A 72,089-nucleotide genomic window follows, 5' to 3' on the forward strand; every position below is an offset into this window, starting at 1 on the left:
TCCTGAAATGAATCTTATATGACTTTAGTAGCTATGATGACTACTTTACAGCTATACAATAAACTAATGTTTGTATAAATCTCAAAGGAAATTTGAAGTGTAATTTCCCTGTGCTATACATGTACATTATGGGTGTGATTCTGAGTCTGTATACAGACACAAACAGCGACTTTTAGCAAACTGCGCATGCAAGGTAGCAAATTTATGGATTTTCTGGGTGGGACAGATCTTGGATGTGTCTCTCTGTCTGTGAAATGGGCGTTACTGGGTGGTAACTGGGCAGAAACGCTACTGATACATGCAAGAGAGCCACTTCGTCGAGTGTCATGGCAGTTTCATAGTGAGTAGCCAGACTATGGGGTCTTTTTGCTAAGCCTTGGATGGAGATAAAGTGGATGGAGACAAAGGCCCTCATTCAGAGCTTTACGCTCTGAGCAGAGCGCACGCTCTGAATGAGGGCCGCCCTCCATAAAAATGGAGTGTCCTCCTGGACGCTCGTATAGCTGTGGGTCACCACCCACAGGCTATACGAGTGTGCAGTTTGATGGCCGCGATGGTCGTGACCATCGCGACCATCGAAACTGCGAGCCGGAGCCTGCGGTTGAGGTTTTCAACCGCAAGCCCCGGAGTGATTTTGGCTCTATCAGTGGGCCGGCTTCTGACGGGAGGCGTTCCCGTGGGAACGTCCCAGTCAGGGAGGCACGCCCCCGGCACGCCCACCAAAGGGGGCGTGCTGTCAATCAACATCGACAGCACGCCCCCTTTGATCAGACACAACGAGCGAAGGAAAGTCCTTCGCTCGTTGCGTCTGGCGCATGCGCACGACGGAGCTCCCGCCGTCGTGCGCATGCGCAGAGCACAACATCGACCCACTTGCGAGCGGACAGCCGCTTGCGAGTGGGTCTGAATCAGGCCTTAACTGTGATTTTTCAAACAAAGCCTGTGACAAAGCAGTTATGAGCTGATTGGCTGGTATGTTATCTTCATTCACGTTCTCCATTCAAGGCTTAGTAAATAGACCCCAATGTCCTATTCTCTGAGTCATTTGTGTGGTGAGGCGATGTATCTATTGCACCCAGAATGGAGTAGGTGTAAGTGCCCATACTAGTGATGATGGTTGTTGTGGTGGACGGGAAACTAGTGGGCAGTGGAATGCCTTGTCGTAAAGTTGTGTTATTGGGGCTGATCCACCTGCTATGCCAAGTATGCTGTTGTGTAGAGCGCCAGCCAGCCAGCAGAGAGAGCTGTGAATAGATTCCTGCAGTGAGCCGCTGGGCCACAATTCAGTCCCCAGCATAACCACAGACAGAGTGGAGTGGAGAGAGGACGCCAGAGCTGCCCCTGCACTCACTGTGCTGCCCCACCAGGACCTCAGGACTGCTCCTACATTCTGCCTGATGTCTGACCAGCACCCCAGAACTGCACATCCACTGTACCTGGCCTGCCATAGCCTGATGGGGACATGTAGACACACAGCCTCCCCCTCCCATCCAGCCACAATTTAAATGCCTCTGGATTGCGAACCTGTAAGTGACTCAGAATCAGGCCCTAAGTGTACATGTCCATGGAAGGAGTTTGCAATTTTTTTTCACCAGACTATAGGGTCTATTCATCCTCACTTAATATCTCAAAAGCAGAAGAAAATTACAGTTTTCTCCTGCAATTGTAGGGCCATTACTCAAAAAGGTAATGCAGGAGATATCACAGATATCTCCTGCTTACCTTTCTATGCTGGAATGGCCTCTGTCCCTATATACTAGTATGGGGAAAGAATTCATCAAGCTCTGAAAATACAATATTTTTGGAGTTTGCTGCGGGAGCATTTGCCATCTTCAGATGGCGTTTGCCCCTGCAACCCACTTCTTCTCTGGTTGCGAAGAGGATCCTTTCGGATCCCTCCGCCCCTGTCTTGCACCTTCCTCCGGACGCCAGGGCTTTTGTGCGCATGTGTGATCTGTAATTCACACGTGCACACTAGTGTAACTGCTCTGAAAGGAGCAGTGAAGCGCTTCGAGGTGACAGCTGATTTTTGGATCAGTTGTCCTCACTGTAAAAAAGGTTACACTTTGTATAACATACTTCGATCGTTCAGCAGATTGTTCATTAGGGAACTGATGCTGAGTTGGACTTACCTCAATGTGCATAGCATAATAATTGCAGATTGGTTCTGCGTGTGTATAGAAAACAGGTTGCATGTATATGCATGTATGTATGATAATCTGCCCACATCTCATACTTGCATCCACATGAGATTGAAGGGTTGCTCCAAGGAGTGTTGCAACATAGGTTGAGTATAGCAAACCTGGATACACACTATAAGATTTTTCCCAACAATGCTAAAACTAAAACGTTTCAGAACGACCAAAACTATCCCAAAGACTGCTAATATACACAGTACACAGGGCCTAATTCAGAGTCGAACGCTATTAGTACAGCAGTTGCATCTTTGGGTGCGGCTGCTGTGCTAAAAGCCTAAAATATGCTAATGTCGCAGGAGGTGTCTTGTGTAAATAGATGCCTCCTGCCAGCTTAGTGATCCTCTGCTCCTTCCTTCGGGTTACTCAGGATGGCTGGTGTTTTCTTGCAGCTGAAGTCAGTGAAGCTGCATACAAGGATGCAGCCACTGGCTTCAGCACGCCTAGAAAATGGGACAAAATCAAAACTGTTATCTGTAGAGATGAGCGGATCCGGTCTCAGAGAACCATACTTGTTCGAACCTGGCAATTCTGAGTCGGATTCCAATATTGCTCGGGTTTTCCCGCCTGACTCGAATCCGAAAACGAGGTGATACGTCATCAACACCACGTCGGATTCTCGTGGGTTTTTGATTGTATATAAGTCCCTCCCCAAGGTGATCGGCGCCATTTCTTTGCTGAGTCTTGTCCAGGGGGGCTGTGCTGTGCTGTCTGTGCAGGGTTGTGTTGTGCTGTCCAACCAGGGGTGTACTGTTCATCCTGGGGTGTGCTGTGCTATCCTATCCAACCAGCAGTGTGCTGTCCATCCAGGGAGTGCTGTCCATCCAGGGGAGTGCTGTGCTGTCCATCCAGGGGTGTGCTGTCCATCCAGGGGAGTGCTGTGCTGTCCATCCAGGGGTGTGCTGTCCATCCAGGGGAGTGCTGTGCTGTCCATCCAGAGGTGTGCTGTGCTGTCCATCCAGGGGTCTGCTGTGCTGTCCATCCAGGGGTGTGCTGTCCATCCAGGGGTGTGCTGTACGTCCAGGGGCTGTAAAAAAAAAGTCAAGAAAAGTAAAAAAAAATTATAATAATAAAAAAACGTTAAAAAGTAGATTTTTTTTGTGCTGTACCCCAGTGTATTCAAATAAGCACTGTGATGCAGCAGGCTGTACCCCAGTGTATCCAGATTCTATATAAGTACTGTGACACTGCAGGCTATACCCCAGTGTATCCATATAAGTACTGTGACGCTGTTGGTCATACCCCAGCATATCCAGATTCCATATAAGTACTGTGACGCTGTTGGTCATACCCCAGCATATCCAGATTCCATATAAGTACTGTGACGCTGCAGGCCGTACCCCATGTGTATCTAGATTCCATATGAGTACTGTGATGCTGAATACCCCAGTGTATCAATACAAATACTGTGACACTGCAGGCTGTACCCCAGTGTATCCATACAAGTACTGTGATGCTGCAGACCGTACCCCAGTGTATCCATACAAATACTGTGACGCTGCAGGCCGTACCCCAGTGTATCCATAAAAGCACTGAGCATTTGTGTCATGCATTTTTGCCGCTGCAGGCCGTATCCTAGTGTATGTTTCCACACCCCAGTGTATCCATATAAGCACTGTGATGCAGCAGGCCGTACCCCAGTGTATGTTTCCACACCCCAGTGTATCCATATAAGCACTGTGACGCAGCAGGCCGTACCCTGGTGTGTCCATATAAGCACTGTGCGTTTGTGCTTTGTGTTTGTGTCGCTGTTCTGATGCTTACTATGTTTTGTGCTTTGTTCATACTGTATTTATTTCAACTGAAGTCAACTAAATTCAACTAAAATCACAAGTAGGTATACTACCAAAATACTCGTATGCCAATTTCAACCTTGATTTGCAGATACCAACCTGGTGGGCTTGGCTTTCCTTGATCATAACAGCCATTTTTGGTCAGATACAACTCAAGCACCAAATGGAGAGGCTACTTTGTGATGGTATCTGGAGATGTTCTCACTCCTGTCATCCCAGCCTTTCCATACCTGTACATAATCCCAGAAGCATAATGATAAGAGATGTTTAGTACCAGACATTAAATCCCTCTGCCCCCTTCCTGTTCAGAGCTTCCATTTTGTGTGCTGCCACATTATTAGTTCATCCACCCATTCAAGAATCGAAATGGGCAGGTGCAACCCGTCGATGGGATGGCCCAAGGACAATTCCATCTTGCACCGCTTTTCTTTGCATTATGCGCTGTTTGGGGCATTGCTGACTGTATTTTTGTGTAGATGACAAACATTATTGTTAAAGTTTATTAAACTGGCATCCTGTCTGCCACTGCAGTGCCATTCTCTTTTCTAGATGTGCCATGTTGGTAATTGAACTACCACAGCCCTGGAAGTCTTCGACCTGTGGTTGCTGAATGCCAAAAATGTCCAGAAATGTTTATGGCCACAGACAGCAGCTCCTGTATGCCCCTTTCATTTTTTTTTTATTCTGAACCACCAAGTTGATTGGGTGGGCAAAACATGGTAGATTTTCAAATGTACCCAGTTTTTTTTATTGTTCCCTAGCCAACCCCAGGAACCTGGTGAATTGAAAGGCTGTTATAAATAACGGTTCAGCTCAATAAATGCCTGCCTCCTTTGTATCTACAGTAGGTGACTCTAAGCGTAATAACTGGATAATGTAGATGGTGGGTGTCATGCGAGAGACCAGAAATATGAGCAGCAGCACAGAGCATCTTCCTGCCAGGATGTGTGTAATAAAGTGCAAATACGTTTAATACAAAAATTAGTTGTGTATATTGGTCACAAACATACATATTAACATGGTACATACCGTGCATAAAGAAGGCTAAGGTAACCTGAGACACACCACCCGTTGACTTCCAGCAGGCCTGGCAAACAGCACAAATGATGGGAGTTGTAGTTCAGCCGCAGAGCTAAAGGCTGCTTTCCTCTGATATAAACAGCAAGTCTTGATCCCATTATCCATAGCAAACTCACTGAGCACAAAGTAAACGTCTGTACAGTGTGTACTATTTAGCAGCACCTCCACAACCAAGGCCACCGCATTTCTATTAGATGTATAAAAGACCTCCTCCAGATCAAAGATGTCTTTCAGGAACTGAAGTACTTGATCCTACATTGATCCTCCCTCATAAATTTTCTTCAGAATCAAAAGTTTGACACCGGGATGTACTAAATGGAAAATGCGATAAAAACAAAATTTTGGGGGTTTTACCGCATTTTCCATATGTACTATTGGGTGGCCACCGGGACTCCGATGCGGCTTCTACCGCATCACGGTGGTATGATCGTGTCCCTCCCAGCATGCCCGGCAGCCGCCGCGTCACTCTGTGCATGCACAGATGGACTCCCGGGTGATAAACCCGGAAGTCCAGGGTGCAGCGCTGATTGCAAAGGACAGATCTTATCGGAAGAGCTGTCCTTTGCGGACAGTATATTTGCGATCAGTAGGGATGCGATGTCTGGCGGGATGTACCGCACAATGTTAGTGCATCCCGGCCTAAAATAAATAAATTTACAAACTAATGAATCCTTCTGTCCTTTCCCTGTCTTCAGTCCATAAACATACTCCTCTGACCTAGGGGTATATTTACTAAAGTGCAGGTTTTTTAGATGTGGAGATGTTGCCCATAGCAACCAATCAGATGGCAATAGCCCATTGTGACCTATAGGCCACATTGACAGAATTTACCAGGAGAGGGATCCGAGGACCCCTCCCCGCTGCAGCCCGCTCACACATGTTCCACCAGACATCAGTCTATGCGCAGTAGCGCAGCAGCTGTTCAAAACAGAAAGCAAAGTGATCGCGGATGAATATATCCAGAATGCATATATGAATAAATATGCCCCTATGTCTTTTTACCACCTCCTATTTACTCCCCTTTCTGTTCATCAAAAATAAGGATAAGAATAATAGAGCTACCGTATATACTCGAGTATAAGCGGAGTTTTTCAGCACATTTTTTGTGCTGAAAAAGCACCCCCTCGGCTTATACTCGAGTCATGCCCGTATGGTACGCAGCTGAGTAGCGTACCATGCGGGCCACGGTGCACACTGTGTCTCTGTGACACAGCTGCACCGCGTGTGTAGCGCTGATTGGACGGAGTTCGGTCAGCACTACACACTGCCAAACACACAGCCGCCGCTGGCAGCTGTGTGTTTGTTGTAATCAGCAGCCGATGAGAGTCTGTCAGACTCTCATCGGCTGCTGCTGCTCCCACTGCGGGAGCCATCTTCTGGCTCCCGCAGTGGGTAATGGGAGAGACATCATGACGACGTCTCTCCCATAATGCAAAGCGGCCGGAGGAGCTGATAGCAGCGGCGGGACCAGGAGCTGGGTTTCAGGTAAGTGTTGTTTTTTATTTTTATTAGGACTACTGGGGGCATTACCAGGGGGGATTATTTCTGGGGGCACTACCAGGGGGGGATTATTTCTGGGGGCACTACCAGGGGGGGATTACTACTGGGGGCACTACCAGGGGGGATTACTACTGGGTGCACTACCAGGGGGGGATTACTACTGGGGGCACTACCAGGGGGGGATTACTACTGGGGGCACTACCAGGGGGGATTACTACTGGGGGCACTACCAGGGAGAATTACTTCTGGGGGCACTACCAGGGGGATTACTACTGGGGGCACTACCAGCTGCTGCATTTCCCACCCTAGGCTTATACTCGAGTCAATAAGTTTTCCCAGTTTTTTGGGGTAAAATTAGGTACCTCAGCTTATATTCGGGTCGACTTATACTCGAGTATATACGGTAATTGATAATACCAAATTATAACTGGTATGTTCTTAATTAATTACTGGGTTACACATTTTATGCCCTTTTAACCTTCAAGTTGCATTACATGCATGAATCTGTGACTATACAATACAGACATTTTAAAATACATCTTTTTATGCAACCTTGACATCATATTGTACCAAGTTTACTTATACACAGGAAGTACCAGCTGATACACAAAATAACATTCCAATGAGAACCTCACAATGGGGTGGATACAGGATGCCGGTGCTCAGGATCCCGGCGGTCAAAATCCCAATGCCTCCATCCCAACAGGGTTAGGATACTGACACCTGTAGTTCAGTATCCTAACCCTAACCTTCCCCTCCCAGCACCCTAAACCTAACCCTCCCCCCATAGTGCCTAACCCTAACCCTTTCCCTAGAGCTAACCCTAACCCTCCCCCCAACCCCACTACTAACCATCGGGATGCTGGCACCGGGTTTCTGACAGGTGTTGGAATTCCGGCTCTGGAATTCTAAGCACTGACATTCCATGTGTCACATTCCATGTGAACATATCCCTTCACAATAGCTACTGATGCAGCTTTCTTTTTTGTTAAAAAAAAACACCTCTCGGGGGGGCGTGGCCTGACTACCTTCCTGGGCAGACGTGATCCTCTGAGCTCCTGCAAGTCTGCTGGAATTTGCCCCTAATAACCTCCATACCCCACCGGACTTACACCTGTATCCACCCTAAGGTGCCCGCCGTGCTCCGGCCCTGTTCCCTGATCTCGCGGGAGCTCTGGTAAGATCAGGTGCTTTGCAGCCTACATGCTCTCCAGAAGCCGCGGCCTCAGGTAGGAAGCCCCGGTGACGAGTCGCGTGACACAGCTGCTGTGGCAGCAGCCGCTGAACTTATCTGTTCGGTGGCATCATCAACGGATCTCTGCCTCCCCTATTACCGTATCTCTTACTCCCCAGCAGCGCTATCTATAAGGGAGCTGCCCGGAGCGCGGTCTGACTCCCACAATAAGTGGTCACAGACCCCGGAACTCCCGCTCTTCACTGCCCATAAAGCAGGTATACGGCTTGTAGGTCAGACCTGACGGGACTCATTGGCAGTAGCACACCCCTGAACCCCACAGAAACCGCACTTTGGAGCCCACTAGCAAGCATCTGTCTCCTGAGCTCTGTGGCGGCCATTTTCTTCTCACAAGCTACCCTGCACTCATTGTGAGAGAAATCCTGAAATGATTGCTATGGTCTAGACTTGCCTTCTAACTCCCTTCATTCACTCTGCTCTACATATGAACGGAACAGACAATCCAGTAGCGAAGACACCATCAGTACTACCTCTATATATATATATATATATATATAATATATATATATATATATATATATTATATATAATAAACACAAAATGCCCGGCACTCAAGTCCATCCAAATCACCATGCTCGGTACCCGTCCTTCAATCAATATTCCCACAGTAGCACTGGACGGCACTCTGAGTCCATGTATGAAAAATAAATCTCCAGGACACTGAGCTAGATGATCTTATCTCAGTCTCCTGGAGATTTATTTTTCATACATGGACTCAGAGTGCTGTCCAGTGCTACTGTGGGAATATATATATATATATATATATATATATATATCCTATCAGCGTGTCGGCTCTGTTACATTTAATACAGCAGTCTATCAATGCAGTGTTTTGAATTGTACACCTAAACATCAGAAAACTCCGGCTGCAGTGCCCACAATCAGTTTCTAAACATACCCACCTATGGAGCCTGCTAAACGCCATTCTGGGATGAACTCAGGAAATAAGAGGATGGACTCCATCACTCCCACCCAGAGTCCCATAATTCCTACTTTTTCCCCAAATGATGATCCCAGTGATGAGGCCCCTCTGACAGTGGGCTCTATGAAATGCCTTCTGGTGTCATTCAAAACTGACATTTCTGCTGAATTCAAATTTGCTCTCCAGTCGTGTCAACAATCTGTGGATGACTTAGGACATCGTACCGACCACCCCGAAAATAAACTCGAAGAGGTAGTAAAATCTCATAACAATCTCAGTAATCTTCATGAAGAAATGCAGGCGGAAGGAGACTTGGAAAATCGGTTGAGACTAAATAATATTAAGATCCATGGTATTCCAGAATCAGTCTCTCCACCGGGTCTCACACAATATGTCACAGAAATATTTATGAAATTTCTGCCAACCAATCAGTCATCTGACTTTCTTTTGGACCGTATCCATCGCTTACCAAAAACAAGGAATGCTCCAGCAAGCGCCCCGCATGATATCTTGATGCGCCTCCACTACTTCCATGTTAAGGATGCTATTCTCCGTGCGGCCAGTCCCTCAGATGCCACTTCCAAAATATTGGGAGATCTTTAGATATTTGGGGACCTCTGCATCTACCCTGGCCCTACGTAGATCCTTTTTACCGGTCATGAGAGCTTTACAGAAAGCTAATATCCCGTATCGGTGGGGATACCCAACTAAATTACTAATTAGAAGAAATGGCTCCACTTCAGTGGTCTTTAATCCAGCAGATGGAGTTCAACTCCTGGTGTCATGGAACCGGGAGGACATTTCTTCAAAACTACCTGATATCCCCCGCGTGGATAGGGAGGGGATCACTGCGGGCAGCTCCTCTTCATTAAGAAACTAGTAAGGCTTAAAGTTGACTGATTGTTTGTAAGTCTTTAATAAGCCCTTACTATGATACCCACCAAGTTCACCTTTACAAATTCGAATAATTGTTCTTTTGAGTATAATATTGCTTTTGGGCAATAGTTTTATATCTTTCAACCGGTAATCTGTGCCCAATATGTTTATAAGATTCTCCTTACTTAATCCAAGTTAATAACAACTTAATGTATAATGTGTATGTTATAGTATATAATTTGTGTGATTTGATTACTCATGATGTCTGCAGGTGTTTACAATTGTTTTTTATTAATTAAGTATATGTTTCCATATTGATATGGTCACTGGCCATGCCATTCCAGGGCACAGCCATTTCACTCGATGTTTGTGACTCTCCTATCCTCTACAATGATAAGATAATGTTTAGATTTATCTGGAGTTTAGGGTGGTGGCTAAGTATCAATGATATATATATATATATATATATATATATATATATATATTGTTGACCATGGTTATTATGTGCTTTAATTTTTTTGTTGAGTGGAGTGTTCGAGGGAGCATGCTCTTCTTTAAATGTTTCCACGTACCCCATTGTGCTACCTTTGGAGGTGGCCCCATATAGCCCCATTATGGGTCTATGTTTACTTTCTTTTTTTTGTATTTTTCCCCTTTCAGGACAGTAGATTTGCTGTTATTTTTCCTTTTTTTGTTCTACCCTACCCCTCTTGTTTATATAAATGCCCTTTGTACTATGTTTCAGTGCCTTTCCTTCATACACACACTAGACCGATTCTTATAAAAATGACAATTTTATACCATCAACTACCATCCTCTCTCCTATTAAACTATAATGGTTAAAATAATTTCGATAATGCGGAAGGACTAAACTCCCCTAACAAAAGGAAGTTGGCACTTCGCTATTTTTCCAACACTAAAGCTCATATCGTAACTGTACAGGAGGCACATTTTTCTAGCTCTGCACCACAAAAATTTTTGTGACCATAAATTTCCACATTGCTATGCATCAAATGGCCCTAATAAGAAAGCAGGAGTTGCTATAGTTCTGGCTGCATCATGCAAATTTACTCTAGATAAACAAATAACAGACCAAGAATGTCGCTACCTCATCCTTATTGGTACACTAGAAGATACCCAGGTGACTCTATCTACGGTATATGCTCCAAATACGAAACAGGTTAGTTTCACCAGACGTTTCTGTAATGTCTTTCGCTCTCATTGTAAAGGCTTGCCCCTCATCTTAGGACACTTTAATATGGTACTAGACCCGCTCATGGACAAGTCCACACCTAAACCTAAATCATGACCTCGCCCCCCCCAGGACCACTCTCAGGCATTCCGACGCATCCTGCTAGAACACGATCTGTATGATATTTGGAGAGCCAAAAACCCTTTAATGAGAGATTACACCTTCTTTTCCCAAGTTTATCTCTCATACTCTAGGATCGATTTAGCATTTTCTGACAAATAGACCCTCCAACAGATTAAAAAGGCCTCTATCCTGCCATTGATGTGGTCTGACCACTCAGCCCTTAGTCTACAATGGAATATCTCGCCTATTAGGACTATTCCCAGACCTTGGAGATTAGATGAATACCTTCTTAATGACCAAGATGCTAAACATTCAATCTCCCAATCTCTATCACTATACCTCAAGACTAACCCACTAGGAGATACATCTGTATTCATGGTATGGTGTGCTCTAAAAGCAGTGGTTCGAGGGACTGCTATCCAGACTGCAGCCAGACTCCGTAGGAGTGCTTTACTAAGACAAACAGAGTTAGAAACCCAGATCGCAGACCTGGACTCCAGACATAAAGCATCCCCATCTAATAAAATAAATCTATAGATCTCTTCTTAAAGCCAGAGAGGAATGGAACGTGTTAGCTCTAAAGGCAGTACATAAATCAATATTTCAACTGAAACAGAAATTTTATGTACAAGGAGATAGGGCTGGCAGAATGTTGGCAAGGAAGCTTAGGGGAAAGGTGGCTAAAGAACGGGTTAGAACTATTACTAATTCAAAGGAACTAAAGTTACAGATCCAATGGAAATAGCTGAAGCATTTGTTAAGTACTATTCTCACTACTTGGCTAATGATTCTGCAACTCCGCAACCATCAGCAGATGATATTGACAGGTTCCTAGGTAATATACATTTGCCCTCTCTAGACACGGAAGCCCTGTAGTCTCTTAGCCGCCCCTGGTCAGTAGAGGAGATAGTGGTCATTATTAACGCTCTCCCTTCATACAAAGCCCCGGGCCCAGATGGCTACATAAACCAATTTTATAAATGCTTTCAGGATTCCTTAGCCCCGCTTCTAACCCTAGTCTTTAATGAAGCTTCAGAATCTGGTGTCTTCCTCAAGGAAATGCTGGAGGCCAAGAGTTTGATCTTCCCTAAACCTGGTAAGAATCCAACTATGTTGGCTAACTACTGCCAATAGCCTTACTCAATACCGATGTCAAACTATATGCTAAAATTATTGCTAACAGGCTAAATCCTCTACTCCCCTTTCTAATAAACCAGGAACAAGTAGGCTTTGTGCAGGGGAGACAAGCCCCAGACAATACAAGGAGAGTCATTAATATTATCGATGCCTTCTCCACCAGAGAGGATTCCCTTCTTTTGTTGTCTTTGGACGCTGAAAAGGCGTTCAATAGACTGCACTGGAAGTCTTTACAAGCCACCCTGTATAAGTTCGGAATAACGGGCAGAGCTCTGGCTTCTATTTCCGCATTGTACTCCAACCCTATGGCCAGAGTTTTTATTAATGGACTCCTCTCTCCTACATTTCGCATAACCAATGGTACACGCCAGGGCTGCCCCCTGTCTCCACTGGTATCTTCTCTGGCAATTGAGCCACTGGTGGAATCTGTTCGATCCAATCTCGCTATCCAAGGCCCTGAGTTATTTGGGAAAATTCTAAAATTATTCTAATTCGTGGACGATGTCCTTCTATTTATTAACAACCCTGCTTCCTCCCTTCCTCATCTACATAAAATATTGGATGACTATTCCAAAGTGTCATACTATAAGTTAAATTGTTCTAAAACTGAGGCCCTCCCCATTAATTTTAATCCGGGACTTCTTCGTTCCCATAGCGATATATATCCCTATTCATGGCAGGATAGAGGCATTAAATATCTTGGTATACAGATTACTCCAAGGACTGCAATCATTAATTCCCTCCAATTACCTACCTCTATTAAGTAAAATGTCACTAATGTTGTCGGACTGGATGATGCTAGAGGTCTCATGGATAGGGCGAATAGCGGCCCTAAAAATGGTAATTCTACCCAAAATGTTATACTTATTTCGAACTATCCCCATATTAGTCCCTAAATATATTTTGAATAAATTCTACACCATTTTTTATAAATATGTTTGGAAAGGTAAGAAACATAGACTAGCTAGACGTACAATGTCGCTCCCTAAGTCCGAGGGTGGACTATCTTTCCCAGATCTACATTACTACCAATTAGTGAGCCTTTTGTCACAGTTGGGTGAGTGGTCCGTAATGACTGACCCTAAAGCGTGGCTATTGCTTGAACGTGGTCAAGCAACCCCTCTCTCATTATTAGACATATTAATGTTCCCGTCGACTTTCAAGTTTTTCTCGAATCGTTTCTCAATAGCGGTGCGGGCGTCCCATAGAGCCTGGTTGGAATTTGTATCTCTTGCAGAAGATGTGTACCTCTCCACAACGGAGCTGTCTCTAACAAGCATAGCACAGCAGATTCCAGACCTGTCCCTACGTTCATGGACAGATCAGGGAATATTCTCGTTAAACGATATCATGACAGAGGGCACATTAGCCTCTTATACCCAACTGCAATCACAATATTCTTTTCCACACAGAGGCCCTCATTCAGAGGCGGTCACTAGAAGCGATCGCTCTCTCTGAATGAGGGCGGCCGCTTTATATTTTTAGTGAGGCCGCCTGGTCGCTAGCTAAGCTGTGGGTTACCACCCACAGCTTAGCGACCGACCAGGGTGATGGTCGCGATGGTCAAGACCATCGCGACCATCGGGGCTTGCGATGAGACCCTAAGGTTGGGTCTCGGCAACCGCAAGCCCCAGGGAGCTTCCTGCTCTGATCGAGCAGGAAACTCCCCACTGACATCACTGCTGATGTCAGTGCGGCCGCCCACAAAACGGCAAGCCTTCTGTCAGGAACGCCTCCGTTTGTGTAGCCACCCCCCCGCCCCGCCTACAAAACGGGCCGAACTGTCGATCAACATCGACAGCCGGCCCTTTTGTAGTGAGCTCCGGAGCGAGAGAGTTTATCTCTCGCTCCGGGGCTTGCGCACACGCAGTGCGGCCGCTGCGCGTGCGCAGGACCAAAACATCGAGCCGGTTGCGAACGCTCAGCGCTTGCGACCGACTCTGAATGAGGTCCAGAGACTTTTATAAAGACCTCCAAATGCGGCATTGGATTACATGCAACATGCGGAGTTCCCAAAAAGCTCTGCCACTCCCTAAATATATACGGGAGAAGCTGTTTAAAACCGGGACTAAAGGTGGTATTTCTTGGTGGTATTCACTATTAATACAGCCTCAGACTCCATTAATATTTCCCTCATTGATAAAATGGGAAAATGATTGATCCTGTTCTACCTCTATTATCCAATGGCATAAAATATTTAAAAACTGTTTTTGCATCTCTAAATGTATCTCCCATAGTGATCTTTATTCAAACTCCTCCACAGACTGTATTTGACCCCTGCCCTTATGCATATTATTCAACCTTCTACATCTAACCTTTGTTGGCGAGAGTGTGGGCATGTAGGCACCTTGTTATATGTTTTCTGGACCTGTCCTAAAATCTCTCACTTGTGGAAGTCGATATTTGCCCTTATCTCGAAGGTCTCCAATACCCATATTGCTCCAAGCCCAATGTTAGCAATGTTTCATGTTTCAGAAGGAGATACTATAATCAGTGACACTTATATATCAGTCCATAACATAATTTCCACTAAGCTCCTCCTAGCCCACTATTGCCGCACATCAACGATCTTGCTGAGGTAGAAAGAAGTGTACAATCCCATTATGAGATGGAAGTGGCAGGAGTTCATTACTCGACTAAGGCCTCCAATATTCATATGCGATGGTTTTTCTGGAATGAATATTGGTTGTCAAAAACTTGTTAATAATAACAATTATAAAGTGGATGATGATGAACCTATATAATACAGGGTTTTACCATTCTATAATTGTAATGATTATGACACAGTCTCACTTGATATTGAAATATCTGTAAGGTATGCAATGGTACTATGGGCCTGATTCAGACCCGGTCGCATGCGCTGAGCGCTCGCAACTGGGTCGATGGTGGCCCAGTGTGCATGCGCACGACGGAGCCGGCTCCGTCGTGCACATTCGTGAGACCCGGATAACGACGGGCAATCCGTCGCTACGGGTCTCGTACCAAAGGGGGCGTGCTGTCGATGTTGAGTGACAGCAAGCCCCCTTTGGTGGGAGGACCGGGGGGGGGGTGGCTGTCCAGACGGAGGCGTTCCCGTGAGAACGCCTACCGTCTGAGGGCAGCCACACTGACATCACAAGTGATGTCAGTGGGAGAGCTTTCGGCTCTTTTTGAGCCGAAAGCTCTCTGGGGCTTGCGGCAACGAGACCCTACCACAAGGGTCTCGTCGCAAGCCTGATGTTCGCGATGGTCTTGACCATCGCGACCATCTTCCTGGCCGCTCGCTATAGCTGTGGGTGGTCACCCACAGCTATGCGAGCGGCCAGGGGCCGTTCTAAAAAAAAAAGACCGGCCCTGATTCAGAGCGAGCGCTCTGTCAGAGCGACCGGCTCTGAATCAGGGCCTATGTGTGAATTGTAAATTTGGTGTGTGTTCCATTGTCCTGATCCCCTCCCCCATTTAATTTTCCCTTTATCTTTTCTGTATATTATCCTTTACCCCCTCCCTTTATATGTTTGTTTGTATATATATATTTTCTTCTTTATATATATTTCATATAAAAATAAAAAGGAATTTTGAAAAAAAAAAAAAAACACCTCTCATCCACCTACAGTAGGTTACATGTTAGAACATCCAATAAGTAGCCCAGCATTTTTTATCAATAGCTTTATGAACAATTATCTTTCATTACATTAATGTAATACATACATAATGTATTATAAGCAAGGGCAAACTATGTGTGAAGACAGTGAGAGAGTGTAATGTAGATGCACCATAGCATGTGCAGTAATAAGAATGTGTTTAGTAGGAGTGGGTTGCAATGAGTTATACGATGGAAAATTAGCACTGTGAGAACAGTGAGAGCTCAGGGAGAATAATAGGAAAAATAATGTTAAGGATAATGGAAAAGTATTGAGAGGGTAAAGGAAAGTGTGTTGTGAATAGGATAGGATTGCTGGAAAACCAGAGTATGAAGAGATAAAAAGAAATTAGTTTCTAGTCATTTTGGATCAAAGCAGAGTAGAGATGGACCCCTATGTGCGTCTTCATTGTTACCTAAACCATCAGGGTGTTTTAAATGTAACCATAATAGGTGCATTACATGTAAACACATCTCTCACAGACAACAAGATTTCTCTTCAAGCTATTCTGGATAACAGTTTACTATCAAGACCTTTCTCAACTGTGAAACAGATTTAGTTATTTATGTTCTTTCCTGCCCGTGTAATAAGCAGTATGTAGGTAGAACTACCAGGAAATTCAAGACACAATTCCTGGAACATCATAGGAATATCCTGAATCGTATGATGAAACACAGTGTATCTTACTATTTATCTCATTTACATTCTTCTAATCCTGCATTACTTCAGGCTACTGTGATTAAACAAATACCAATGACACAAAGAGGGGGTGACCGTGACCATAGATTGTGTGCTAGGGATGCCTATTGGATATACTCTCTTGGGTGTGATATGTATTACCGCCGGCCGCATGGTTCAATTCCCGACAGTGGCTGCCCTACCAAGGAGGAAATCCCGATCGTCCTAAAGGTAAGTATTTACTAACCTAACCCCTCTAACCCTAATCCTCCTTAGAGGTGCCTAACCCTAACCTCCCCCCCTGTGACTAACCCTAAGCCCCCCTTCCCCGCTGCCTAAACCTAAGTACCCCGGGGGGTGCCTAACCCTAACCTCCCCCCCGGGGTGCCTAACCCTAATCCTCCCTCCCCCTAGCCTAACCCTAACCTCCCGGGGGGGTGCCTAAACCTAAGTCCCCCCCGGGAACCCTAAACCTAACCCTCCTCCCCCCGCGGCTGTCCGCTGCTACGCCCGGCATCCGCTTGGTCGGGATGCCGGGCGCCGGTTTCCCGATGTCGGGCAAATTACAGGCGTCTACATTTAGACGGCTGTCATTCATCCCTAGTCGGGATACAGCAGTCTGGAAGCCGGCGGTCGGCATTTAGACCGTCGGGTTCCAGGCTACATCCCACTCTCTTCACACCCTGTTTCCGGATGGGTTTAATGATAGTGTAGAATTAGATTTTTAAATTAGCTCTATTTTGCGTCTCGGACTCTCTTTAGGATTGACATATACTATATTTTGTATAAGGATATATCTATGCACTTTCATTAGTGTCTCTATGTAGAATATTCCTCATCTAATAGGAAAGTTATTGTTATCACTGTATTTAAAATATATTTAAAAGAGTTTGGTTATTTGCAACATTGTTTCCAACACAACACTGCATGATTTAATGGTGGCAATTATTTTGGAAATAATAACAATATTCTCTTCAAATATGATATTATATAGGAAAATATCTGTGCAGATGCTCATTTTTAATGAAAGAATACTATATATTTTTTGCTATATTGCTAGCATTATTATTACTGATGCAATGTTTTTCTATTAGATTAAATGATGCTTGTTAGCATACAATACCCATTTTATTGTGTGTAATTGGATGCAATTTTCTTATGATTACCTAGGAACAAATGTTGTGGTTTATTTTATTGTATATTTAGGAGCCTATGGGCCTGATTCAGAGCCACTCGTAAGTGGCAGCTCGTTCGCCCCGAGCGATGTTTGCCCAACTGCGCATGCGTACGGATCGTTATACGCATGCGCGAACCAGTCAGTGCGGCCGAAATTCATGTGCTCGCAAAATAGCGAATGCCTGCTAATTTGAGTGACAGGATGAGGCGTATGTGGGTGGTAACAGGGGAAGGTGCTTGAAAACGGGGAGTGGAGATCCGATCGCAGGCGTGCTTAAAGGTCAAAACGGGCGTTTTATGGGTGTGCATATTTAAAACAGCAGCGTCATTGACCATGTCACTGGGTTATTTTATAGCCAGAACTGCTCGCAAAATTGTGGTAGCAAAAACCAACCACAAGAATAGTGAGCAGCTCATACCCTGTTCGATGTACTCGATTAATCTAATAAATAGCGGACATGACGTAGGATGCGAGCGGACAGGGGGCGTAGTTTCCCAAAAAACGACCGCAAGTTTTGTTCGCTCGTTCAGACCTAGAGGCGTGAACAGACCGCAAACAGCGAATGGTTCATTTGAATAGCCACCCCTATTTTCTGGACGAGCGAGCGCAAATAGCGACCGGCTCTGAATCAGGCCCTATGTTTCAAAGCTGTGAGAGTGATAAAATTATGAGAGATAAAGTGCTAACCAGGGCCGCAACTAGGGGGGGGGGGGCTGGAGGTGCACGTGCACCGGGTGAGCCACTGTACCCGGTGCCAGTGACCTCCAGCCTGGCGCTGCAGAGAGGCTCCAAGCCGGACGTCCGCTGGTAATATTTATTACCAGTGGGCGCCCGGCTCCTTCTCTGCAGCTACGTGGTGTAGCTGGAGGCTGGAGTTCTCTCCCGAACTCCAGCTTCCGGCTACCCCCACAGGCACTATGGGGGAGACGTCATGACGTCTCCCCCATAGTTCCGAGGAGCAGCTGGCGGACCGGACGCGACGCTGGATGCAGGAGCAGGGTTCAAGGTAAGTATTTTTTTTCAAATAAGCTGCACTACAGGGGCATGGGCATTATCACAGGGGCATTACTATGAGGGCATAGGCATTACCACAGGGGCATTACTATGGGGACATGGGCATTACCACAGCGGCATTACTATGGGGGCATGGGCATTACCACAGGGGCATTACTATGAGGGCATGGGCATTACCACGGGGCATTACTATTACCACAGGGGCATTATTATAGGGACATGGGCATTACCACAGGGGCATTACTATGGGGGCATGGGCATTACCACAGGGGCATTATTATGAGGGCATGGGCAATAAGGGGCATTACTAATGGGGCATGAGCACTACAGGGGCATTATTATGAGGGCATGGGAATTACCACAGGGGCATTACTATGGGGGCATGGGCATTACCACAGGGGCATTACTATGGGGACATGGGCACTACAGGGGCATGAGCACTACAGGAACGTTACTATTTTGGCATGAGCACTACAGGGGCATTACTATTGGGGCATGGGCACTACAGAGGCAAGACCACAGGGGCATTATTATGGGGGCATGGGCATTACCACAGGGGCATTATAATGGGGGTATGGGCATTACCACAAGGGCATTAATATGGGAGCATGGGCTCTACAGGGGCATTACTATGTGGTATTAACATATGGGCATTACTATGGGGGCATTACAATATGGGCACTATTACAGGGGCATTGCTATGGGGCATTACTATGGGGGCATTATCATATGGGCACTACAACAGGGGCATTACTATATGGGCACTACTACAGGGGCATTACCTCAGGGGACATTACTATAGGGGCACTGCTGCAGGGGGAATTACCAGGGGAGGCGCCAAATTACTGTCTTGCCCCTGGTGACAAAAATCCTAGTTTCGGCCCTGGTGCTAACCAATCAGCTCCTATCTATCATTTTTTAAACACAGTCTGCAAAATGTAAATTGGAAGCTGATTGGTTAGTACTTTATCTCTCACAATTTTATCTCTATCACAGCTTTGTTACATAGGCCCCTAAATCTGCTGAATTCTCAATGGTGCTCCACTCCTGTTTTTTATTGTGAATAGAAGAGCACTGGGGAAAGGATTACCTGGAATCAGAGGGCCTGATTCAGAGCCGAACGCTCTGACCAGAGCCCTCGCTCTGAATCAGGGCCCTCTTCCATGAAAATGGAGCGTCCTCCTGGATGATGGTCGCGATGGTCAAGACCATCGCGACCATCGGGCTTGCGACGGAGACCCTGCGGTAGGGTCTCGCTGCCGCAAGCCCTGGAGTGATTTTGGCTCTATCAGAGCCAAAATCACTCCCACTGGGGCCGGCTTCAGACGGTAGGCGTTCCCATGGGAACACCTCCGTCTGGCAGCCACGCCCACCAAAGGGGGCGTGCTGTCAATCAACAACGACAGCACGCCCCCTTTGGTGCGAGACCCGGAGCGACGGAGAGCCCGTCGCTATCCGGGTCTCGCGCATGCGCATGATGGAGCTCCCTCCGTCGTGCGCATGTGCAGTGGGGCAACATCGACCCGCTTGCGAGCGGGTCTGAATGACCCCAAGAGTGTACAGTACAGGGAAGTGTGCTAGGGATAGGATTATATGGAATCAGAGTGTGGAGAAGTGTGCTGAGGACAGTGCTACCTGCAATTGAAGTATGGAGAAGAGTGCTGGGGATAGGACTACCTGGAATCAGAGTGTACAGGGAAGAGTGCTGGGGATAGGATTACCTGGAGTCAGAGGACCTCATTAAGAGGCGATCACTCGGGAGCGATCGGTCGCACCCAAAGTGACCAAGAATATGCAAAATGAGCGCTCAGTCGCAAAGCACATCGTAAACGCGGAAAGAGCCACAACAATGAAAGCACACCTCCTATCTCTACGGCCTAATTCAGAGTCGGTCGCAGGTGGCAACCTACGTCAGCATGATTAACACCTGTTACAGTGTTAATTGCCTACAAACATCGGTGGAGGCAGTAACCATCGCTAGCACTCGCAATGCTTAAGGTAGACCCTGGGCTACCCGTAGCTCTGCGAGCAGTAGCGTCGTTATTGCAACGAGATGACATGTGTGATGACTCGCTCAGTAATATATGCACGCCCTTAAAACGCCCTTTTTAAGGTCAACCACGCCTGCGTGCGCACCACCACACCCCCGTTCACAAGTACCTTCCCGTTACCACCCACAAACGGCACAAAATGTCAATCACAGCTACGACCTCATAGTGACTAGCGAGCAAGAGGATTGTGGTCGGGAAGACAGGCTTGCGCACGCGCACTGCCGGTACACGCATGCACAGTTGAAAAAAAATTGCTCGCTACGTCCAATCGCTCCGTGCGACCGCCTCTGAATGATGTCCAGAGTGTGGAGAAGAGTTCTAGGAACAGGACTACCAGGAATCAGAGTGAAGAGAAGAGTGTTGGAGATAGTATTACCAGGAATCAGAGTATACAGTGTGTGATGACATCACTACATGTGGATGCACGCAATACATTGGCACACACACACAGGCATGCAAGAGATCTGTCTTGTTGTAGTGTCATGGGCCTACTACCAGAGTTTTGGTATATTGTGAGTTGCACGTACAGCGAAGGGAAGCCATAAGATGGATCTCTCACACCCAGCATGGGGAGCTGCATCTGCAGATCCATCCAAGATATGACAGAAAGAGAAATGCTAAAATGTGTAAATTGGCTTCTGCTCCTGCAATGTATGCTAAAGCTCTGCGTTTGACTAGGTATCAGGCCCATGATGTCATTGTGCAATATTATGGGCATAGGAGCAGATATACTGCTTCACAGTCTTTCCTCTTTCCTCACTCACAGCCAGGGCCGGATTAAGGGTGGGGGAGGGGTGCGGGCTGCCTGGGACCCACACACAGGGTCGATGTGTCCCTGCCGAGAATACGAGAATAGGTATCCAGCGGCACCTGTTCCCGGGAGGGGGCTCAGCAGCGCAGAGTGGCTCCCGATTCCCCTCATTAGTGCCATGTGATATATGTCTGTGACGCTGAGGAGGGGACTCAGGAGCAGCTCTGCCGGGACAGTAGGCTCCATGTGGCTTGGGGGAGGGGGGGTAAGCTCCATGTGGAGCTTTCTAGGGGAGAGAGGGAGTATTCTTCATGTGGCTTGTAGGGGGCAGGTTCTGTGTGGGGATATCAGGGTTGAAGGTAGGCTCCGTGTGGCCTGGAGGGGGCCCCCACAACTTAGTTGCCCTGGGGCCCCCTCAGGCCTTAATCCTGCCCTGCCCACAGCACCAGATATATGCTCCCTGCAGTCAGCCATCATAATCTCCCCTCTCTGGCAATCTTTCACTTGAGCCCAGTGAAGCCTCTCTGGGTCACACTCTAGCCACATATAAACAGCATTTATTACAATTTATTGGTTGTGTTCCTTTTTTCACTTTTGTTTATGTAGCTTACTAGAGATTTACGCCTCTTTTAATAATAAATGCATGCTGTTCCTTTCTTCTGTATACTAATCTTATATGGATTGGCCATCCATTAAACTAAGAATGCTATTTTAGGAAAAGTCAAAAATTGTACACCTATTTTTTCCTTTCTTTTTTGTTACAGCTAGCATTAGTTTCACATGGGTTTTTTGCGTTTTTATCTGGAGAAATGGAAAATAAGTATATGTCTAGCAACAAGAACACTTAACAGTTACTTGATATACTATAAAATATAAGTGATTCTAAAAATATTACTACAAAGCAACATTTGATATATAGAAGCCACAGAATCCCCATTTCACCTTTGTAAAAGTGCTTTTACGTTTATAAAAATCATAACTGAAAACTTTTGACATTTCTAATAGTAACTAATCTTTTTGAAGTTAAAAGAGTAAATTTCACAAGAACGTGTATTGCCAAAGCATAGACTTCTAGGGGTCAATTTACTAAAGGTTGGTTTTGGCTTTTTGGGTGATTTTCCATTGGGTTTGCAAACCAACCTTTTACAAAAGGCAAAACTGACAGATAGCTGACCTAAAAGCCGACTTTAGAATAATTGAGAATACCTTAAAATTACATTTATTTCTATTTTTTTTAGCAATAATGCAGTTCTGGAAGTGCTCATTAACTATGGTGTGATATGAAATGGCATTTCTGGACTGGCTGACCTACAGTATGCTGCGTAGGTACAAGTATAAAGGGTGGCCATGGTGGCAGAAATTGGGTGTTCAGCAATGTGACATCAACTGAACATAAAAATGTTCCCTTCTGCAGGCTCAGTGTGATGACAATAGCCATGTAGAGTACATGGAGGGCCAGATTCTGAGTTACATGCAAGTGAGAACGCAGCAGAGTGTACTGGTCCATTTGTAAGTATATACAAATGGCCTACTAACTCCTTCCCTTGTGCACATCTGTGCAAGGGCTGGGACGCCCACTTTTAGCACATGTGCACAATGTAATACAGATTGGACCACCTGTCGCACCATCAAAAATTGCACTGGCACTATGGCAGATGCAGTGTCTCCATTTCACCACGGCTTCCTATGCTTGCAGCTGTGCATCTGTGAATGCAGCCTATTGCACTGACAAGCCAGTGACACCCCCATAACATGTCCATGGAACAAACCATTTTTGCGTGCATTACTACCCACCACCCAGTCACCAGCCAGGAACGCTCAGAACTTTTCCACCACCTTTCTGATACCATCTATCCCGGTCGCAACAGTACCTTTGTACTGCACGTACACTCTGTTTACCGCGTGTGTCGTGGGGGGTTTCAGAACTTTTTGCACATACGCAGTAGCAAAAAACTACATGGACATCAGCATTGTGAGCGCATACAAACTCAGAAACAGGCCCTGAGTAACAATTTGAGCCAGCCAGCAGGAGCCCAACGCATACACAGTCTGAGGACAGGGGAGAGCCCTTGGGAGGTGAGTGGCTGAGGCCTGTGACAAATGAATAAAAAAAATATTACATTCAAAGGGTTTTGGGAGAAATATTATTGATTGTGGTTAGAGTGGCATGTGGCATGTGGGCTAGTATTTTGTGGCACATGGGGAGGTTAGAGTGGATTGATATGTGGAAGAACACGGGGAGATCTGAGTGGCATGTGTGGAGGTATGTGGAGGCATACTTAATACTCATAATATTTACAAGGTGATAAAAGTGTAATTCACAACATGTATGAGAACTTTAATATAAAAAATTTTATTTATGTGTACAACAGTGCATTAATTATCAGGATTATAAATATGTGCAAAAATACTCATAAAATGTGTGTATAAAATATATAAAAACATTTTTATTCAAAGAAAAAAGTAATATCCTCATACATGTAGGATAGTATGCATGAAATCCATTAATAAATATACACATAAAAAATAATGTTTGAAAAAGTGCCCAGAGAACATCAAATAAAATTATCTTATCTGATCATAAAAAGTGGCAAGTTCATGAAAGGGTAGAGAATAGGAGCCTTCATCAAGGCGTTTCGTCCATACCTTGGAGGGCACTTTTTCAAACAGTATTTTTTACATGTATATTTATTCGTGGATTTCATGCATACTATCCTAAATGTATGAGGATATTACTTTTGTCTTTGAATAAAAAATGTTTTTATATATTGTATACACAAATTTTACTTTTACTTTTGTAATACTCTTCCACTCCTCCGCAGTTGTAGGCAACTAGAAAATATAAATAAAATATGTCAGTGTTTTCATTATACATCACATCAACATATAATGTATTTTTTTATATATTCATGTCATATTTCTCTTTTGACATTTCAGCCATCTGCTTTGTCAACATCACCAGAGAATCCTCCAGATCTGTGTCTGGACAGTTGCTGTAGTAGCCTGCCCATACAAAGCGAGACAGTCGGAGCGTCTGAGACCATCTCACCCCACTGGGTAAAGAGACCAACTTAGCCACAAACCGAGGCACAAGTGGACAATTCAGTGCTGCAGCACAAAGTCCTTACTACCATGCAGATTATCCTGAAGAAGTCCCTGGGTGAGTGGGATTCCCTTGTGAGTGGTTTTGCTTTTAAATTGTGCCGCTAGGCCTATGATCAGCACATGCAGGCAGAGCATCCCTAATGTGGGGATTAATGGGTAATTTGGGACCAGAACATCACTAGAAGGGCTATGGCTCAAACATGTATCCCACTACAGCCTCAGCCTACACCACCTCCATCCCATCAAATGGTGCAGTCGCACCACCCCTACACGGTGGAGTCCACCTTACAACAAATACCCTCTACACTCATACACAGTACAATGTACAATGGTATGTTGCACAATGGCTCTCAGAAAGGGAACCCCAGTGACCCCCAATATCATCATTTCCAATAGGGAGGTACAGGTTGAGTCTCCCATATCCAAATATTCCGAAATACGGAATATTCCGAATTACGGAATAATTTTGGCATGACTAAGATAATGAAACCTTTGATTTTTGATGGTTCAATGTACACAAACTTTGTCTAAGGCACAAATTATTAAAAATATGGTATAAAATTACCTTCAGGCTGTGTGTATAGGGTGTAAATGAAACAAAATTATTTCATGTATGTACACAAACTTTGCTTGAGCCACAAAATTATTGAAAATATTGTATAAAATGAGCTGCAGGCTGTGTGTATAAGGTGTATATAACACATATATGCATTCTGTGTGTATTTTGGGATCCCATTCCCAAGATATTTCATTATGATATGCAATTATTCCAAAATACGGAATATTCCGTTATCCAAAATACCCCTGGTCCCAACCATTTTGGATATGGGAGACTCAACCTGTATTTATAAACTGGAGAGACATAAAGCAGTCACCAATCAGCTGCTGGGGTTTATGTATTAAGCATTGCAGAGAAGTGACCCGGTGGAGTAGTAGCACATAGATACAAATGGATTAATTGTTACACTATCATTTGCAAGTACAATCAGTAAATGATAGGTAGAAGGTGTTTGGTTGCTATGGGCAATTTCTCCACTGAGCCACTTCTCGGCCCTTTGCACTACTTGATAAATAAACCCTTGAATTAAAAAGGGGCTGATTGTTACCTGTTTTATCTCTGTACGCTTTACATGTGTGTACAGTAATGTTAATAGTCACTTCCCCTAAAGTTTTTGTTTGAAAAAAAGGAATGTTATTTTAATATAAAATGTGCAAATGTTACTATTTTGTATTTTGGACCTAATGTCCTTGTACCTGGGATAGATGGGATCCCCTTGGAGTTATACAAAAAGCAAAACCATTTTTTTGTGGAATCGGTATGTATGAAATCCTTTCGCCAGCAGCCCGATGGGTGAAGTTCCCGACAGCGGAGGTAAGTAGGCTATCCCTACCCCTTTCCCCACTAACCCAAACCCTCCCTTAGGGGTGCCTAACCTTAACCTCCCCCTAGTGCCTAACCCTAACCTCCCCCCAAGGGTGCGTAAACCTAACCCCCCCTCCCCGCACCATAAACCTAACCCTCCCGGGGGGGTGCCAAGCCCTAACCCCCCCTTCCCCTAGCCTAACCTGAACCCTCCTTGGAGGGTGCCTAACCCTAAGTCCCCCTGGGAGTCTCTAAACCTAACCCCCAGTAGGACGGATAAGTGGTCCAGACGCCCGGCTTACCTTTGTTCGGTATTGGGAATTCAGCAGGTGGATAATGCTAGGCATCGGGATTTCGACACCTATCATTAGTCCCATGCTGGGATTTGACAGTCGGGAAGCCGGTGGTTAGCATTTCGACCGCCGGCTTCCTGACTACATACTGTTTTTTGTGTCTCACTTACTTGATTTATTTAGCAGACTATGAGGCAGATGTACTAAGCTCTGGAAAGTGATAAATTGGACAGTGATAAACTACCAGCCACACAGCTCCTAACTTTCATTTTTTAAACACAGCCTGCAACATGACAGTTTGGAGCTGACTGGCTGGTAGTTTATCACTCTCCAAATTGTCACTTTCCAGAGCTTAGTACATCTTCACCAAAATGAAGGTGGTTCTCTTCCACATTCTATATCTGAAGTTCTAATAATTGTCCTACCAAAGCCAGTAATTTAAAGTTTGCTGACTACTATCATCCCATTTCCCTGCTCCCCACAGATGTTAAGATACTCACAAAAGTTCTGGCCACTTGGCTCGGGCAAGTAATTACTCAGTTAAACCATCCAGATCAGACTGTTTTCATGCCAGGTAAGTCAACCTCGATCAACCTGAGACATCTTTCCACACAGTTGTAGGGCTCACTTCCATTGTTGTTTCGCTATATGCAAGTAAGACGTTTTACTCAGTGGAATGGTCATTTCTATGAGCTGCAGCTTTATTAAATGGGTTCAACTATTGTATTCTGCTCCATTTGCCCGGGCATCAGTAAATGATTTTAACTCCTCCCCATTTCCCAGATAATGAGGTACGAGGCAGGAGTGTCCTCTCTCACCTGTCTTGTTTGCTATAGCCATAAAACCCAGAACATGCCCTGACATTCAGGGATTTGGACTGGGATTTAGAGTGGATAGAGTGGCACTTTACGCACATGACATGCTGCTTTTATATCAGACTACGCTACCTCCATGCCCAGGTCTGTTAATAAATTGGGATAAATCTTGTATTCTTCCCCTTAAAGGCAGGTACCCTGGCAATCCCCCTATATCCCTCCCTTTAAAAAGGGTAGAATCCTTTAAATATATAGGCATCAGGGTGACTAATACCCCACATAGTTATGCTACTTTAAAAGTAAAGCCACAGATATAATCTTTGGTCCTGTGTTAGAGCATGGCGTAAACTCCCAATGACCGGCCTAGTTAATCTACTCAAAATGTTTCTACTACCTAAATTTTTATATGTACTTCAACATTTTCCAATTTTCATCCCACAAAAGATATTCCAACAGATAGACGGCTTCATCTCCTCTTTGATCTGAATGAATCGGCGGGCCGTATTCAGCTTGGAACACTTACCAGATCCCGAATGTTTGCCTCGCAAATGGAACACTCGTGGACTTGGCTCAGAGGGATGGAAGGTAATGCTTTACATACTCTCCACCTCTCTACAATCCTTCAAACGGGCTCTCAAGACCCACTACTTCATCAACGCTTTCCAGCTTTCATCCTAACTTGCTACTACATGCTCCCTCCTCCCTGTCTTCCCCATCTGTATCACACCCATCTGTCTTCCCCTTCCCTTGAGAATGTAAGCTCTTGCGAGCAGGGCCCTCTACCCTCTTGTGCTTCTCCTTACTATATGTTCATCTACCTCTTACTCACCACTAGGACACCTAACACTTGGTGCCTATGCTTTGCTGCTTATGTGGGTGTTATGGCCACCTATGTATCAATGTATATTATCCATGTCCTTGTCCTTCATTGTATTGTATCACTTTTTGGATATGTACCTTGTAAGGCGCTGTGGAACACTTGTGGCGCCATATAAGTAAACGATAATAATAATAATAATAATAATACCCTTATGGTTGCACAGGTGTCCCATACAAGTACTGCTAAATGGTACCAAAGGTGGGAAAAAGATACCAATAGTGCAGGAAGCTGTTGGCATTTGGAGCTTACAGTAACTGCCAACATTTTTCAAGTAATGTTTGGGACCCGGATACCATCCTTGTGGCGAACTCAGGGACTCTCTTAGTTGTAATCATTAGAGGTCAGAGAAGTGTGGGGATAATGGGGAGTGGTACAGTACCTCTCAGACAACTCTACATATCAGGGATACTTAAATAATTTCACCAACTACAATTGGAATTCGGCATACCCACAACCCATTTTTACAGATACCTCCAGCTTAGGCACGCACTGCAAACCCAATTTAAGGATATCCCTCCATTAATTGAGGACTCTCCTATTAAACAATCTGATCTCAGTGGGTTCCCGTCACTTGATCTATTTAATGTACTCCTCTGTATTGCAGGCTCATCAATGTACTCATCTGTATTGCAGGCTAATCAATGTACTCATCTGTATTGCAGGCTCATCAATGTACTCATCTGTATTGTCCTTATCTTTCGCTGCATACTCTCAAGGTTTGGGAGATTTTATATTAATAAGAATAAAAGTCAAGTTTTAAAATATTATTGTTTAATTGTGCCCCCATAACAAACAACCCCTAGTTCTTTTTCCTAAACTACAGTTTATTTTGGTTGAACAAGAGCTGCACCCCCACATCTGAACACTAGTAGTCTGATTAGTATAATGGAGTATACGATATAATTGGAATCATTTAAGATATTGTATTAGGAGTGTGCAGATATACTCTTTCTTCTCTACTTGTCATTTTCCAAACGCAGCCTGTGACATGGCAGCTAGGAGCTGATTGGTTGGTACTTTATCTCCCTCCAAGGCTTAGTAAATAGACCCACACTAAGTCCATTTTATATCTTACTACATTTTATTCATAGTCCATAGTATATTAATACAATGTTCTATAATGGTAATTTTTAAAATAACATTCCCTTGCTCTTTATTAAACCTAAAATGTATGAACACATTAAAAAGCAAAAGATCACACATACTGTATATTTCTACATATATTTGAATAAATATTGTTTGCCTGTGGTATATTTATGACCTGTAATAATTATATATTTAATACTTAAATGGCATATGAAGAAGCACTGACAATGAAATGTCTGCTGCCAAGAAAGAAAATATTTCAGAATAATGTACTGCTACAGGAGTATTAAGAGCTTTGGAAAATTTAGATTATCATTGAATATATTTCAGATTGCAGTGCTCTAAGTACATGCTAATATTACAGTAACAGCACATTTTCCTATTACATTATCTTCTTTACGTTTATGTACCTCATTAACGCCTTCGAGTCTGGAGATGATTTATACCTCCAATACCACCTTAAAGGTTTTGCACTGTGGTGTTTTAACTGGAAAATACTTTTTATATTCTGATTCTATCTAACGAATGTTTTTATTGTTTTTTATCGGGACATGAAGTGGTTGCTTTTGGTAATAATTTATTGATAGCCATTTTTTAAACCTAGGACAGAGGTTCCCAAACATGGTCCTCAAGGCTCCCCAGCAGTTCAGGTTTTAGAGATATCCATGGTTCAGCACAGGTGGTTAAATCAAATGGACTGAGGTACTAATTAAGTCACCTGTGGTTAAGCATGGATATTCTTAAAACCTGGACTGTTAGGATGCCTTATTTCCGGGTGTTGCCCCTTTAATTGTTAATGTGGCTATTTCCCTTTAAGATTTAAAATAGGCCATATTTTTGTACAGCAGGAGTCTATCAGGTTGTATAGCGGGTGGATGGCACCCTATGGCAGTTGTAATTTCTCCATTTGAACATGGCTGCTGGGGTCAGTGCAACTGTATCTTTGGATGCAGTCGCTGACAGCGACTTACCCGTGTCTGGCTTCCCACCCCGTGTGACCTCCCTGAATTGCCCACCAAAATTGCATGGATCTGCGTGCAATTTTGGTCGTTTTTGTGCGACGTGCGGAGATGGTGTCACGTCTCTGTTGCCATCTGTAAAGGCATGCCCTGAATGGGCCACATCTGAGCTACCTTGAAGAGCCCAGTGCTGCCCAGGCCAGGCTACAAGGACACAGTACAGTGGACCAGAGTCCAGGCTGCAGCAGCTGCACTACGCCCACTATGCAGCAGCCCCTGTGCGGCTGCTCAGCTGGAATGGGACTCGAGAGGGCCCTGTAATTGAGGCATGCTATACTTAAAGGGGAACACTACTCAATAATATCCTTACCTTTTTAAAATCACTATAATGATTACTACAGCTAGGTAGAATAACCCTAACACGTGATTAAGATTTTGCCATGAAATCGCATGTTAAAACATTAGAAAACAGAGAGACTGCCATTTGAAAGATATGTTGTAAATACCTAATTTTCATCACAAATCAAAACAAGCCATACTTTCACCCATGGGCGTACATAGGGCCTGATTCAGACCCGGTCGATGTTTGCCCACTGGGCATGCGAACGACGGAGCCGGCTCCGTCGTGCGCATGCGCGAGACCCGGCTAGCGACGGGTGCTCCGTCGCTCCGGGATTCGCACCAAAGGGGGCGAGCTGTCGATGGTGATTGACATTTCGCCCCATTTAGTAGGCGTGGCCGGGGGGCGGCTTCACAAATGGAGGCGTTCCCAAGAGAACGCCTGCCATTTGTGGGCGGCCCCACTGACATCACCAGTGATGTCAGTGGGAGAGCTTCCGGCTCTATTAGAGCCAGAAGCTCTCTGGGGCTTGCGGCCACGAGACCCTACCACAAGGGTCTCGTCGCAAGCCCAATGGTCGCGATGGTCTTGACCATCGTGACCATCAACCTGGCCACTCGCTATAACTGTGGGTGGTCACCCACAGCTATGCGATCGGCCAGGAGACCGCTCCAAGAAAAAAAAATGCCCCGATTCAGAGCGAGCGCTCTTTCAGAACGTCCGTCTCTGAATCAGGCCCATAGACACTTGTGAACTCCATAGTAAAATTTTTTACGGGGCCCCAAGTCAAAGCTTTAGAAATACACTTCTCTCTGCAGCGGTTGTTCACATTATGCCACAATTCACATTATGCCTCATTGTAGTGTCCCACTCCACATTATGCCACATTGTTGTGCCCCCAATTCACATTATGCCTCATTGTAGTGCCCCCAGTCCACATTATGCCACATTGTTGTGCCCCCAATTCACATTATGCCTCATTGTAGTGCCCCAAGTCCACATTATGCCACATTGTTGTGCCCCCAATTCACATTATGCCTCATTGTAGTGCCCCCATCCTCACTATGCCACATTGTTGTGCCTCCAATTCACATTATGCCTCATTGTAGTGCCCCCAGTCCACATTATGCTACATTGTGGAAGAGAAGGAGATTACATGTAATAGCAATGCATGATATAAATATTGTTTACACTGTTTACTATAATATTGTGTTCTTTATTTCATAGTAACAGGAAGCCGTCACGTGCTAGCATGAAACAAATAGTGAAACATTGCATGCTGAAAATGTTATACAGTATTTGAAAGAACCCGAGGCACCTGAGCACTATGGAAAAACCCCACTAGGAAACCAAAAACCAAGATCAAATCAATCTTTCACAGAAAAAACAGTAATCGTAGAGATTTCCACAGAAACTACCTAGCCAGCCTTGTATCTATGATATATCAAGTATCTACACTAACCCTCTCTAAACATGAGTAGCTTATGTTGCAGATCATGCTGTATGCACGGACATTGTGTCAGAAATTATAGGTGCAATTTTTCTACTACAAAAGACTGTGCAATAGATTTGCAATAAATGAATTAGTCAAATGTAAAATAATTACTGTGGATGGATCCTATCAAGCATATATGAAGATTAGCATACTCAATCTATTGTAGCTAAAATCATATTTAGTGGCAGACAGTTCTGTCTAATTTTCATGTTGTATTTCTGTCCCTTAAGATTAAGGGGTCTATTTACTAAGCAGTGTTAGGAGACAGAGTGAAAAGTGATAAGGCGCCAGACAATCAGCTCCTAACTGCCATCTCACAGGCTTTGTTTGAAAAATGACAGTTGGGAGCTGATTGGCTGGCACCTTATCACTTTTCACTCTGTCTTCTAACACTGCTTAGTAAATAGACCCCTTAACCTAAGGGTCTGACCTAACTGAAAGTGAGCTATTTTCATTTGTCAATACTCTACAGAAAAGATAGGATCATATCCCTTGGGGTCATGAAATCATGGCATGAAAATAACATTTCACTGGTGCTCTTTGAGAAACAAGGCAATCTTTTTAATCCTAAATCAACATGATTAAAAAATATTGCTGTATAAAGGCAGCAATCCTATGCATTTACTATGTATTTATATTAGGGATGTGCAGGCTCGGATAGGTTCGAGTTTGCACGTTGAGTTCGGATTTTTCCCTCCAAAAAAACGGAACTCAGAAAGAGGCTAAACGTCATCTTACATGGACGAACATCATCATTCCTGGACTTTTGTCCAGGAATGATGATGTTCGTCCATGTAAGATGACGTTTAGCCTCTTTCTGAGTTCCGTTTTTTTGGAGGGAAAAATCCGAACTCAACGTGCAAACTCGAACCTATCCGAGCCTGCACATCCCTAATTTATATAGACTGGCAGCAGGCTTAATCAGAAAGCCATTGTTTAAAAATGTTGGGAGGAACTCCAAACTCATTGTCCACTGGACATACCATTACTATTATCTATATAAAAACACACTCACTTGCTAGGACTGTGTGGGATAACACAAGAACCACCGATAGTGCTTATTTACCAAACATTGGGGCAAACATATTTTGCACAATCTTGCATGAGACACCCTCCTGCCATAGAGGTGTCCATAGCACCAATATTAACTATGCACAGCATCACTTACCTAATCAATCAGGAAGTCGACAGGCAGAGAGAGTCCAGGAGAGCCACAAGGGGATTCAGGGAGAGCAGGCATGTGGTCTAGGGCGAGTCCACTGTGGGTCTGTGAAGCTCTGCAGTGGCTGGCATATATGCAATTCCAGCATGTCATCACGCATGTCCTTCTGCCATGTCAAGACTTCTGCATACACAGTCTGTCATTTAGATGGGTGCAACCACCATTCTCAGTTTTGGGATCTTTGCCAACTATGAATATGAGTCATGAACTGGGTGAAGGGTAGTTCATCTCCAAAGGTGGTACGGGCCACATGGCAATGGCACCCTCTGCACCCACTATAGTTATGCCCCTGCCATCAGGGCATCTGTAAAAATCAATATCATTGTGAATCCATAATACAACAACCTCTTAAGGCAGCATTCAAGGTAGTTTGTTTTTATTTTAACCTTTACAACAACAGTATGTATTTGACAACAGATAATGCTATAGATAAGTTACTATACAGATGCATTGGCCGTACACAGCTTAGAAAGCTTGAGAAGATGGTTTAATGGAATCTATTAGCTGCTGTCTGACAGGTATAAAAACGTACTGGGTAAGCTGCTGAAACGCTATTATGTTTTCTTACTTGTTTGAAGCTTGTTTACTGAAATTTCATTTTCTTATTTCCCAAATGCAATCATCAGCATTTCCTATCTTTCCAATACAGAGGTCAAACAATTAGGGGTGTGCACCGGCCACTTTTCGTGTTTTGTGTTTTGGTTTTGGATCTGGATCTTTCTTCGTGTTTTGGATCTGGATTGGTTTTGCCAAAACCACCCTTCCGTGTTTTGGGTTCTGGGTTTTGTGTTTTGGATCTGTATTTTTTTTAAAAAAAGCATAAAAACAGCTAAAATCACAGAATTGGTTGGTTTCTCTGCTCCTATGCTATTATTAACCTCAATAACCTTAATTTCCAGTCATTTCCAGTCTATTCTGAACACCTCACACCTCACAATAGTGTTTTCATGTCCAAAAGGTTGCACCGAGGTAGCTGGATGACTATGCTAAGCGACACGAGTGGGCGGCACAAACACGTGACCCATCTAGGAGTGACACTGCAGTGGCAGACAGGATGGCAGTTAGAAAAACTAGGCCCCAAACTGTACATAATGCAAAGAAAAAAAAGAAGTGCAAGATGGAATTGTCCTTGGGCCCTCCCACCCACCCTTATGTTGTATAAACAGGACATGCACACTTTAACAAATCAATCATTTCAGCGCCAGGGTCTGCCACACAACTGTGGCTGAAATGATTGGTTCGTTTGGGCCCCCACAAAACAAGCTGGCAATTAATGTGTCCCTGCACAAACTGGCTCTACGGAGGCAAGATGTCATCCTCATCCTCCTCATCCACCGATTCCTCACCCTCTTCAGTGTGTACATCCTCATCCTCACAGAGTATTAATTCGTCCCTGCTGGAACCACAGGTCCCTCTGTACGTTCTGGAGGCTGGTCTCCCTGGAAGAGTTGATAATTCATTTTATGAACATCATCTTCTCCACATTTTGTGGAAGCAACCTCCTACGCCTTTCGCTGACAAGGTTCCCGGCTGCACTAAACACTCTTTCGGAGTACACACTGGAGGGGGGGCAACTCAGGTAAAATAGAGCCAGTTTGTACAGGGACCTCCAAATTGCTTCTTTTTCCTGCCAGTACAGGTACGGACTGTCTGACATGCCTACTTGGATGCTGTCACCGATGTAATCCTTTAACAGACAGACGCACGCTTGTCGCTGCTGCTTTGAGGATTCAAGTGCGGCTACAGCCCACACAATTCACAAAGACAGAAAAAAAAAAAGAATATTTTTATTGTTTGTGGAGCACACTTTGAGGGTTACACCACCCTTTAACAGACAGACGCACGCTTGTCGCTGCTGCTTTGAGGATGCAAGTGCGGCTACAGCCCACACAATTCACAAAGACAGAAAAAAGAAGAAGAATATTTTAATTGTTTGTGTAGAACACTTTGAGGTGTCACCACCCTTTAACAGACAGACGCACGCTTGTCGCTGCTGCTTTAAGGATGCAGGTGCGGCTACAGCCCACACATTTCACAAAGACCGAAAAAAAAAGAACAATATTTTAATTGTTTGTGTAGAACACTTTGAGGTGTCATCACCCTTTAACAGACAGACGCACGCTTGTCGCTGCTGCTTTAAGGATGCAGGTGCGGCTACAGCCCACACATTTCACAAAGACCAAAAAAAAAAGAACAATATTTTAATTGTTTCTGTAGCACACTTTGAGGGTGTCACCACCCTTTAACAGACAGACGCACGCTTGTCGCTGCTGCTTTGAGGATGCAGGTGCGGCTACAGCCCACACAATTCACAAAGACAGAAAAAAGAACAATATTTTAATTGTTTGTGTAGCACACTTTGAGGGTGTCACCACCCTTTAACAGACAGACGCACGCTTGTCGCTGCTGCTTTAAGGATGCAGGTGCGGCTACAGCCCACACAATTCACAAAGACAGAAAAAAGAACAATATTTTAATTGTTTGTGTAGCACACTTTGAGGGTGTCACCACCCTTTAACAGACAGACGCACGCTTGTCGCTGCTGCTTTAAGGATGCAGGTGTGGCTACAGCCCACACAATTCACAAAGACCAAAAAAAAAGAACAATATTTTAATTGTTTGTGTAGCACACTTTGAGGGTGTCACCACCCTTTAACAGACAGACGCACGCTTGTCGCTGCTGCTTTGAGGATGCAAGTGTGGCTACATCGCACACAAGTCACAAACACATTAAAAAAATAGTTTTTTATTTTTTGGAACACTTTGAGAGTTACACCACCCTTTAACAGACAGACGCATGCTTGTCGCTGCTGCTTTAAGGATGCAGGTGAGGCTACAGCCCACACATTTCACAAAGACCGAAAAAAAAAGAACAATATTTTAATTGTTTGTGTAGAACACTTTGAGGGTGTCACCACTCTTTAACAGACAGACGCACGCTTGTCGCTGCTGCTTTGAGGATGCAGGTGGAATCTAGACGGGATTTGGAACCGAGGACACACTACCTCCATCAATTGTCTAAATCCCACTGCACTAATGTCGGATACCGGACGCACGTCTAACACCAACATAGCAGTCAAGGCCTCAGTTATACGTTTTGCTTCAGGATGACTGCTGTCGTACTTCATCCTCATCGCTAGGGACTGTTGGAGGGTCAATTGTTTAGTAAAAGTAGTGATGTTCCTACTTCCTCTCTGGGATGATGAACAACTCCCAGCAGCAGCAACAGCACTAGGAGGAAGAGGTTCTTGATCTTTCCCTATTTTATTTTTATCGGAGAAAGTTTGGTCCTCCATTTATGTTATATTGATATATATACGTGCGGCTAAAGCGCACACAAACACAGAAAATATTATTTTATTTTTGCTGGAGAGTAGTGCACTTTGTGGGTTACACCACCCTTTAAGAAATGAGCCAGCCGGCTCTTTACTTATGGGACACAGGCGCACGCTTGGCGCTGCTCCTTTGTTGATGCACGTGCAGCCACAGTGCACACAATTCACAAACACAGAAAATAATTTTTTTTTTGGTTTGGACTGGAGTGTACTTTCGGGGGTTACAGCACCCTTAACGGTCAAGCCAGCCGGCCCTTTACTTATGACACAGGCGCACGCTTGGCACTACTTTGTTGATGCACGTGCGGCTACTGCGCACACAATTCACAAACACAGAAAATAATTTTTTTTTAGGTTTGGACTGGAGTGTACTTTCGGGGGTTACAGCACCCTTAACGGTCAAGCCAGCCGGCCCTTTACTTATGACACAGGCGCACGCTTGGCACTACTTTGTTGATGCACGTGCGGCTACTGCGCACACAATTCACAAACACAGAAAATAATTTTTTTTTTGGTTTGGACTGGAGTGTACTTTCGGGGGTTACAGCACCCTTAACGGTCAAGCCAGCCGGCCCTTTACTTATGACACAGGCGCACGCTTGGCACTACTTTGTTGATGCACGTGCGGCTACTGCGCACACAATTCACAAACACAGAAAATAATTTTTTTTTTGGTTTGGACTGGAGTGTACTTTCGGGGGTTACAGCACCCTTAACGGTCAAGCCAGCCGGCCCTTTACTTATGACACAGGCGCACGCTTGGCACTACTTTGTTGATGCACGTGCGGCTACTGCGCACACAATTCACAAACACAGAAAATAATTTTTTTTTAGGTTTGGACTGGAGTGTACTTTCGGGGGTTACAGCACCCTTAACGGTCAAGCCAGCCGGCCCTTTACTTATGACACAGGCGCACGCTTGGCACTACTTTGTTGATGCACGTGCGGCTACTGCGCACACAATTCACAAACACAGAAAATAATTTTTTTTTTGGTTTGGACTGGAGTGTACTTTCGGGGGTTACAGCACCCTTAACGGTCAAGCCAGCCGGCCCTTTACTTATGACACAGGCGCACGCTTGGCACTACTTTGTTGATGCACGTGCGGCTACTGCGCACACAATTCACAAACACAGAAAATAATTTTTTTTTTGGTTTGGACTGGAGTGTACTTTCGGGGGTTACAGCACCCTTAACGGTCAAGCCAGCCGGCCCTTTACTTATGACACAGGCGCACGCTTGGCACTACTTTGTTGATGCACGTGCGGCTACTGCGCACACAATTCACAAACACAGAAAATAATTTTTTTTTGGTTTGGATTGGAGTGTACTTTCGGGGGTTACAGCACCCTTTAACGGTCAAGCCAGCCGGCCCTTTACTTATGACACAGGCGCACGCTTGGCACTACTTTGTTGATGCACGTGCGGCTACTGCGCACACAATTCACAAACACAGAAAATATATTATTTTTTTAGCACTTGGGGGGAGCACCCCTGATGGACAGAGCACCCCCTGGACAACACTACAGCACTCCTTTAGGACTGGGACACTGCACAGGACTTTGGAGTGGACACAGCCCCTATGGAGAACTGACTGCACAACACAGTCCAGCCAGCCCCTATGGACTTTGAAGTAGTGGACACAGCCCCTATTAACAACAGCAGCACAGCACAACACAGCCAGCCCCTATGGACTTTGAAGTAGTGGACAACAGCAGCACTACACTACACTACACTACACTACACAGCCCTAACTCCCACCCTCCCTCTTCACTGTCCACAGCCGAGTGAGAAAATGGCGCCGACGCAGGTACCTTATATAGGATCCAAAACCCGCGAGACTCGGAAGGCGGGATGATGACGTTTTGCCTCGATTTCAGATCCGAGTCAGGCGGGAAAAGTCGAGCCTGATTCGGATCGGACTCGGATCGGGGGGGCTCAGGGGGGTTCGGATTTCAGAAATCCGAACCCGCTCACCCCTACAAACAATACACATTTTCAAACAATAGATATCTGATATCTTATGGTAGCTTGTGTTGCCTAGTAAGGGGGTTCTTATAATCTGGTATTATCATGCTCCATTGAGTGGATAAAGGTGGTAACAGGACCAGCTCCAGGTGCTGACACGCCCTGTGCAAGGTCTGGGCTGCGGGTCGCCGTGCGTGTATGAAGGGGATGTGGCCTAATTACCATAGGCTGCACCCCCTTGGTGATGTATTTGGGGGCGTGACTGTATGGCACAACTCCAGTTTAACGTCAGGCTGGGGGCAAGCCCAGCACTCCTTCAGTAGCTGGGCTGCCCCCAGCCCTCTCCCTGCATCCATTCAGCTTCCAGCAACCTTCTGACCGCCCGCGGGCCCACGGTCAGAACATCAGGGCTGTGCTTAAATAACAGAACTGTCCAGCTGAAATCGGAATGGTTGGGGGTGGTGCGCCCTCTATGGGGTGGCGCCCCTGTTCGACCGTACTGGTCGAACGTGCCTAGAGCCGGCCCTGGGTGGTAATATTAATTACAATATATATAAGTAATTCTATGGCTTTTTTTATTAAAAAGAGACAGCAAAAAAAAGAAGAAGCTTAGGGGCTGATTCAGAGCCGCTCGCAAGCGCACAGTGCTCGCAAGCAGCTCGATTTTACCCCACTGCGCATGCGCCACCTCCAGCGTGAGCATGCACAAGACCCGTCCAGCGACTGCAGCTCAGTCGCTACGGGTCTCGCTCGAAGACTGGGCGGCTGTCGATGGTGAGCTCGCCCCGTTTTGTAGGCGGGGAGGGGGGGTGGCTGCACAAATGAGGGCGTTCCGTTAGGAACGCCTGTCGTTTGTGGGCGGCCCTACTGACATCACTAGTGATGTCAGTAGTAGACTTTCTGCTCTATTAGAGCAGGAAGTCCACTCAAGCTTGCGGGAGCCGAGACCCTCCCACAGGGTCTTGTCGCAAGCCCGATGGTCGCCAGCAGCGAGTGGCTCTGAATCAGGCCCTTAGTCCGAATTAATCTGCACTTCTCTGTAAATAAAGGAACAAATCCAAAATAAAAGTACAGCTAAATTCAATTAAATACAAACATCCGTTGCATTTTCCTTTTAGAAGTCAAATGGAAATCTTTTTTTACTTTGGAGGTTGCATTTACTTAGTGTATTCAGTAGAGATGTGTACTCACCGCTGACCCCAGTGTTTTGGTTTTGGATCTGGATTCATCTCTGGGTTTTGTTTTTGTAAAACTACCCTCAAGAATTTTGGTTTTGGATCTGTTTTTTTTTTAAATTGATTAAAAGTTTTTAAAAACATCTAAAATCATGTAATTTTTGCAATCTAAAACCCGAAATTCAGATTTAAAATCAAAATTCAGAAATACGGGAATATCAGAACCATGACTCAGATCTTTCCAGATGGCCTTGTGACTCGGTTCTGTCCGGATTCACATTTCTGGAGAACAGAACCGCACATTTCTAGTATTTAGACTATGCTGGCCCTGTTTTATTCTGCTCCTCTAAGTGTAGGGAGCCAAAAGCATAAGATGCAACCTAATCAGAGTACGGGAGCAAGTGTCAGTCTTTGTTTGTGCATGCACGGTACGGAAAAGCATAAGTAGCTGGAAGAGGAAGAGCAAGAGCACCATGCCTGCTCTCCAAGGAAATAAGTGCTCTACACGTCTGAATACTGGAATTCCAGCCACCTTACACATGTGAAAGTGAACTATTTGTATTTGTCAATTGCAGCTTGACTAAATAAATAATGCATTGACATGTAAAAAAAATATCCACTCTTTAACCAGTGAGGAGTGAGCAATCTCCAGTGTAAACAAAAAGAGCACTTTGGCTGCATTTTGTAATAGTTTCGGAAATTACTTTTTGTATTTGTAAAGTGGAATATTGGAAAATGACACCAGGGACAGCCAGCAACATTTCTTATTTTTGTATTATTTTTGTAGAAAATGTTTTTGTCCCCCCTAATTTTGGCTTTTCAGCTGTTTTGATATCTTGGATTATGCCACCAAAAACTTAATACTATCGTGGAAGTCAAATATTTCTAGGGCTGATTCAGAGATGTACATAAATTCGATGCTAATGCACATCTCTGATGTTTTAAGATCTGTACATACCCAGGCAGAGGAGTAGCGTGAAACCATGGCGCCTGGAGAAAGTGCATGTCGTAGAGGGAATATAGTGCATCACCGAAGCATTCATCTGACATTAAGGGGTAGTTCCTTTGGCACTGTTTTATTTAGGTATAGCTCCTAGGATCTGACTTTTATCTCATTTGAATCATTGTCATTAGTCAATAGAGCAGATTGTATTATATATTCTGATTATTTAACTTAAATTGACAGAGTACATATGCTAAAGTGAGATTCCACAGGGTGCACAGCTTATGACTGTGATTACTGCCCCAAGAACTTTCACTGGAGTGGGAACACCTATGGGAAGCTCCATTCTCAGCTATGCTCCTACTTAGCAAATATACAGTGCACCTATATTAATGTGAGTACTACTAATCATGTTCTGTCTACCACCATTATTTCAGGTCTTCTAATAAAGTATTTTTTAAAACAACACTTTGTGGTCATGCCTAGGAACACCTCATTACTTTAAAGAGCAAAGCAGTTGAATTTTAATTTCCATTGGAGGATAGACTCTTTACGATGTCTCGGGGTTAATATAACTAAAACATATGATCACCTATATAAAGCGAATTATGCTCCTTTGTTTAAATCAATTGAGCAGGATATTCTACAATGGAAAACTTAGTTTATTTCATGGATTGGGCGTATTAATGCAATAAAGATGAATGTTCTACCAAAATTGCTTTATATGTTTCAGATTCTACCTGTGGCAATACCATCCCAAGTCCTCAGCCAACTCCAATCTTTAAATTGTAAATTTATATGGAACTATAGAAGACCCCGTATACGTCAAGATATTTTAGCCAAAAGATCTAATACGCTACTATAAAGCATCTCAACTTAGTCAGATGGTAGGTTGGCATGCTCCTAAGTTTACCAAGCGCTGGGTTGACCTCGAGACTGATTTAGTGGGTTTTGATTCAATCTCATATTTGCCTTGGTTACTTTGCAAATACAGACCGTGTACTGCCCTCTCCATACCAACGGTAGCCCTGACACTTCATATGGGATAATCTTAATAAAAAACTCTCTCTCTCCACTTACTCTTCTTCTCAAACCCCCATATGGAACAACCCTTCCTTCCCACCAGGCCTCTCACCTACCATGGCATCTATCTGGTCCAGGGATGGTATTTCCCGCCTTCGTCACATTATAGGGCAATTCGCCCCTCATTTGTTTACTGATATTCAGGAACAATATGGTATTCCCAACTCGCTACACTACTAATATTTGCAAATTCGCCACTTTATCACCTCTTTATCTTCTACTACCTCACCTCGAAATCCCTCTCCTATAGAAAGATACTGCATTCACCGATATACTGACAAGGGTACTATATCTTTTCTTTACCATTCTATATTGGCCTCGGAATCCCCCCTATCCTCGACACACGAACTAGCATGGGAGGCAGATTTGGGACACCCATTGGGCGATGACATCCGGGAGACAATATATCTTACTATTTCTAAATGCTCAATTAGTGTGGCAATCAAAGAAAATTCATATAAAGTACTCCCCAGATGGTATTTAGTCCCGGAACGCCTCCATCATATGTACCCCAACACCTCTAACCTGTGCTAGAGGCAATGTGGTCATGTCGGCACATTTTTCCATATTTGGTGGTCGTGCCCAAAAATAGTCCCATTCTGGAATATGGTCTGCTCCCTCATATCATCTGTTGTTACCCTGCCTTTCTCCCTTTCCCCCGCTAACATTTTACTCTGTGTCCCGGTTGACCAGGTTTCCAAAGACGTTAACAAATTCATTCTCCACATCTCCTGTGCAGCCAAATACCAACTGGCACGCAACTGGAAAAAAAATAATACCCCATCTGAACCAGAACTTTTAAATAGAATCTGGTGTGTTTCTAAAATGAAGTATACTACCAGCCTCTTGAATAACTCAGTGCATAAAATTTTATTAAATTTGGTCTCCCTGGTACTCCTCCCAAGCAATTCCTCTTCCAGGTCTTTCATGAACCACACCCCCTATATCTACTTCCGATGTTTTCATTTATTATTTTACGCCATATTGTACCGACTCGCTTACATACTTCCCCCCTCCTCCTGTTTTACCTTCTATACTTTCCCTTCATCCCAAATATCCTCTGATTAAACTTTACATTTTTACCACATCTTATCAAAGTTGTTATGAATACTTAAGATAATATTTTTCTCAATTTCAAATTAACTGAAGTATTTTTTCTATTATGATGTCACCGGTGTATTCTTTCTATATGACTATATATATATATATATTGTTTTTGAATAATATATCTATTGTGACACCGGATTGTACTGTTGTTTACCTCTAATTCTAATAAACAATTTAAAAAGCAAAGCAGTGACTTTTTTTTAAAAAACTCATACCTGCCAATAAGAAAAGGAGAGGGGTGGTGACAGAAGTCAATAAGAAAAGGAGAGGAGAGGGGTAGTGACAGAAGCCAATAAGAAAGGAGAGGGGAGGGACAAAGAGTTGATCAGAGAGGGGTGGTGACAGAAGCCAAAAAGAAAGGAGTGGACAGGGGCAAAGAGACGATCCCATGGTAGATAGGGGAAGGAATTAAAGAGGTGAGAAGTGAATGTAGTCAATCTGACAGGAAAGGGGAGGTGACAGGAGATGATCGCAGAGGAGCGAGAGTCGGAGGGGAGGCAATCTGGACAGCTTGAGGCAGCATGAAATGTAGAAACGGATGTCAGATCCATTACTTATTTAGGATATAGAGCAAACAAACCGAGATAAAACTAACAGACGGCCGTCATACTGTGCAGCGCTCCATGAATTCCGGAAACTTGAATGGCGCCCTCTGTCCATTTTGGCGCCTGGAGCTCATGCTCCACTGGAACCACCCTCGCTACTCCCCTGTAACCAGGAGCCGCACTATGCATGTGCAGATCTGGCTCTGATATGTCGCTCACAGTGTCTGAAAAGCTGCAGCGTGAGTGACATGCAGCCGGCGACTAGGGGTGGCGACAGCAGCGATCCAGAAAATGGGGGGTATTGGGCATTCTGAAGCCAGTGGCTGTGTCCTTGGACGCAGCTTCACAGGCTCTGGCAGTGTGATTTCACCGGAATTCCTGATGGTCATGCAGTTAAACCGATGGCTGCGTCTTTGCTTCAGAGAATCCGGCAGTGGGCGTCTGTTCACACAAGATGCCTCATGGAGAATTGGTAATCACACAGACGCAGTGGCTGTGTGATTACCTTCCATCTCTAAATCAGCATCTTTCTTATGGTGCAGCAGAGCTGAGCATTTTGACAACCTCAGGAAACTTTGTCTACTGAGAAGAGAACATCCCATTACAACCCAGCTACAGCCCGGGTGCTGGCCAGGTGTGGCCATTGGAGAGATCATGGCATTGTAGTTGGCATAATTGTGCCTTTCCTGAACCCCCAGGGTCCCTGTGGAAACCCGGACCTGGGTAATCTGCACCCGCTCCCCCCACTGAATTGCATATGAGTCTGCATAACCCATAGCTGCAGATGCTTATGCAAGATGCACTCTGTAAATGAAACGTCATTCTACTCATTATTGGTACCATAATTTATTTTTTAATAGCCTTTTTATATTCATAATCATATGTATGAATTGTGGGAGAAAACTCTACTTTCTATATAGAGATATGTGGTTCGGTTCTCCAGAAATCTGAATCCACCCGAATTTTGTGAATCCAGAAAGATCCGTCATGTTTCTGATCTCCCCATTGTTCGCAATTCGGATTTTAAATACGAATTTTGGGTTATAGTGTAGATTGCAAAAATTACATGATTTTAGTTGTTTCAAAAACTTTTCATCAATTTACAAAAAACAAAAACCCAGATCCAAAAGCAAAACACTTGAGGGTGATTTTGCAAAACCAAAACACAAAGATAAATCCAGCTTTAAACCCAAAACACTGGGGTCAGCACACATCTCTAATGCTATATTCAGTTTTATATACTGTACACAACTATTTTTTTTCTTGAAAAAAATTCAAATCATTGTGTGGTAAAAAGTAACACTGATTTTGAAATATGCTAAGAGTATGTTTTTCAATCGTGCTACAAATGGTTTTAAAGGGCTTAGCATATTCAAGTGTACTGATCACTTCAAAATATATTAAGGGCTCGTGACCAGTAAAAAGAGATCTTTAAACCTAATGAACGGTATCTAATTAGTCAAGTGAAACTAATAACACAGACTAATTTGTGAAATTGAGGTGTCAAGAAAGAAGCATCTTCATGAGGATCTTCAGAAATGTGAGGAGAACATTGATATCATATAATATTAATATAACACATTGCTTGAAGATTTCAGGAGAGAATCGTTTCTGGTCTGTTGTCAATGTCTTACAAGCAGTAAATGGGAAATATGTTATTTATAGTATACAATTTGTAGCTTGTAACTTGAAAAATAAGAATTGAATTATGTTAAACCTACCATGAGAAGAAACTCACTACATGCACACTTGAAATTCATTTAGTAATTTAGAGTGTCAACAATAATAAATCACAGTAGCAGAAATCAGTTTGTTGAGACTGAAAATAGTTTGAATAATATACATCACAGTAAAACGCTAAAAGCTTTAATATTCAACACCGTGAGCACTTTGTAAATTAGATTTTATAATTCACATTATGATCACTAGGGATGTGGGTTCAATTTTAAAATATTTGCTTTATTTTTTTGTGTCACCAAAATAGATATAATGTATGAATAGAGTTAGCATCAACATGTAGAATAAATAACATTATTATCATTTATGTATATAGTGACAACAATTTACGCATCAATGTAGAGAGAATATGGGCCAGATTCACAAAGGCGATGATCACATCTTTTAGCAATTCCTAAAATCTCCTGCAGAGCATGTGTTACACAGAATTTACGCACAAAGGTGTTGTTGCGAAATGAGATCAAGATGCACAGGTATCAGAAATCAGGGAAGGGCGGGGAAGGGGCGGGTGCCCCGGGCGGCACATTTGAGGGGGCGCAGCAGGGCAGATTCCAGGGTCGTGCAGAAATAGTGGTGGTGCAGTCAATACATTGCACTGGAGCCCGCCACAATAAAGGGGCCCTAAGCCAGTGTCAATAACAGCAGGCAAGCCAGGTACAAAAATGAGTCAGACTGACTCATAATAGTATGCTGGTGGCTGCCACAGGAAAAGATAGGAGGCAGTCCGGGTGGAGGAGAGGAGGTCCCTTCCCTCATCAAACCAATGGCGCCTCTTCTCTAAGTTGGTGAGATTCCGCACTTCCTGCTGTTTCCATTGCGCAGTCAAGAGTCTGAAGTCCCTTGCACGAAGACCATGGTAGCCAATGGAGAAGAGTCTCCATTGCCCCTGCCGGCCAGCCCAGCCCTGCACATCACAGCCAGCACATCACATCACAGCCCAGCCCTGGCTGCTCCTGCAAATAGTAGATTAAAGCTTTTTATCTATGTGTATATATACAGTATATATATGTGTGTGTGTGCGTGTGTGATTTTTTTTCTTTGGTCTGTTATTAATGATTTATTAAGTTGTACATTGTCATGGGCTACCATGGCAGCCACAGTCACATAGCACATGATGTAGTGATGAAGCTGTGTCTGCACTGTAACATCACAGGACATGCTATGAGCTGGCAACCTGTGGCAGAGGTGACACTCTTGTGTAGAGAAGCTTTGAAGGAACAAGTGTATTTTTTAGTAGAAGGTACAATGGTTGTACTCTTAATTAGAAGGTATGTAACTTGTTATTTATAGACAGAACAAATTCTCTATCTCATATTGCTGCATCACATGACAAAACACTACATCAGAATTAAAGTGGGAAAGTGTGATTTATGTGGTATATTAAGGTCCACCCAGCTCAGCACAATAATGTATTTAAGTAATATATAATATTATTCACCCATTATCATATATATCAGAAGTTTTATTTCCATATTGGGCTGAATCACTGTGTGTAGTGATCTGTGCGCTTCCTTCAAACTGACTGTATTATGTGATGTGTGACACTGTGTAGTAAGAGCCCATCCCAGTGGCGTTGCAGTTTTGTCAGACCGATGTTTGGTGACTTGTGCAGTATGTTGTGCATCTTGGGTACTCACAAGGTGAATGCGATGGGTGTTGTGCGGGATAATGGGTCAGTGGAGCTTTCATGTAAACTGCTTTCCTGTCCCACGTAACTAATCGAGGTTCTTCAGCCCTGATCCAGAAATGGATACAGGGCAGGTCGAAGAGGAGGAGGACCCCACCTCAGTGGGAGGTATAGGGAAACTGCAGCCACTGCACGGCAGCGGAGCCAACTTGTTAGAGGTAGGTGCACATTACCACAATCATGCATGATGCTTTGTCTAACTGATAGCTGCATGCCTTCCAGCCAGTTATGGGAAACCCTGGGTACTGCAGCTGTTGTGTGGATGGGGCTTACTTGGTTTTGTAGTTCAGCAGTTAGAGTCCTACCACAGCCCGTGATTTGGAGCTGCAGGACAAGGGCTCTTTAGCTTTCGGAGCCCAACATCAGCAGTTATTATCCCTACTCGGCATAAAACACTCACTGTAACAGGAATCCCCACTTACAGTACTTTTCTTCCCATAACTCCCATTTATTACTTCTAAAAGCAAAAACTGGCCTGTGATAAGGGACCTCCAAGCTGCTTGTTCCTGTACTGTGCAAGCATTGTAACTAGGGATGTTCGCCGACCCCCGTGTTTTGGTTTTGGATCTGTATCTTCTGCAAGGTTTTGGATTTGGATTTGGTTTTACAAAACCACCCTTACGTGTTTTGGTTTTGGATCTGTATTTTTTGCTAAAAAATCATAAAAACAGCTGAAAGCACATAATTTGGGCCTGTTTTTGTTCCTACAGTATTATTAATCTCAATAACATTTATTTCCAGTCAATTTTGACCACCTCACAGCTCACAATATTGACTTCATCCAGTTTAGGACAAAAGTTTGCATTGAGCTAACTGGCTGAATAAGCTAAGCGACAGCAGTGGGCGGCACTAACATGTGGCAGTTCATCTTCCAACATGGCACAGAGTGGCACTGCAGTGGCAGACAGGATGTAAGTTTAATAAACTATAAAATAAAAAATGTCAGGCAGCAATGCCCCAACCAGCACATAATGCAAAGAAAAAATGATGTGCAAGATGGAATTTTCCTTGGGCCCTTCCATCCACCCTTATGTTGTATGTAGTAAACAGGACATACACAGTTTAGCAAACCAATCACTTCAGTGACAGAGGCTGCCAATTTTGGCTGAAGTGATTGGTTTGTTTGGGCCCCCACAAAACAAGCTACCAATGGGCAGCTGACATTGCTGGCAATGATCTCTCCATGCACAAACTGGCTTTACAAAGACAAGATTTTGCCAGTACCATCATCTTCCGATTCCTCACTCTCAACAGTGTGTACATAATCTTCACACAATATTAATCGTCCCTGCTGGAATCCACCATTACAGCCTTAGGTGTCTCTGTTAATTTTGGATGTAATTGGTGGTAAAGGTCTTCCTTGTAGTTCATTTTAATGAACATCATCTTTTACACATAATTGAGGAAGTAGCCTCCTATGCCGATCGCTGACAAGGTTCCCGGCTGTGCTTAAAACTCTTTTGGAGTACACACTGGAGGGTGGGCAGCTGAAGTAAAACAAAGCCAGTTTGTGCAAGGGCCTCCAAACTGCCTTTTTTTCCTGCTAGTCGTGAAACTGACTGTCTTCCATGCCTATTTAGATGCTATCATTAAAATAGTCCTCAACTATTCTTTGAATGGTGACCATATCAGATGGAGTCACGGTAGAGGTCTCATTAATTGTATGCAATTCTTTTAGACCCGACCAGATGTCAAAACTTGGTTGCTTTGACTCATCTGCATCACCAGTGGGTCTTTTTTGGGGGAAAGTTTAGTTTTTTCCTGGCAGCCGCACTTGCTGGACAAACTGAAGGAAGAGCCATCACTGCATCACATGCCGCTTGAGCTGTACAGTCTGGGAATTGCTTTTCTAGTGAAGTGTAACCAAGATAGAATTTGATAGCGGGGACACATGACCTCAATAAACTGTCTAAAACCCACTGCACTAATGGCGGATATCGGACGCACATCTAATACCGGCATAGATGTTATGTGCTACATGTTTGTTTAAGCCATTTTATTGCTGGGCCTGTATTGGTTGGCTAGTGGGGGGGGGGTTGTCATTAATTAGGATGCACACTTGGCTACATCTGTACTTAAATATCATTCACTAGGCTGGTTAGCCTTGGCTGGAGTTATAGCAGACTCCTAAGTGCAGAATCACAAGTGCAAAATAGATTTTAGGGAAAATTTCAGCGTTAGACCGGCGTTAAACCGAAGGAAAACAGAAGGAGAACATTTCACCAAACACAACTAAACTGCTATCAATACTGCATATGGACACCTTATGGAGCATCATGTGTGAGTTCACTACCTCTTCACAACAAACACCTGCTGCCTGCATAGCCTGGACATGCAACACTGAACTGTTTGATTATTGTTAAGACATTATCGCATTATTCTTATTTGTACCAATGCAAAGTAACCTCTAAACCTGGCATATACGGTTTGATTTACCATTGCTTTTGCCTAGCCTCACAACTTTGAACTTTTTTTTTTATTACTCATTTTCAAAACACTTTAAATCACATATATTCCCCTCAATAAAACAAACAAACAAAAAAACCCCCACAACTTTGTTCATCAAGCACACGCATTCACCAACAGTGTTCTTTCACCAGCATTTTTGGAAAACCTTAAACACTGTCATTCTCACACATACACTATTCTTACCTCATCCACACCGTGACCATGTTTTCTTCAAATTCCCACTTTACTCAGTGCCTACCTAATCCTTTATTCTGCCCCCTGTTCCCACCTCTATCCTTCCTCACTAGTCTCCTCCCCTTCTCCCCCCTCCTCTGTCTGTATGCCTCCCCTCTGTTTCCCTCCTTCTTCTCTCCCGTTACTCCTCTCATTCTTTTCTCCCCCACAATGGTCCTACTATCCAACCACTAAGCTGAGCACCCACCCTCCTCTCCCAAAGAACTTCACCACACCTTCATCTACATCACACTAATCTCCCTCCCTTTCCTACAAATGCATCCAATCTCTCTTGCCTATTGATCACTTCCTTCCACTCCTGCCTCCATGATCTCGCCTGTGCTGCTCCCTACCTTTGGAACTCTCTCCTTCTCCCTATCAGACTCTCCACCGCTCTACAAATTTTCAAACGGGCTCTCAAGACTCACTACTTCAAAGCCTTCCAGCTCTCATCTTAATCTGCTGCTTACATGCTTCTTCCTCACTGTCTACCCTATCTGTTTCACCCCTGTCTCCCCCCCTATAGAATGTAAGCTCTCACGAGCAGGGCCCTCTTCCCTCATGTGCTTTTCCTTCCCTCACTCATACAATCATCTACTCAAAACTCTCCACAAGGGCACTTAACACTTGGTAGCTGACGCCCTACTGCTTTTTTGAGTGTTATGATCGCTGCAGCAATGTTTATAAACCATGTTCTTATTCTGTATTGTCCTGTACTGTAAGGCGCTGTTTACGAGTTTACTCATTTGTTAATGTACTTTGTGAGGCACTGCGGAACCCTTGTGGCACCATATAAATAAAGGATAATAATAATAATAACAATAATAATAGTATTAGTTATATGCTGTGCAACTGGGTGACTGCTCTCATACTTGCTCCCCCTTGCAATGGATTGTTTAACAGTCAATTGTTTTTTTGAACTACTACTAGTAGTCTTCCTGGTCCCCTTCTGGGATGAAGATCCACTCCCAGTAGCAGCAAGCATAGCACTCAAGGAATCCAGGATAGGGAAGGACTGAGTTAGCCTTATCAAATTGGATGCAAGACTGGTTCCAATCATGATTGAGGATATTGTTGATGAAAGTGGTGAAGATGCCATGTGCTTGGATCTAGCAGAAAGAAGGGAGCTAACTGAAGCTGGACTGCTTGTTGTTACTATTTTTAGCCAAAGTTTCTGAATTTTGCACACACGTTGGATGGATGCGCTGTAGATGATGTAACAGGGAAGAGGTTCCTAGATGGTTGAGGTCCCAACCTCTACTTACTCTGGCATGACAATGTGTACAGATGGCTTGACAATTGTTGTCCAGATTTTTTTGTTTTATGCCCAGGCATGACAATGGTCTTTTCCTTATCATGGACAACTGTTTCCGTTGGGCCTGATTTACACAAACAGCATCTACATCAACAACATCCTCATCATCAGCATCCTCATCATCAACATCCTTATTAGCATCAGCTACACAAATATCCTCCTCATCCTGGTACACTTCCACAGAAGCATCCTCAATTTCTATGTCAGCATGTTGACTTGTGCTTCTCATCCCCACATTTGCAGAGGATGCAAAAGTGGTGTAAGGAGGCTCCTCTTTGAGTACAGTTTTGGAAAGGTCAGGCTCACACATGCTACCCGCTGACACACTTAGAATCTCCTCATGGATTTGTGAAATTTCTGAGTGCACAGTTGGTTCCAATGCCTTAATGGTTTTAAATTTTTTTGAAACCTACAGGGAGAAGGGCTTCCATTATCATAAGAGACAGAACCACCAGTCATATAAAGGCCAAGGCCGTAGCCTTTCCTTGCCACTTTGTGTGGTGAAAGGCATATTGCCAATTTTATGTCTTTCTGCAGCTAACTAGCTTTGATTTTTTTTTCTTTACCACTGTAAAAGATTGGTTCTTTGATTTTAGATGCCCTGACTTAAGCCCTCCATGCCCTTGGGCATTGGCTTTAGTAGATGACATTGACGGAGTAGTATCGTCACTAGTGGCAGTAGCTCCAGCATTAGTATGTGGTTCCTACTCTCCTCTCAACTGATCATTCTCCATATCAACAAACAAGTACAAAGTGTCATACAGCACACACGTCAATTTGTACCAAATTTTGTAATTTTTAACTTAATATTAAACTTTGTTCACAAACGACACAGCTGAGTCAAACCAATTATGTGAATGCACTGGGGTAGAACTACAGCGTCAAATACTTGTATGAATATTACACTGCGGTATGAATGACCTACAGCATCACAATATTTTTATGAATATTACACTGTGGTATGGATGGCAGCGTCACAATATTTCTATGAATATTACACTGCAGTACAGATGGAAGCGGCACAACACTTTTATGATTACACTGCGGTATGGATGGCAGCGTCACAATACTTTTATGAATATTATTACACTGCACTACGGATAGCGTGACGTCACAATACTTGTATGAATATTACACTGCAGTATGAATGATCTACAGCGTCACAATATTTTTATGAATATATTACACTACAGCATGAATGACCTATAGTGTCACAATATTTTTCTGAATATATTACACTGGTACGGATGGCAGCGTCACAATTATTTAATGAATATTACACAGTGGTACAGATGGCAGCGTCACAATATTTTTATGAATATTACACTGTGATACAGATGGCAGTGTCACAATACTTTTATGAATATTATTACACTGCGGTATGCATGGCATGATGTGACAATAGTTGTATGATTATTACACTGCAGTATGAATGACCTACAGCGTCACAATATTTTTATGAATATATTACACTGCAGTATGAATGACCTACAGTGTCACAATATTTTTATGAATATATTACACTGCAGTATGAATGGCCTACAGCGTCACAATATTTTTATGAATATATTACACTGCAGTATGAATTATCTACAGCGTGGCAATATTTTTCTGAATATATTACACTGCAGTATGAATGACCTACAGCGTCAAAATATTTTTATGAATATAGGGCCTGATTCAGACCCGCTCGCAAGCGGGTCGATGTTGGCCCAGTGCACATGCACACTATGGACTCGGCTCCGTCGTGCGCATGCGCGAGACCCCTGATAGCGACGGGCAAGACGCTGCTATGGGTCTCGTACCTAAGGGGGCGTGCTGTCGATGGTGAGTGACAGCACGCCCCCTTTGGTGGGCGTGCTGGGGGGCGTGGCTGCCCAGACGGAGGCATTCCCATGGGAACACCTACCGTCTGGGGCCGGCTCCACTGACATCACAAGTGATGTCAGTGGGAGTACCTTCGGCTCTTATAGAGCCGAAAGCACTCTAGGGCTTGCGGTAACGAGACCCTACCACAAGGGTCTCGTCGCAAGCCCGATGGTCACGATGGTCTTGACCATCGCGACCATCTTCCTGGCCGCTCGCTATAGCGAAGGACAGCCCTGATTCAGAGCGAGCGCTCTGCCAGAGCGTCCGGCTCTGAATCAGGGCCATAGTACACTGCGGTACAGATGGCAGCGTCACAATATTTGTATGAATATTACACTGCAATACAGAGAGGCAGCCTCACAGTGCTTATATGTTTACACTCGGGTACATCACGAAAAAAAATCTTTTTAACTTTTATTTTTACTTATTATTTTTTTCAACTTCTAGTTACTTTATTTTTTTTACAGCCTGTGGATGGACAGCACACCCCTGGATTGGACACACAGCCCCTGTTTGAACAGCCCCTCCCTGGGCAGAGCACAGCACACCCCTAAACAGTCCCCTGGACAGAGCAAAGTGACAGCACACCCCTGTGTTGAACAACAGTGCTGCCAAAGCACAGTGACAGCACATCCCTGGATTGGACACTCAGCCCCTAATTGAACAGCCCCTCCCTGGGCAGAGCACAGCACACCCCTAAACAGTCCCCTGGACAGAGCACAGTAACAGCACATCGCTGTGATGGACAACAGCGCTGCCAGAGCATAGTGACAGCACACCGCCTGGATTGGAAACAGCCCCTGATTGAACAACAGACCCCCCTGGGCAGAGCACAGCATACCCTTGTTTAAATAACCCCCTGGACAGAGCACAGTGACAGCACACCCGTTTTGGACTACAGCGCTGCCAGAGTACAGTGACAGCACACCCCTGGATTGGACACACAGCCCCTAATTGAACAACAGGCCCCCCTGGGCAGAGCACAGCACACCCCTGTTAAACAGCCCATGGATAGAGCACAGTGACAGCACACCCCTGTTTTGGACAACAGTGCTGCCAGAGCACCCCCCTGGATTGGACAACAACCCCTGATTGAACAACAGCCCCCTTGCAACAGCCCCTTTGCCACACAGCCCCTCTTGGGCAGAGCACAGTACAGCCAGCCTGGGAATCAGCAAGGAAATGGCACCGATCGCTGCGAGGAGGGACTTATATACAATCCGAAACCTGCAAGAATCTGACAGCAGGAGAATTACATTTTGCCTCATTTTGGCTTCCGACTCGGATCCTACTCGGATCCCCTATGTTTGGGTGGGTCCGGTTCTCAGAGAAATTGACCCGCACATCTCTAATATTTATCACTTATCAGGTTTTAGACCTGATAATTGTAATCTCTCATCACCTATAGAATTTTTTTACCGCCCGAATGTTTCAAAAACAGATGCAGGGGGGCCCGGAAAGGAACCTGTCCCTATAATGAGTCAATAGTAAAATGACCACATTAGTTGTCACTTAACTACTATGAGCCGTATTCAATTTGAGCCGAGCTGTGATACTTTTTTGCGGCCCGGACTTTTTGCCTACTTCGCCTGTTTTGCAGGCGGAAAAGTATCACACGCGTGCCCGCTTATACCGTATTCAATTTGAAAGTACGCTAAAACGGAACCCGGCGAAACCTAAACAGGCGAAAAGTGCTGTCAGAAATGGGGAAATCAGCCTGACACCCCCCAAAAGGTGCTCTGACATGGAGGTTCACTATGGTACCCCACAATTTGGCTTGCTGAAGGTATTTGGTGTTTTCAAACGGGCTCAATAGCTGCTAAATAGCGTTGTTGTATACGTGGTGCAGAATAGTATTCTGGAGTATTTTTTCCAGAAAATAACTTATCCCAGCAAATTTGGGGTTTTTGAAAATGGGGGTCAGCATATTTAAAAGTTGCTAAAGTGAAGTTGAAATAATTGTGAAAAATCTACCTGCCGCAGAGACCTGCAATCCAAAAAACACTTATGGCATACTTTGGGACTCCATCCAGAGTCAAGTTCGTTAGTTTTTAACTTTGTACCCCAACTTTTTTTTTTTTTGCCCCCTTTTTCAGTCATTGTTTGGGGTGTCCTTAAGTGGTTTTTTTTTGTTTTGACACAGTTTACCTTTGGGGGACTGTCTGATGACTGCAGGTGGGTTCCCGAAACGTTGCATCCTAAAACCCCAATTCTGCACTTTTTTCTGCCTGCTATTCATAGGCGAAACTTTTTCGCCTAGTACATTGCATTAACTTTCCACCTAGGCGAAAAGTCTTTCAAATTGAATACAGGGTAAAAGCAAAACAGGCGAAAATGACATAATCCACGAAAAAGTATCGCGGATCCGGAATTTTTGCCTCAAATTGAATACGGGCCTATATTGGGAACCCAGGTTGACCACACATGTGAGCCGGCAATTGCCAGGAGGGGTTCTGGTGGAACCCATAGGCTATAGCTTCACATTCCAGGGCTTGATAAAGCCGACAGCTTTGCAGTTCTCATGCTATCGGAAAAAGAGGGCCTGCAGCATATATCAGAGATATCTGCTGCGGTCCCACCATCATACATATGGGCAGGGCTATTTATCAGGCAGAACGGACCAGAACGCCATTCCATAAGTTCTTTTCAAAAATGATGTTATCAGGAATGGCGTTACGGAATCTGCCTGTCACCCAGCAGTGACAGTCATGAACATTAAGAGACAGCTGAGCTATGGCGGCTGCAGCATTTTTGGTGCCGGCCGTGAGCCAATCACAGCTCGCAGAGTAGCAGCCAATCAGGAGCAGCGATGGAGTCGTGTTGGCCTATGAACAGATGCGACGTGGAGAAACCTGAGCTTGGCAGGTAAGTACAATTTTTTTCCCCTCTAACGCTCAACACACGTAAGTACACAAAAGGCATACTCAAGCTGACATTTGCATATTTTCACACTTGCGAATCAGTTAGAAATCGCAGCTGCGCTTGGACTGCTTCCACCTGTGAATCAGGCCCACATGTGATCTCCTACACCCTAATCCTGTGGTTCCCAAACTTTTTCAGTTCAAGGCACCCTTAGCGTCTCCATGATTTTTTCAAGGCAGCCCAAGCCAAAATAATTACAGACCGGTCCCTTTTTTAAAGTAGATGGCCTACAGAGACCCAGTGCCACGGGCAGTCCTTCAGCACCTCAAATTCTCCAGCCGCAGCATCAACACAGGCAGCCCAGCTCACTGCAGGCTAACGTGTGATCAAATCTAACCACCGATCCCCGTACCACCCCATCTCCACTTCTGCTTTCGGCTCCAATCGCAAGGCACTAAATAAAAAAAGATAGCCTAAACGCAGCCTCCCTCCCCACCTCTGCTCCGGCTCCATACACGATGCACTGGGGGGGGGGGGGGGGACTGACACCTGCTTACCCCTTCAGCCGCGGCTCCAGAGTTACAGCGCCACACTTTGGGAACCACTGCCCTAATCATAATAAACATCACCTTATAGAATTTGAAGGCAGATAAGAACCACTTGGCCCATCTAGTCTGCCCCATTTTTAAACATATCGTTACCTCAACCCTTATTGATCCTTACTTCTTCTGAAGGATATCCTTATGTCTGTCCCATGCATGTTTAAATTGCTCTACTGTCTTAGCCTCTACCACCTCTGATGGGAGGCTATTCCACTTGTCCACTACCCTTTCTGTGAAGTAATTTTTCCTCAAATTTCCCCTGAACCTACCACTCTCCAGTTTCAGAATATATCCTCTTGTTCTAATACTTCTCTTTCTTTGAAGAATGTCTCCTTCCTTTACCTTGTTAAAACCCTTTATATATTTGAATGTTTCAATCATGTCCCTGATTTCCCTTCTCTGCTAAACACTATACATATTAAGATCTTTTAGTCTTTCCTGGTACATTTTATGGTGTAGACCTTGCACCATTTTAGTTGCCCTTCTTTGTACAATCTCTAAAGTATTAATATCCTTCTGGAGATATGGCCTCCAGAACTGAACACAGTATTGGAGATGAGGACGTACCAATGACCTATACAGTGGTATTATCACTTCTTTCTTTCTGCTACTGGTTCCTCTCCCTATGCAACCAAGCATCTGACTTGCCTTCCTCATTGCTTTGTTACAATGTTTGCTTGCCTTTAAGTCACCTGAATTAGTTACTCCCAGATCCCTTTCCTCTTCAGTAGTTTCCAGTATAGTGCCATTAATACTATATTTAGCCTTTGGATTTTTGAGACCCAAGTGCATGATCTTGCATTTTTTGGCATTAAACTGTAGTTGCCACGTTCTTGACCATTCCCCTAGTCTACCTAGATCATCAGTCATTTGTTTTACCCCTCCTGGTGTGTCTACCCTGTTGCATACCTTTGTGTCATCTGAAAAAAGGCATAGTTTCCCTTCAATACCATTTGCAATGTCACAAATAAAGAGGCTGCACTCCGTTTACTACAACTCTCTGTTTCCTATCCTGCAGCCATGATCTTATCCATTCAACTAATTTTGTGATCTGCAGATATATCTGCAGATGATGGTTGTTCATACACACTGAACGGCCATCATCTGTATCTGGGCGTGGTTCCCGGCGACCAGGGGGCGTGTCCCGGCAGGTGGGGGACGTGTCCCGCCCCCCTCCCCGCAGCTGCCGCTGTGTGTGTACGGGTGGTCTGCAGACATATCTGTCCATCGGCTGTGCAGCACAGCCAATGCGAAATGTTGGTGTACGACTACTATCACCGACATATCGCGTGTACACACTTGTCGATGGGCAGCAGATATATTGGCCGATCAATTGATTGGCCAATACATCTGTCAGTGTGTACCCAGCATTAGTCACCCAGTCAAAAAAGTCAATAAGATTTGTTTGACGTGATGTAAATCAGTAAATCCATGCTGTTTGGGATCCTGCAACTTGCTGGATTTGAGATAATCTACAACTCTTTCTTTTCAGAGTGTTTCCATCAATTTCCCTACTACTGATGTAAGGCTCACTGGTCAGTAGTTGCTTGCCTCTTCCTTGCTTCCACTTTTGTGCAATGGGACAAGGGCCCTCATTCAGACCCGGACGCAAGTGGCCGTTCGTACGTTCGGCGTACGTAAAAAAATATGTAAATTCAAGCACTCGCTCGTATTTTCGAACGCAGACAAACATCCTCCCCAAACTCAAACGACCCCTCCTCTAACTAACGAGCAAGCCAAATAGCGAGCGTACATCCCCGAAATGGCTTGAAGGGAACGCACGCACAAGTACAAACCGGAAGTGGGACTGTCAGATTTCGATTAACTGCTCGTTTATTCTGCCTACCTCCCTCAATCGTATCATGCCAATCAATATATCAATTACCTTAATTGTTTTTTTTTTATTTTTTAACACAATGCAATAAACTTTACTCTTGTCCGTGTTTGTGTTTACCCGCAGAATACGTACGGCTTAAACATTCGCTTTTATTTGTCAAAATACATGTTAGCCCCAATTAAACAATTGTTCTATTTGTTTTTATCCCCGCATATTTCCCGGGGTTCATTTCTTTATTTAAATTTGCTTACGCATGTCACTGCATCAAGCCTATCATAACTCTCAAGAGATTTGTGGCCCTGTCGAACACATGACTCATACACTAACCAATAGAATTGGTCCTGTTAATTACCCAAATACATTAGCCAATCAAAATTATTTTCGGGTCTTTATTAAAAATGATTTTTAACAAACACACCATTACCATCATGAGAGCCTCGGCATTCACCAGGCGCGAGCTGCTGGTGCTAACGGAGGTGATGGATAGGCGGATCACCAGCCAGCCTCCACCCATCACCAATCGCGAAAAGCGTTCCGCATATGCGGAGGTACGTGGCCGCCTGCGCACCTTCGGCTCACGCCGCCAGATCGGCCAGCTGGAGCGCAGGTGGTCGGACCTGCAACGGCGGACGCCCCGCTTGCTGGCATGCTTTCGCATGCAGATCGCTGAAAGTAAGTTTTAGGGACTGTGGTTTTCATGTTTATCTTTGTGGCCCTAACTGCGTGTGCATGTTTTCATGTATGTCCTATTTATTCATTGTACTCATATCTGCGTGTGAATATTTTCATGTATGTCCTATTTATTCATTGTACTCATATCTGCATGGCCATGTTTTCATGTATGTCCTATTTATTCATTGTACTCATATCTGCATGGCCATGTTTTCATGTATGTCCTATTTATTCATTGTACTCATATCTGCGTGTGCATGTTTTCATGTATGTCCTATTTATTCATTAGACTCATATCTGCATGGCCATGTTTTCATGTATGTCCTATTTATTCATTGTACTCATATCTGCATGGCCATGTTTTCATGTATGTCCTATTTATTCATTGTACTCATATCTGCGTGTGCATGTTTTCATGTATGTCCTATTTATTCATTGTACTCATATCTGCATGGCCATGTTTTCATGTATGTCCTATTTATTCATTGTACTCATATCTGCATGGCCATGTTTTCATGTATGTCCTATTTATTCATTGTACTCATATCTGCATGGCCATGTTTTCTGTTTTTTTTGGTCATAAAATAGTGTTTTTCTCGGATTTTGGTTGAAACTAACCACAATTTGTTTCACATCTTTTAGGGGCACAGCGAAGACTACGGCGTCATCGTCATCCAAGACGGCGCTCACGCCCACTCTCCCCAACCCCCAGCCAACCCTCCACAACCCAAAATTCCCCTATTTCCCCCTCCTCCCCAGCCTGCCAAGACCCTGTGGCGGATATTTCGGGGCTCCTTCCCCTCCATCCCAATTCCCCCTCTCCTCCAACCACCCCTCTTCGAACTACCCCCTCCCTGGAATCAGAAATCACCCCGCCACGATCTTTGGGGAATGGAGGCACCTCCGAGGAGGACAAGGGAGTGCCTTCTGGAGCTGCCGTTTTTTCGAACGGTATGTTTTTGATTTTGGTTTTTTTGCACCACAAACTGTTTGTATGTAATCATGTGTCGTTTCCTTTTTTTGTGTTTTTTGGTAGACTTTTGTGGAATTTTCGGGTTGCCTTTACCTGTTACTGCTGATTTCACCATACACATATCACACCTGTCGGAATCTGTTTTTTGGACTTGTATTTTTGGCCTAGACCATTTTGGGGGGCTGGGTTTTAACGGTGTAATTATGCTTTGTTGACAAATATTTTCTATTTTGGTTTGCTTGTTTTGGCTTTTTTTTTAATGTGGTTTCATTATTGATGTATTAATCCCCACACTTTTCTAACCCACAGAGGAACAGAGGCGTAGGGCTGAATTAGCCGGCTGTGTGGGCCGTATGCGGGAACACATCATCGGTCTGCTGGTGGTCCTTGACCATATGTCGGTCCTCCTTAGGAACTAGTTTTTTTTGGTTTTTTTTCCAAAATGTAAATACATTAATATTTTCAACTTAACGTTCTGTCTCATTCGTTGTTGCAAAATCAGAGATTGTTTACACTGACATAAGTAGACTCTTCCAGCAAGGATTTGCAATTTTTGTCACTAAGATTGTGTGTTGTATTTTTAAGGAAAACAGGCACAAGAAACACCTAACAGTAACAATCTCATTTCCCTTTTTTGGTGTTACATTTTAGCTCAACTTGCGTCATTACTGGATTACCCCTTAGGCAAATGTAACGTGTGTGAACCTGGTTACACTTGCTTGTAACGTGCAAAAAAAGGGACAAAATTACACTCTCTTGACATTTATTCACAACATAACTCAAAAAACAAAGTGGTCACTCACAAACAAAACACACAGTGATAATCATAAATACAACACATACCAAAAACTATAAAAAAACACACAACAAATCAAGAACTGGTTGACGAAGGACCATGCCAACATGATTCCACAAATATGGCGTTGCAATATGGGTTCCATAATATATTCCCAAAGTTTCCACATAAAGGTTTTTTAAGGGTAGCAGGAAGTAGTCATCGTTGGAGTGCCAAAGATTATGCCAAAAAAAAGAAGATGGAGAAAATAAAAACAATTAATTAGATGTTCTCAAACAAACCGTACCACATTGGGTATAAACACTGTTGTTTTGACACTAATTACCTAAATATCTGGCCACCACATCATCGCGTATGGCCCCCCCACATACTGACCTCCGACCAACCTCGGGGGGGCCATCCTCAGGTAAGGCATCCTCTGGCTGCATTGGGACACCACTCCTTATGGCGATGTTGTGAAATATCCCACACAGGACCACAATTTTCGAAACCATATCCGGCAAATACATGAGCTCGCCACCAGAGCGGTGGAGGCATCTGAATCGGCCTTTTAAAAGGCCGATACAGCGCTCCACCACTTGCCTGGTGGCTGTAAGTGCGGCATTAAACTCACTTTGTGGCCCTGGTGTGGGAGCCAAATAAGGAGTGAGCAGCCAGGGCGTGCAAGGGTAGCCACTGTCTCCTGTGAAAAAGAATAGACAACATCAGGATCACTGTGTATGAAGCTTAACATTGTTATATACTAAAGGTCTCCACTTACCCAGAAGCCACGCATCACCAGCTTGTAGGTTGGTTAATTTGTGCCATATCCCTGATTGCCGGATGACGAAGGAGTCATGTTCACTTCCTGGTAATTTTGCATTCAGGGACAGGATCTGGAGGGAGGCATCACATACCACCATTACATTCATGGAGTGATAGTGTTTCCGGTTGCGAAATATGGCCTCCAGCCGTGCTGGAGGCTGAAGTGGTATGTGAGTACCATCCACAACCCCTATGATGTGTGGGAAGCCAGCTATTTGGTAAAAATTGGCCTTGGCCACACTAAGGGCACCCATATCCAAAGGCATTTGAATAAAATGATGGAGGTGCTTGAAAAGTGCCTCCATCACTGCCCTCAGGATCCGGGAAAAGGAGGATTGTCCGATGCCCACCACTATTCCCACCGTTGTTTGAAACGATCCTGAGGCACAGAAATGTAACACCGCCATAAATTGCGTAAGTGGTGGTATTGCTGTAGGACTGTCAATTTGCCGCTCAAGATCACTCTCTATTAATGAGAGAGTGTCTATGATGATTTTGGGAGGAAGACGGTAGCGTCTTAAAACCTCATCATCGGGCATTCCAAAAAGGGTGACACGTGTTCGAAATATCTGGGGCCTTGCACGCCTACGATGCCTATGCCTGGGACGAGATTGAGGTTGGTCGGCTTCCGGGAGCATGGCCAGAACAATCCCACCCAGATCAACCTGAAATGGCAAGATTTGAAGGTAAGGCTTTTTACCCCCCCCAAAAAAAAAAAAAAACTTAGCTTGATGATACCATCCATTGATGCTTACATGCCGGGGTATTGTCATGATACGTGCAAACTGTAAAGAATCACAATATAAAAATACATCATTTTATGCTGGGCATTTCTGTTTCAAAATTTTGTGCAAGAAAAAACATAAAAGGGGAGAAACACACATTTGCCCAAAGAGCAAAACGACATTGCGCACACTACATCAAATTGGGGCCAAATGAAAGCAACAAATGCTAAAGGGAAAACACAAACAATTTAACGGGATGAATAAGCATTTAAAAATGCGCTAATTAGTTCTCAAATACAAGTCACAATAGAAACTGATAAAAATGCACTAATTAGTTCGCAAATACAAGTCACAATAGAAACTGATAAAAATGCGCTAATTAGTTCGCAAATACAAGTTAAAAAATACGCAGCTAGAAAAAAACAACATTTTATAAACATTTCTGACTAAACAAAACAAAGGTTACAAGTGTAAGGTCACACAAAGTTGCGTAAAGACAAGCATGAACATTTACAAAACAAGTGAAAAAATGAACTTACCAAGAGATAATATATAAGATTCCGGATCAAAAGGTCTTTGGGGCAGAGCCCAAAAAAAACCTAACAGAGATGAAATAACGCAAAAAAAAAACGTTAGAAAATTCCGAAAAAGAAGGAGACACAAATTGAACCAAAGTTAGACTGCCAAAAACTTACCAAATCAAGAAACGCCAAAAAGAAATCCAACAGAAAAAATGCGAACGGAAAAAAAAAGCAAATATAGCAAAGAAAAACTACTCCCACCAACGCCAACTCCAAAACCCGCCAACAATCAACTCCGACCAACGTAACCTCCAACAATCCAAATAGCCACCTCGACTCGAGACGCCCCAAGCCATAAATAGTGTTTAGTTTCCCGCACAAATTAAGGAGGGATCATAGGAACGCACAATCAATGATGCGGCCGAAAAATAAGGACGCATGTATAAATACGTCACGAGCCAAACCAAACATTCTGGTGTATTTCGAGTTTTGAGCTCAGACATGGCTACAGACCAGGGAAACAATGGGCAACAGTCTTGCGGTAAGTATTTCAGGCATTTGGAAACAATGATTAATTTGCAACATAATATAGTGCAAGTTGTGAAGTTTACAATTCTCAACATTTAAACAAATAGGTGAGGAGGATGACATGGAAGAGGCTGCTGGGCCCAGTATTCCGGCCAAAGCTGGCAAAAAGAAAAGGCAGCCACAATTCACAAGAAAGGAGATGGAGGTTTTGGTTCAGAAGTGTGTGGACATCCTGCCACAGGCAGACAGGAATATGAGTGCAAGCCAGAAGTGGAGAATGTGGGAGGAGGTAGCCGTTGCTGTCAATAGGGTGGGTGATTATGTCCATCTAGCCCGGGATGTCAAACGGCGGTAAGTAAACACTTGACCACCCCTAAAACCAAAAGCCATTTAAAACAAAAGGATAATGGTTCCAATTTCACCCACAGATGGGCCGACTTCAAATATCGCCTGAAGCAAAAACTGGCGGACAGGGCTAGGCATGCAAGGGGGACAGGTGGGGGTCCCACCCCTGTGTCATTGGAGTTGAATGATTTAGAAGAGCTGGCACAGGGGTGTGTGCAGGCTGTGGAGGTGTTTGACGTGTCCAACATGGATACGGACATGCCAGACTTTGCGGCTCCTCATGTTGTCCAAGGTAAATATTGTGATGTCACCAACTCTGAAATGTTATTGTGCCAATATGTAGATTCTAATGTGAGTCTTTTCTCATTTTTCCAACAGAGACACAGGCGGATGAGTCTGCTCCAGAGGGGAGCCTTGGCCGCAGAATTTCTGCTGGCTCTGCAGGGGAGGAACCAGTACATCCGGCTGAGGACCCTGCAGAAGCCAGTCCAGGGCAATCCCCCTCGCAGGCAGTGTCCCTCCTCACAGAACTCAATTTTAAATCGGATTTCCATACGGAGATTCTGCAGAGGATGGACGCCAGTCTGATACGGGTTGCTGAGGCCCTGGAGCAAAATGCTGTGGCCAACGTGACCATTGGTCAGGCCCTGGCGGAAAATACCAGGGCCAACATCCGCATCGCCAATGCCCTGGAGCAGCTCGTTCGCCAGCACATGGTGGAGCCGACCTCCCTTCCTGCCGGAACATCAGGATCCTCCACCTCTGGCACAACATCAGCCAATCCTCCAAATGTGCCTAGCCCTGTGCCTAGTCCAGAGGCCACAACATCTGCCTCTGGACAGGCCAGCCCGATGACATCCCGGACCCGGTCTGGCGCCCTCCCTCCCCCAGCCAAACGGGGGAAAAAACGCTGCCAGCATTGGCTACTTTTCCCACACTCCTTCTGTGCTTGCCTCATATTCCTTTCTGGCCAAAACTTCCCTCTAGTTTCTTGTGAATTGTTTTTAATTTTTTGCTTTACGTTTCCCAAAACTTTTATGTTTGCACAATTATTAAATATTTTTGAATGAACACTGCAAAAAATGTTTGTGTAAAATATGTGCATGAAATTGTTTTTTGATAGCAATAAATTTACATAAAATGTACGACTTTGTATTCTGACATTATTGTCAAAATGGGTTACATTTAATCCGGGCCCACAAGGCAACAACGTTCAACAACATTTTACATGAGAAAAAAAAAGGGCTCTTTAAGGAACGTTTAAAAATTTACATTAGGATGCAAACTCACCTGGCAAAAACAAAATGGCCTAAAAAACACAAACATGATGACATTATTGTTACAATAGTCCAAAAACAAAAAATTGAGGCCAAAATAAACCCCCACAAATGTACGCAAATTGATTGTGTAATCCTGACATTAGCAGCTATGATTTCCACCTGCGGACGGTTTTGTGCTAACCCAAAAAAATGATTTCCAAACACATACCAAACCGGTTTGCAATCCAACACTAATTGATTTTCTGACAAGCCGTGATTAATCGATGCTATATCGTGGAGTGCCGGGACGGAGGAGAAGGCCATCGCCAATGTGGTCGAATAATCCAGACCCTAAGCTGTGCGAGCATTTTGAAGGGAAAGAGGATCATCCAGTGACGTATGAGTTGGTACGAACACATTTGACGTTCGCATTTGATAATGTATGTACGCCCCAAAAACGCCTCGACACACCTGCGTTTTTCAATCTCCACCCCCGTCAACACCCAAAAACGCCCTGTTCTGTCAATCACATTTGACATGTCACTTCCTGTACGCTATTTGACGAACAAGACAAAAAAAACTCGCAATCTGCCGTACGCACATGCGCAGTGTTACACCGACGCATGCGCGGTTAGTCAACATCGGAACGCAACGAGCATACTGCTGTTAACGAACGGCTCTGAATCAGGGCCAATGTTTGCTCTTTTCCAGTCCTCTGCAATTACTCCAGTAGCTAGTGACTGGTTGAATAATTCTGTTAATGGTGTTACCAGCACCCCTTTAAGCTCTTTTAGTATCCTTGGATGTATCCCATCTGGCCCCATTGATTTATCCACTTTCAGTTTTGAGTTAGGATCTTCTCCTCTGTAAATGTACTTGTTCCTACCTCATTTTTCTGATTACACCTGCAACTTAACTGTGGCCCCTTGCACTCTCTTTCAGTAGTGAATACTGAACAAAAATAATTATTAAGATGATCAGCTATTACATTGTCTCCCTCAACAAGACTCCCTCTTTCTGTCTTTAGTCTTTTTATTCCACCTTTTGTTTTTTGTAACTCTCCCCTCACTACACTAAGCTTCAGTGTCCATTGATTCTGCTACCTGCATCACTGTGTCTTCTCTTGCTGCTGCTGACTGAGCTCCGATCTCTAAACACTGCAGTGCACTTCCTAATCGCATAACACATCCAAGGTGTCCACGGGTGCTCAAGGCATGCCCCCCCATTCTCAGAGGCATACCTCTATTAGCTTTCTTTCTGTGCTGCTTACGGCCCATGGTGTAGCCCCGCCCCCAGCTCTGCAAGCAGTGTCTGACTATACAGAAGCGAGGCTGAGTTGTTGCTGCCTCATCTCTCGTCTCACTGCAGTCCCAGGCTGCTCCACAAAACTGGTGAGTGTTAACAATAAAAATGATTACAATAAACAAAGAAGATGTTTATAAGGTATATATATCTTCTTTGTATTATTCTAATAATTTTTATATAAAATCTCAGAAGTATGACATGGTACTGCCCCCCTGCCTACCCTGACTGCATGTCCCTGGTGCTGCCCACAGAGTGCTGCGCTCTGTGCAGCGGCATCGGTTGCCCATAGCTACTGTAGTTACAGCCCTACTTATACTACTACAATGACTAGCTTGTCTACAATATGTTATTTCGCCAGTACTTAAAGCATAATACATATATTAATAATAAGGATAGCCACAGACTGCAGTTCCCTCTTTGGCCCAATTGGATTGTAAACTGGCTATAGTACTTCTTGATCATATTCACTATGCACTTTACCTTTGTACAATACTCAGAGGAGAAAAAGGGTCTGATAGTCCCTTCTAGTGCCTCTGTGTGTCTTTATTTAAATGAATGCTTTGTAAATATGGGGAAATGAAGGCAGGGTAATGAAACCAGACATTTAGTGCTGTACCTGCAATATCTGATATTATATTTGTAGCTTGCATTATTTGTTCTTTAACATTAAAATCATAACATATTCCTGTTGTCTAATGAGTTAATTTCATCCAGCACAGCTAATAAAATAGATTGCCAGTGTTGGCATCAGACAGAGCTAAATGCAAATTGCATAGTATTTAAAAGTCTAAATTACTTACTTTGATACTGGTAAAGTATCATTTACATACTGTAGATGGGATGAGGCCAAAATGTTATTGTGCATTAGTTCCTTGGAATACATCTCTCAAATTCTACAGCTGTCACTGCTGCACTTGTAATGAGGAAACATTGTCTCCCCCTAACAGATGGCTGATTACAGTGCTAAGGAGTGGAGCAGTTACACAGTAATAGTATCCTCTTTAGTACTTCTTGTTTTTACAGATGTTCTTTTTCTCACTTTATATGTTTTATACAGCAATTCTTTTGTAAAGCAACATTTATAATAATGTTATTTATTCATTTTTTTGCATCATACAAAAACTGCACAAACCCCCCAAAAGGCATAGGGGCAGAGGCATTGCATGGCGTGTTAGTGCCCAAAGCAAGAGCATGCTACGGTGCCCCACTCACCATTACTGATGTGTGTCTGAAGAAATGGTGTAGCCAGCATGAGTGGGCAAGTTGCCAGTTCAGGAGACTTGCCCTCTCTTGTGGGCTAATGGGCGCGCCACCCGAATTTTGGGAGCCTCCCGCCCATTGCGGTAGAGTTGGCAAGTTTAAAGCAATACCAACCTGGTTTTGTCTTCTAGATGATTGCCCCTTTAAAACTTTGGGCTCCTGGAAACTCGCTGATGTCTGCAATGTGCAAGTTATTACATTTACCCCATAGGACAAATTGAAGCACTAAACTCCTGTTCAGCAGTTTTGATGTCACGTTCTACACCACAACTGATGTTCATCTGTTTTGCGACGGTTTTTGCAGAGGTCACCATCTTTATAATGGTATTATGCCACAGTAATGTCCATAGTTCACATTATGCCATAGTAGTGCCCCTTATTCATATTATGTCTAACAACACTCCCCCATCACTCAGCCTCCCCTCACACACACAGCATTCCCCCCTCACTCAGCCTCCCCTCACATACACACAGGTCTGCCCCCTCGCTCAGCCTCCTCTCACACACACAGCGCTCCCCCCTCACTCAGCCTCCCCTCATACACAGCACTCCCACCTCGCTCAGCCTCCTCTCACACACACAGCGCTCCCCCCTACTCAGCCTCCTCTCACACACACAGCGCTCCCCCCTCTCTCAGCCTCCTCTCACACACAGCCAGGGCCAGTTCTAGACATTGTGGAGCTCAGGGAGAAAGTTCACAGTTGCGCCCCCCCCCCAAAAAAAACAACAACAACAAACCAACAACTTTTTGTAGATGACGTTCCTCTGCGCGCGCTGAAAGCACACACGTTCCGGAAAGGGGGCATGTCCTTGCGGAACACCCACAATTCATCACTGTGGGGCGTACCCAGCACTTATGAAGGTGCTGGGCTTCCCCCAAGCTCTCCCCTCTTGGTGAATAATTGCCATGTGCAGTAATGCGCCTTACACAGTATGTCTTACACAGTAATACCCTTTATAACTAGGGGTGAGCGGGTTCGGATTTCTGAAATCCGAACCCACCCGAACCCCCCCGATCCGAGGCCAATCCGAGTCAGGCTCGACTTTTCCAGCCTGACTCGGATCTAAAATCGAGGCAAAACGTCATCATCCCGCCTTCCGGGTCTCGAGGGTTTTGGATCCTATATAAGGTACCCGCGTCGGCGCCATTTTCTCACTCGGCTGTGGACAGTGAAGAGGGAGGGTGGGAGTTAGGGCTGGCTGGGCTGTGTAGTGTAGTGTAGTGCTGTAGTGTAGTGTAGTGTAGTGCAGTGTAGTGTTGTGCTGTGCTGCGCTGTGCTGCTATTGTCCATAGGGGCTGTGTCCACTACTTCAAAGTCGATAGGGGCTGGCTGGACTGTGTTGTGCAGTCAGTTGTCCATAGGGGCTGTGTCCACTCCAAAGTCCTGTGCAGTGTCCTAGTCCTAAAGGGGTGCTGTAGTGTTGTCCAGGGGGTGCTCTGTCCGTCAGGGGTGCTCCCCCCAAGTGCTAAAAAAAAATATTTTTTCTGTGTTTGTGAATTGTGTGCACTGTGGCTGCACGTGCATCAACAAAGGAGCAGCGCCAAGCGTGCACCTGTGTCCCATAAGTAAAAGGCCGGCTGGCTTGTCCATTAAAGGGTGCTGTAACCCCCAAAGGGCACTCCAAACAAAATAAAAATATATATTTTTTGTGTTTGCGAATTGTGTGCACAGTAGCCGCACGTGCATCAACAAAGTAGTGCCAAGCGTGCGCCTGTGTCCCATAAATAAAGGGCCGGCTGGATTGACCGCTAAAGGGTGCTGTAACCCCCAAAGGGCACTCCAAACAAAATAAAAAAAAAATTTTTTTTGTGTTTGTGAATTGTGTGCGCAGTAGCCGCACGTGCATCAACAAAGTAGTGCCAAGCGTGCGCCTGTGTCCCATAAATAAAGGGCCGGCTGGATTGACCGCTAAAGGGTGCTGTAACCCCCAAAGGGCACTCCAAACAAAATAAAAAAAATATTTTTTTGTGTTTGTGAATTGTGTGCGCAGTAGCCGCACGTGCATCAACAAAGTAGTGCCAAGCATGCGCCTGTGTCCCATAAATAAAGGGCCAGCTGGATTGACCGCTAAAGGGTGCTGTAACCCCCAAAGGGCACTCCAAACAAAATAAAAAAATGTTTTCTGTGTTTGTGAATTGTGTGCACTGTGGCTGCACGTGCATCAACAAAGGAGCAGCGCCAAGCGTGCACCTGTGTCCCATAAGTAAAAGGCTGGCTGGCTTGTCCATTAAAGGGTGCTGTAACCCCCAAAGGGCACTCCAAACAAAATAAAAATATATATTTTTTGTGTTTGCGAATTGTGTGCACAGTAGCCGCACGTGCATCAACAAAGTAGTGCCAAGCGTGCGCCTGTGTCCCATAAATAAAGGGCCGGCTGGATTGACCGCTAAAGGGTTCTGTAACCCCCAAAGGGCACTCCAAACAAAATAAAAAAAATATTTTTTTGTGTTTGTGAATTGTGTGCGCAGTAGCCGCACGTGCATCAACAAAGTAGTGCCAAGCATGCGCCTGTGTCCCATAAATAAAGGGCCGGCTGGATTGACCGCTAAAGGGTGCTGTAACCCCCAAAGGGCACTCCAAACAAAATAAAAAAATGTTTTCTGTGTTTGTGAATTGTGTGCACTGTGGCTGCACGTGCATCAACGAAGGAGCTGCGCCAAGCGTGCGCCTGTGTCCCATAAGTAAAAGGCCGGCTGGCTTGTCCATTATAGGGTGCTGTAACCCCCAAAGGGCACTCCAAACAAAATAAAAAAAATATTTTTTTGTGTTTGTGAATTGTGTGCGCAGTAGCCGCACGTGCATCAACAAAGTAGTGCCAAGCATGCGCCTGTGTCCCATAAATAAAGGGCCGGCTGGATTGACCGCTAAAGGGTGCTGTAACCCCCAAAGGGCACTCCAAACAAAATAAAAAAATGTTTTCTGTGTTTGTGAATTGTGTGCACTGTGGCTGCACGTGCATCAACGAAGGAGCTGCGCCAAGCGTGCGCCTGTGTCCCATAAGTAAAAGGCCGGCTGGCTTGTCCATTATAGGGTGCTGTAACCCCCAAAGGGCACTCCAAACAAAGTAAAAAAATATATTTTTTTGTGTTTGTGAATTGTGTGCGCAGTAGCCAAACGTTCATCAACAAAGTAGTGCCAAGCGTGCGCCTGTGTCATAAGTAAAGGGCCGGCAGGCTTGACCATTAAAGGGTGCTGTAACCCCCAAAGTACACTCCAAACAAAATGAAAAAATATTTTCTGTGTTTGTGAATTGTGTGCGCAGTAGCCGCACGTGCATCAACAAAGTAGTGCCAAGCATGCGCCTGTGTCCCATAAATAAAGGGCCGGCTGGATTGACCGCTAAAGGGTGTTGTAACCCCCAAAGGGCACTCCAAACAAAATAAAAAAATATATTTTTTTGTGTTTGTGAATTGTGTGCGCAGTAGCCGCACGTGCATCAACAAAGTAGTGCCAAGCGTGCGCCTGTGTCCCATAAGTAAAAGGCCAGCTGGCTTGTCCGTTAAAGGGTGCTGTAACCCCCAAAGGGCACTCCAAACAAAATAAAAAAATATATTTTTTTGTGTTTGTGAATTGTGTGCGCAGTAGCCGCACGTGCATCAACAAAGTAGTGCCAAGCGTGCGCCTGTGTCCCATAAATAAAGGGACGGCTGGATTGACCGCTAAAGGGTGCTGTAACCCCCAAAGGGCACTCCAAACAAAAACAAAAAAAAAATTCTGTGTTTGTGAATTGTGTGCACTGTGGCTGCACGTGCATCAACAAAGGAGCAGCGCCAAGCATGCGCCTGTGTCCCATAAGTAAAGGGCTGGCTGGCTCATTTCTTAAAGGGTGGTGTAACCCACAAAGTGCACTAGTCTCCAACAAAAATAAAAAATTATTTTCTGTGTTTGTGTGCGCCTTAGCCGCACGTATATATCAATATAACATAAATGGAGGACCAAACTTTCTCCGATAAAAATAAAATAGGGAAAGATCAAGAACCACTTCCTCCTAGTGCTGAAGCTGTCTGATGGCATGTTATTGTCTATCGACATAGACGATAACATGCCATCAATGTCGTCTGCCAAGGCCGATGCCCAATGTCATAGTAGAGGGCACATACAATCCCAAATGACAAAGTTCAGGAAAATGACCTTGAAAAAAACATTTAAATCATCTGAAGAGAAACGTAAACTTGCCAATATGCCATTTACGACACGGAGTGGCAAGGAACGGCTAAGGTCTTTCCCTATGTTCATGACTAGTGGTTCAGCTTCACATGACGATGGAAGCCCTCCTCCCGCTAAAAAAATCAAACGAGTTAAGCTGGCAAAAGCACAGCGAAGAACTGTGCGTTCTAAGAAGATATCACAAATCCCCAAGGAGAGTCCGTGTGGTGGTGGTTGCGATGCCTGACCTTCCCAGCACTGGACGGGAAGAGGTGGCTCTTTCCATCATTTGCACGCCCCCTGCAAGTGCTGAAAGGAGCACCCACAGTCCACTTGCTGATATGCAAATTGAAGATGTCACTGTTGAAGTACAACAGGATGAGGATACTGGTGTAGCTGGCACTGAGGAGGAAGTTGGCGAGGAGGATTCTGATGGTGATGTGGTTTATTTAAATCAGGCTCCGGGGGAGACAGTTGTTGTCCGTGGGATGAAAAAGCCCATCACGGTCATGCCTGGGCAGAAGACCAAACATTCCACCTCTTTGGTCTGGCAATATTTCTATCAAAATCCAGACAACTGTCTTGCCATATGTACCATATGTAAAGGTGAAATAAGTAGGGGTAGGGACGTTAACCACCTAGGAACATCCTCCCTTATACGGCACCTGCAGCGCGTTCATAAAAAGTTACTGTCAAGTTCAGAAACTTTGGCTAAGACCGTAAGCAGTCCAGGGACAACTAAATCCCTTTTTCCTGTTTTATCCAAGGAATCGGTGGATGAGGAGGATGAGGACGACATCTTGCCTCCGTAGAGCCAGTTTGTGCAGGGACACATTAATTGACAGCTTGTTTTGTGGGGGCCCAAACGAACCAATCATTTCAGCCACAGTCATGTGGCAGACCCTGGCGCTGAAATGATTGGTTTGTTAAAGTGTGCATGTCCTATTTATGCAACATAAGGGTGGGTGGGAGGGCCCAAGGACAATTCCATCTTGCACCTCTTTTTTTTCTTTGCAGTATGTACTGTTTGGGGCCTAGTTTTTCAAACTGCCATCCTGTCTGCCACTGCAGTGTCACTCCTAGG

The sequence above is a fragment of the Taudactylus pleione genome, unplaced genomic scaffold (genome assembly GCF_031769625.1).
Source record: "Taudactylus pleione unplaced genomic scaffold, aTauple2 ptg000370l, whole genome shotgun sequence".
Classification (NCBI taxonomy): Eukaryota; Metazoa; Chordata; class Amphibia; order Anura; family Myobatrachidae; genus Taudactylus; species Taudactylus pleione.